At 42.8% G+C, this 72,089-nt stretch overlaps 1 protein-coding gene across 2 annotated transcripts; it reads right to left on the minus strand.

The window, feature by feature from the left end:
- Positions 1–11,179: 11,179 nt before the first annotated feature.
- On the minus strand, positions 11,180–44,326 carry LOC133755341 (zinc finger protein 260-like). 2 transcript variants are annotated; one of them, XM_062185473.1, is made up of 5 exons: positions 44,050–44,326; positions 23,590–24,999; positions 19,373–19,499; positions 19,036–19,128; positions 11,180–15,630 (listed from the first exon to the last, which is right to left on the minus strand). In XM_062185473.1, the coding sequence occupies exons 2-5, from the start codon at positions 23,593–23,595 to the stop codon at positions 13,538–13,540; spliced, it is 2,319 nt and encodes a 772-aa protein (XP_062041457.1). In that variant the 5' UTR covers positions 23,596–24,999; positions 44,050–44,326; the 3' UTR covers positions 11,180–13,537. The 2 variants fall into 2 exon arrangements, with proteins under 2 accessions (XP_062041457.1, XP_062041458.1); XM_062185474.1 differs by lacking the exon at positions 23,590–24,999.
- Positions 44,327–72,089: the final 27,763 nt, after the last annotated feature.

The raw sequence follows: 72,089 nt of genomic DNA on the forward strand, positions 1-72,089 counted from the left end.
AGTACCTGTCAACTTAGTGGGATTTGGAGCCCCATGGCAAGTTTTTAGCTTTACCCTTAGGGGTAAGTTCATGGGAACATATGCCGAACTGTACATCTCCTCCCTCTCATTCTCACTCTTATTTTTTACAGGGATCAATTTTCTTTTTTTTTTCTTTGTATACAGAAGATCAGTTTAGTATATATTAGGTAAAGATTTCAACAGTTTGCCCCCATATAGCAACATAAAGTGAAAAAATTACCATTGGATTACTAATTATAGCATTAAATAGCAATGTACAGCACATTAAAGACAGAGATCCTGCATAATTTTTTTTTAAAATTAATTAATTTTCTATGCCATTTCCATTTTAACACCAGGTTGTTTTTTTTTCATTTCCAATTCTCTTTATATACAGAAGATCACTTCAGTATATAATTAGTAAAGACCTCATCAGTTTGTGCCCACACAGAAACGCAAAGTATAAAAATACTGTTTCAGTACTAGTTATAGCATCACTTCGCTTTAGACGACACATTAGGGACAGATCCCACATGGGGTGTAAGTACACAGTGACTCCTGTTGCTGATTTAACAATTTGACACTCCTGTTCATGGCGTCAGTAATCTCCCTAGGCTCTAGTCATGAGTTGCCAGGGCAATGGAAGCCTTTAGAGTTTGCTGACTTTGATCTTATTCCGATAGGGTCATAGTCAAAGTGGAAGTTCTCTCCTCCCTTCGGAGAAGGGTACCTCCTTCTTTGATGGCCCCATTCTTTCCACTGGGATCTCACTCACAGAGATCGTTCATTTAGGTCTTTTTTTTTTTCCATGATATCTTGGCTTTCCATGCCTGCTAACTCTCATGGGCTCTTCCGCCAGATCCGAATGCCTTGAGGGCTGATTCTGAGGCCAGAGTGTTCTTTAGGACATCTGCCATTCTATGAGTCTGCTGTGTATCCCGCTTCCCATGTTGGATCTTTCTCTCCCTTTTTAATTCTATCAGTTAGTATTAGCAGATACTTGTCTTGTTTGTGTGATCTCTTTGACTCTTAGACCTATAAGAGCTATCAATTGTGAGCTGGAATTGATCACTTGGACTAGTGCGATGGCATTGGTACATGCCATCTTGATGGGATTGTGTTGGAATCCCCTGGCACATTTCTAACTCCACCATTTGGGGCAAGTCCGATTGAGCATGTCCCAAATTGTACATCTCCTCCCTCTCTTTTTCCACTCTGAAATTTAACAGGGATCACTTTTCAGTTAAAATGTAAACACCTAAGAATAATTGTGTGTTAATTACTGAGTTCAACCAATAGTACTAGAACAACAACAAATACTAAAAAGGATAAAGTATTACATTGTACATCTAAAGTCAGGACAGGAGCTGATCAGTTCATTGTTGCTTATAGTGTCCATTTCACTTCAACAGGTTTCCCCTTTGGCGCTCAGTTGTCACCGATCAGGGAAAACAAATGATATTTTTCTCTTTGGGACTGGCTTAATTCACTCAGCATGATGCTTTCCAGATCCCTCCATCTTGTTGCAAATGACTGGGTTTCGTTGTTTCTTACTGCTGTATAGTATTCTATGGAGTACATGTCCCATAATTTCTTTATCCAGTCTACTGTTGATGGGCATTTGGGTTGGTTCCAGGTCTTAGCTATTGTGAATTGAGCTGCAATAAACATTAATGTGCAGATGGCTTTTTTATTTGGCAAATTAATTTCCTTTGGGTAAATTCCAAGGAGTGGGATGGCTGGGTTGTATGGTAGGGTTATGTTCAGGTTTCTGAGGAATCTCCAGACAGACTTCCATAGTGGCTTAACCAGTTTGCATTCGACCAACAGTGGCTTAGTGTCCCTTTTTCCCCACATCCTCTCCAGCATCTGTTGTTGGTAGATTTCTGAATGTGAGCCATTCTCACCAGGGTGAGATGGAACCTCATTGTGGTTTTGATTTCCATTTCTCTGATTGCTAGTGATCTTGAACATTTTTTCATGTGTCTGTTGGCCATTTGGATTTCCTCTTTCGAAAAATGTCTGTTGAGGTCTTTGGCCCATCTCTTAATTGGGTTGTTTGTTTTGTTGTTGTGGATTTTCTTGATTTCTTTGTAGATTCTGGTTATCAATCCTTTATCTGTAGTATAGTTCGCGAATATTTTTTCCCATTCTGTTGGTTGCCTCTTCACTTTCCTGTATCTTTTGAAGTACAGAAACTTCTCAATTTGATGCAATCCCAAATGTTAATTTTGGTTTTGACTGCCTGTGCTGTTGGAGTATTTTCCAGGAAGTCTTTGCCTGTGCCTATATCTTGCAGGGTTTCTCCAATGCTCTCTAATAATTTGATGGTTTCGGGTCATAGATTTAAGTCTTATATCCATGTTGAGTGAATTTTTGTGTAAGGTGATAGGTATGGGTCTTGCTTCAAGCTTCTGCATGTGGAAATCCAATTTTCCCAGCACAATTTATTGAATAGACTGTCCTTATTCCAGGGATTAGATTTGGATCTTTGGTCAAATATAAGTTGGCTGTAGATGTTTGGATTGATTTCTGTTGTTTCTATTCTGTTCCATTGGTCTATCCATCTGTTTCTGTACCAGTACCATGCTGTTTTGATAACAACTGCCCTGTAGTATGTCCTAAAATCAGGTATTGTGATGCCTCCGGCTTTGTTTTTGTTGTACAGGATTGCTTTGGCTATTCAAGGTCTTCTGTGTCTCCATATGAATTTCAGCATCATTTTTTCCAGATCTGAGAAGAAGGTCTTCGGGATCTTGATGGGTATTGCATTGAATGTATAAATTGCTTTTGGGAGAATAGACATTTTGATGATATTGATTCTTCCAATCCATGAGCATGGAAGATTTCTCCATTTTTTGGTATCCTGTTCTATTTCTTTCTGTAAGGTTTTGTAGTTTTCATCGTGGAGATCTTTAACGTCCTTGGTTAAGTTTATTCCAAGGTATTTCATTGTTTTTTAGCTATTGTGAATGGGATTGATTTTAGAAGTTCTTCCTCAGCCATGGCATTGCCTGTGTAAACAAAGGCTGTTGATTTTTGTGCATTGATTTTATATCCTGCTACTTTGCCAAACTCTTCAATGAGTTCCAGCAGTCTCTTAGTAGAGTTCTTTGGGTCCCCTAAATAAAGAATCATATCATCTGCAAAGAGGGATAGTTTGAGTTCGTCCTTCCCGATTTGTATCCCTTTAATTTCTTTTTCTTGCCTAATAGCTCTGGCCAAAACTTCCAGAACTATATTGAATATCAGTGGTGAGAGTGGGCATCCCTGTCTGGTACCAGATTTCAGTGGAAATGCTTCCAACTTTTCCCCATTCAATAGGATGTTGGCCGTGGGTTTTTCATATATTGCTTTGATTGTATTAAGGAATGTTCCTTCCATACACAGTTTGCTTAGAGTTTTCATCATGAAAGGGTGTTGTATTTTATCAAATGCTTTCTCTGCATCTATTGAGAGAATCATATGGTTTTTCTTCTGCAGTCTGTTAATGCAGTGTATTACGTTGATTGTTTTGCGAATGTTGAACCATCCCTGCATACCGGGGATGAATCCCACTTGGTCTGGGTGGATGATCTTTCTGATGTGTTGTTGCATTCTATTGGCCAGAATTTTATTGAGTATTTTTGCATCTATGTTCATCAGGGATATTGATCTGTAATTCTCTTTCAATGTTGCATCTCTTTCTGGCTTAGGAATTAAGGTGATGGTGGCTTCATAGAAAGAATTTGGGAGGATTCCCTCTTTTTCGATTGCTCTGAATAGTTTGAGAAGAATTGGAGTTAGTTCTTCTCTAAATGTCTGGTAGAACTCAGCAGTGAATCCATCTGGCCCTGGGCTTTTCTTTGTTGGGAGGGCCTTTATTACTGTTTCAATTTCTGTGTCAGTTATGGGTCTGTTTAGGTTTTCTATGTCTTCCTGGCTCAATTTAGGTAGGCTGTATGTGTCCAGGAATCTATCCATTTCTGATAGATTTCCCTGTTTGCTGGCATACAAGTCCTTGTAGTAATTTCTGATGATTCTTTTTATTTCTGTGGCGTCTGTTGTTACGTTTCCCATTTCATCTCTGATCCTATTGATTTGGGTCTTTTCTCTTCTTTTTTTAGTTAGTTGGGCCAATGGGGTGTCAATTTTGTTTATTTTTTCAAAAAACCAGCTCCTCGTTTGGCTGATTTTTTGTAATGTTTTTTGGATTCAATCCTGTTGATTTCTTCTTTGATTTTAATTATTTCCCTTCTTCTACTGGGTTTGGGTTTGGTTTGCTGCAGATTTTCTAGATCCTTGAGATGACTTGAAAGCTCATCTATTTGGTGCCTTTCCAATTTCTTGAAGTAGGCACCTATTGATATAAACTTTCCTCTTAACACTGCTTTTGCTGTATCCCATAGGTTTTGGTATGTTGTGCTGTTATCATAATTTACTTCCAGAAAATTTTTGATTTCTCTTTTAATTTCTTCTATGACCCATTGTTCATTCAGGAGCATGTTGTTCAATCTCCATGTGTTTGCACGTGCTCTAGGGATTCCTGAGTTGCCAATTTCCAATTTCATTCCTTTGTGGTCTGAGAAGCTGCATGGTATGATTCTAATTCTTTTGAATTTGCTGAGACTTGCTTTATGGCCTAGTATGTGGTCAATCCTAGAGAAGGTTCCATGTACTGCTGAGAAGAATGTAAAGTCCTTAGATGTAGGATGAAATGTTCTGTAGATATCTGTTAGATCCATTTGGGCTATAGTGTCATTTAAATCTACTGTCTCTTTGTTGATCTTCTGTTCTGTTGATCTATCTGTGAGAGTGGAGTATTGAAGTCCCCCAGTATTATTGTGTTGGGGTCTAAGTCTCCCTTTAAGTCCCTTAACAAGTCTTTTAAATAAGCTGGTGCCCTGTAATTAGGTGCATATACATTGATAATCGTTATATCTTCCTGTTGAATGGATCCCTTAATCATTAAATAGTGCCCCTCTTTGTCTCTCCTAACAGTTTTTGTGGTAAAGTTTATGTTGTCCGATATTAAGATGGCTACGCCCACTCTCTTTTCATTTCTGTTGGCATGGTATATCTTTTTCCAGCCTTTCACTCTCAGCCTGTATGGATCATTGTTGGATAGATGGGTTTCTTGTAAGCAGCAAAAGGATGGGTTTTGTTCCTTAACCCAATCAGCCAATCGGTGTCTTTTAAGTGGACAGTTCAAGCCATTAACATTCAATGTGACTATTGAGAAGGAGTAACTTTGCCCTGCCATTAGCCAAAGATACTTTCTAATATATGGTTTGAGATTCCTGTGATCTTTTAGTGTGAGGTTTCCTACCTTTACCTTCTTTCATATTGGTGACCGTGTTTCTGTGTTTCTGTATGTAACACATCTTTAAGCATCTTTTGCAGGGCTGGACAAGTGGCGACAAATTCTTTCAATTTCTGTTTGCTGTGAAAGGTCTTTATTTCACCTTCATTCACAAATGAGAGCTTTGCAGGATATAATATTCTGGGCTGGCAGTTTTTCTCTCTTAGTACCTGGGCTATGTCTCGCCATTCTCTCCTAGCTTGTAGGGTTTCTGAAGAGAAGTCAGCTGTGAGTCTAATTGGAGATCCTCTGAGAGTAATCTGGCGTTTCTCTCTTGCACATTTTAGGATCTTTTCTTTGTGTTTCAGTGTGGTGAGTTTGATTACGACGTGTCGTGGTGAGGATCTCTTTTGGTCATGTTTATTAGGGGTTCTATGAGCTTCCTGTATTAGGATGTCTCTGTCTTTCTCCAAACCTGGGAAATTTTCTGCTAGTATCTCACTAAAAAGGCCTTCTAATCCTTTCTCTCTCTCCATGCCTTCAGGTACTCCTAGAACCCGAATGTTGGGTTTTTTAAGAGTATCTTGTAGATTCCTGACAGTATTTTTTAGATTTCTGATTTCTTCTTCTTTTCTTTGATTTGATTGTTTCCTTTCCTGTTCTCTGTCTTCTAAGTCTGATATTCTCTCTTCTGCTTTGCCCATTCTGTTTTTAAGGCTCTCTAATGTGTTTGTCATTTGATCTATTGAATTCTTCATTCTCATCACTATCGCAGTTTCTTGTTCCACTAGTTGTTTCATTTCATTTTGATTCCTCCTTAATATTTCATTTTCACGAGAGAGATTTTCTATCTTGTCCATTAAAGATTTCTGTAGTTCAAGAATTTGTTTTTGAGAACTTCTTAATGTTCTTATCAATTTTTTGAGATCTGCTTCTTGCATTTCTTCAATCTCCTCATCTTCATAATCTTGAATTGGAGTGTCTTTTTCATTTGGGGGTGTCATAGTGTCTTCCTTGTTCTTGTTATCTCGGTTTTTGCATTTGTTGTTTGGCATGTTGGAGATATTTGGTTTCTTCACTGTGGTGTTTTTTCTTGTTACACTATGGCTCTATATTAAGTGGACTGTCTGCTTTCAGTGGAGCCTTAGAGGCTTGAGATGAGTGTGGACTGAGAGCTGTGTTTGGTTCCTCAGGGTTGAGGGTGTGTCAAAGATGACACTCCCAGGTTAGGTGTGGTAAATCTCTCTCTCTTTTTTTGATTCAAAAGGGAAGTAATTCCACACAGCTGAACGTAATTGGAGGTAGTTAACAGGCAAATGATATACCCACAGGAGCCAGAGATTGGAAGCTCTTTCCCACGGACCACACAGGGAGTCTCTGCTGCCCTCAGTGTGGGCTCCAATTCTCCTGCAATCTCCCACTGGGTTGCCAAGTCAGATCCCAATCTCCTGTTATTTCACCCCTCCCCCCAGAGTCAGGTTTTTCTGCTAGGCTCAGGGCTGGTGCAGACCTGAGGTCGCCTTGCTTATGACGTATGTCCAAAATGGCGCCTGCTCTGACTTGCTCGCCTTTGAGAGGTGAGCGGAGAGAGAGAAACCCGTGTCCGTATCGGTCACTCTTTTTATTTTTTTCCTCTCTCTCTTCTATTTAGCCTGGTGAATTCTTCCCCATGGAGTTTCAAGCCTCGCTCCCTCTAGCCTCCTCTCTCCGCTTGCCCGCCGGTGTCTCGGTCTATTGTGGTTTGGCTCACCTCGCGTTCCAGCGCTGTTGTGCTGTCTGCCGCTGGTGTCCCGAACTTGGGCTCCCACGCTCTCCACGCAGGTACACTGTGAATCACTAGTTCTGGAAGAGTTTCCTATGCTGTTTCACCCCCTACTCTTCCTTGACCCTGCAGTGTCTCCACTTATATCAACTTGTCTCTCTCCCGGACTAATAGCGTGCTCCCTGCCTATTCCGCCATCTTGCCGGAATCTCGATAAAGAGCTATTTCTAATGGAGGTTTTTAGTGGAATGAGAAGGCCATGCCAAGATGGCCACTGGCAAGCGAGCGTCAGTTAGTCAGGAATGGCTTTGAAACCCACCTGGCTTTGGAAACTGCCTGGCAACAGGCTGTGATTGGATGGATTTGAAACTGCCTGGTGACAGGCTGTGATTGGATGGCTCTGGAAACTGCCTGGCAACAGGCTGTGATTGGTTGGGGTATAGACCGCCCCTTGACCAGATTGGCTGGTCTTGGCTCTATAAGCTGTTGTACCAACTGTAATAAACGAATCTGCCGGCTGCTCGCCTCAAGCCTGCTTTCACCCGACTCCCGGGGTCTGTGTGTTGACTCCGCATCTCTTGCCCCCACCACGCTGCTCCTCTCAGAAATGAACCCACTGCAACATTGTGGAGAAATCAATGGATACATCTGGCGCGCCAGCGTGACTGAGAAAGAGACAGTGTGTCGGACTTGGCGAGGTCCCCCTGGATTTCGGCAAGTAGGCCCCTCGGTGTTTGGTGTGCTGTTCAGTTCTGTGAGGGTGAGCACAGAACCCCCTCCTATGCCCCTTTCCTTGTCCTTGTCCTTGGTCTAAGTGACCCCAGGTTAGCACACACCACCCTGAAGCATACGTCGCTTCTCGGCTCCTCCTTTTACTTTCGGTTCGCCCGGTGAATTCACATAAGGGACTGATCATCCCAGAATTCGGAACCAAGTCATCTTCCCTCATTGAGAGAGGTGACGCTCCGGAGACACCGTGTGGGCATACGGCCTTGACCTAATGAATCAAGGAAGTCCCCCACTAAGCACAGGACATATGTACGATCTGATACACCACTATCTGTTTGTCTAGCATAGGGAAACCTCCTACAAAATGCCATCCACAGTTGAGGTGCTAGGAATTTGCTTTGTTATGGTAGCAGTGCTGTACGTGTCTTTCCTCTGGCTAGAGTTGGCGTACCGTGCCGCTCTTAAGCGCTCAGACATGGGAAAGATACTCCCCTCTCAGAATCCTGTGCAGATTATCAAAGATAGTGAATCTGTGAGTGATAGGAGCCTGACACTCCAGGTCCCTGTCTCACAGACAATGGTTGATGACTTAGGGAGAGAGAGCTCCGACAGTGAAAAAAACAGTGTAGCGAACAAGGTAGCAATGCCTCATCAGCTACCCCCCACATACCCGTGGGATGAACTAAGAGGACCTCTACACAATAACTCATGCAATGTCATCCCATCCGCACCCAGTGAGGATCCCCACATTTGTGGCAGTCCTGGGGTACCCCAATATCTCAGGGCAGCCACTAGATCCCATGCCATCAGCATGTTTGCTGCTAATGTCGAAGTGTATGCAAAATTCAGGCCCTGGATTCCAACACCTGTAAAAAGGCTTCTGTTAACGAAGGGTCGAGGATATGCTTGTGTCTTTCCAGAGAATGTGGAACAGCCCATTTGGGTACCAGCCAGAAACATCAAGCCTGCAACTGAGAGCCAACCAGAACCAGCTGAACAAGACCGAGACTCCGCCTTGCTAGCAGACGCACCTGCCCTATCATCCTACTCTGAGAAACTGCCCAACGCCATATCTGTTACTGTTGTGTACCCCACCAGCTCTGGTCAGCCACTCAAATGGCCCACAGCCTGTGTGTGGTCATGCCATTCCTGATAACCATTATTCCTCATTCCTACCCCTATCTGAGCAAGCAATCCTGTGGTCTCTCAATTTGAGCGCTGGTTAGTCAATGACGGGTAAGATCCCCTGGGGGACAACCTAAGACAGGCACAGCTGTGTACGGAGACCACATGGAAATGGGGTCAACAATGGTATGGCCAAGAATCATGCCTCCCGTTGCTCAAAAATAAACGAAAAGGGGGAAATGTAGTGGAATGAGAAGGCCATGCCAAGGTGGCCACTGGCAAGCGAGCGTCAGTTAGTCAGGAATGGCTTTGAAACCTACCTGGCCTTGGAAACTGCCTGGCAACAGGCTGTGATTGGATGGCTTCGGAAACTGCCTGGCGACAGGCTGTGATTGGATGGCTCTGGAAAGTGCCTGGCGACAGGCTGTGATTGGATGGATTTGAAACTGCCTGGTGACAGGCTGTGATTGGATGGCTCTGGAAACTGCCTGGCAACAGGCTGTGATTGGTTGGGGTATAAACCGCCCCTTGACCAGATTGGCTGGTCTTGGCTATATAAGCTGTTGTACCAACTGTAGTAAATGAGTCTGCCGGCTGCTCGCCTCAAGCCTGCTTTCACCCGACTCCCGGGGTCTGTGTGTTGACTCCGCGCCTCTTGCCCCCACCACGCTGCTCCTCTCAGAAACAAACCCACTGCAACATTGTGAAGAAATCAACAGCAACAGAGGTGGAATGGATTACTTGCACAGCTATTATCTAGATGGGAAATAAAAGAGCTACTGAAGCTAGATGCATCCTAGCATTTGTAGCCCTGTTATCAAGGGATGGCCATGCAACCTAGGTAAAGTGTTCCTCCTGAGGGTATCCTGAGGAATTAACTGAATGTAAATCAGATTTACATAAATCAAGTAAGGACTTTGTAAATTGGAAGGGATAAAAACACACATTGTCAATAAAAATGAGGGCCACCTGTAGAAGCAGGGAGTAATACAATAAAAAAGGTTATAAAAATTATAGTAAAGTTAAATTAATACAACTGTACTACAGGTGTCAGCGCTGTTGCACAGCAGGTTAATGCCCTGGCCTGAAGTGCCAGCTTCCCATATGGGCACTGGTTTGAGACCCAGCTGCTCCACTTCCAATCCAGATCTCGCCTATGGCCTGGGAAATAGTAGAAGGCCAAAGTGCTTGGGCCCTGCACCTACATGGGAGATCTGGAGAAGCTCCTGGCTTTGGATCAGCACAGTTGTGGCCAATTGGGGAGTGAACCATTGGATGGAAGATCTCTCTCTGCCTCTCCTCTTTCTGTTTAACTCTGACTTTCAAATAAATAAATAAATATTTTTTAAAAAGTGTACTACAGGCCAGCGCCGTGGCTCAACAGGTTAATCCTCCGCCTTGCGGCGCCGGCACACCGGGTTCTAGTCCCGGTCGGGGCACTGATCCTGTCCCGGTTGCCCCTCTTCCAGGCCAGCTCTCTGCTGTGGCCAGGGAGTACAGTGGAGGATGGCCCAAATGTTTGGGCTCTGCACCCCATGGGAGACCAGGATAAGCACCTGGCTCCTGCCATCGGAACAGCGTAGTGCGCTGGCCGCAGCGCGCTACCGCGGTGGCCATTAGAGGGTGAACCAACGGCAAAGGAAGACCTTTCTCTGTCTCTCTCTCTCTCACTGTCCACTCTGCCTGTCAAAAATAAAAAAAAAAAAGTGTACTACATTTATGCTCCTGCTTCTCTGTTGCAATGGGTACCACCTGGATAGACTTCATTCCATGTTCTTGTCTCAAGGCAATTAGGAATTGAATGAAGTAGAGTGGAAAAGGGGGATCATGAATGAAAAAGTCATTATGCATTCAGTAATACAGGAAAATTCAGATAAGTGTTGCGACTTATAGGGTTTGAGGTTGTCCCTTTAAAGAATGAGGGTGATGTGTGGGATAACATCTACTTGCATATTCAAACAGACCTTGGGTAGTGGAGTCTAATCCAGATGTGCACACAGATAAGTTGAAATTTCTCATGGGTATATAGGTCACCACAAACTCATTCCCTTTTGCTGCACACAACACTTATTTTCCAGGGCTGGAGTACACCATTACAGCTGGAACACATGTCACTTGATATGCCTATGGTCACATCACTGGTTTGCACAATAATGTGGGGAAAGAATCCTGGGTGGCCAACAAAACATCCATAAAACAAATAACTTTGTAATTGATGAAGATGGTGTTCCAAATAACTGTTGCAACAACTCTTACTCAATTTTTAGATATTTATTAACAAAACTTACATAAGAGAGTACAGTTCAGTTCATATACTTTATCGCACTCACAATAATGAGAAACCAAAACTACAGGTTGTATAAGAGAAAAAATTTCTGAAGAACGGTTAACCACTCTCTGTCACAATTCATCATGAAAACTGCCCCAATACTTACTAAGGTGTGATTCCACCAAAGAATTCTTCCAAACAAATTATACTTCAGGGACTTCTCTCTGTAATCTTGCTATGTTTTGTGGAAGTTTGCCTAATAATAAAGATATTTCCCATTACAATACAGTCATAGGTAAAGGTCTTCCTTCTGTTGGTCCACTCCCCAGATGGCCACAATGGCCAGAGCTGCCCTGATCCAAAGCCAGGAGCCAGGAGCTTTTTTCTGGTCTCCACATGTGTACAGGGGCCCAAGCACTTCGGCCATATTTCACTGCTTTCCTAGACCACAGCAGAGAGCTGGATTGGAAGAGAAGCAGCTGGGACTAGAACTGGATTATCCTACTGAACCATGGCGCCTGCCTGTTTAATTTCTGGTTATGCTTTTTTCACATCTACTGCACTTGAAGGATATCACCTTTTTTGAGTTGCATATTTATGACAGCCTGAATACCATGAAAATATACATTCATTCATTATACTCTACATTCATTACACTCCAAAGAAACCCTTTGTGTGAATTCTCTGATGTATAGTGATCAATTTCTGACAAATGGCTTTTTTTCACACTAATATTTCTAACCTTTCTTCCTTTTTTAACAATTTACTTTATTTATTTGAAAGACAGAGTTACAGAGAGAGGTAGAGAGAGAGAGGTCTTCCATCTGCTGGTTCACTCCCCAGATGGATGCAATGGCTGGAGCTGCAGCGATCAGAAGCCAGGAGCCAGGAGCTTCTTTTGTGTCTCCCACGTGGGTGCAGGGCCATCTTCTACTGCTTTCCCAGGCCATAGCAGAGAGCTGTATCAGAAGAGCAGCAGCCAGGACTAGAACCAGTGCCCACATGGTATGCCAGTGCTTCAGGCCAGGGCTTTAACCTACTGTGCCACAGGGCTGGTCCCAATCTTTCTTCCTTATGGGAGTGCCTATTGTATGGGATGTAATTTCCAGCAAAAGGCTCTGTCACATGGTTATGTTGACTTTGGAAAAAGTTCTCTCCCTTGTTTGAACTACATGTGTTATGAGGTATTACTTCTGACAAAAGCCTTTCCCACACTTATTACAAGATTTCTATTATGTAATCAATTTTCTGATGTTATATTGTTGTGATTTTGGTAGAGTTTTCCAACACTCATTCCATTCATAAGGTTTCTCCCCCATGTGAATTCTGATGTTTTATGAGGTGTTACTTATGGATAAAGGCTTTTCCATATGCATTAGATCCAAAGTGTTTTCCCCCATATGAATTAGATGATGTGCAATGAGGACTGCATTATGGGAAAAAGCTTTCCAAGTCATTATGTCCAAAAGGTTTCTCTTCATGTGAATTTTCTGATGCATTCTGAGATGTGACTTATTGCCAAGGGCTTTTCTACAGTGATTGCATTCATGAAGTTTCTCCCCAGTGTGAATTCTCTGGTGTGATATGAGCTATGATTTGTAACAAAAGGCTTTCCCACACTCATTAGATTCATAACGTCTCTTGCCTGTGTGAATTCTGTTTTGATATCAGGTATAATTTATAGAAAAAGGCTTTTCCACAGCCATTACATTTATAATGTTATTTCCCTGTGTGAATCCTCTGATGCAGTTGGAGTTGGAACTTAAGACCAAAAGTTTTCCCATAGTCATTACACTCATGAAGTTTCAACACTGTGTGCATTCTCTGGTGCATTATGAGGTTTGACTTTTGTCCAAAGGCTTTGCCAGTCATTAAATTCATGGGGTTTCTCCCCTCTGTGAATTCTCTGGTGCATTATGAGGCTTGACTTTCATCCAAAGGCTTTTCCACAGTCATTACATTCATGAGGTTTCCGCCTTGTGTGTATTTGCTGATGTTTCATGAGGTTTGACTTTTGTCCAAAGGCTTTTCCACAGTCATTACATTCATAGGGTTTCTCTCCTGTGTGAACTGCTGATGTTTCATGAGATCTGACATTTGTCCAAAGGCTTTTCCAGTCATTAATTTATGAGGTTTCTCCCCTGTGCTAAATCTCTGGTGTATGATGAAGTGTGATTTTCATCCAAAGGCTTTTCCAGTTATTATATTCATGAGTTTTCTGTGTCATGTGAATTCTCTGGTGTAATATGAGGTGTGATTTGTGTCCAAAGGCTTTTCCAGTCATTACACTTAAGAGGTTTCTCTCCTGTGTGAATTCTCTGGTGTACAATGAGGTGTGACTTTCATCCAAAGGCTTTTCCAGTCATTACATTCATAGGGTTTCTCCCCTGTGTGAATTTGCTGGTGTATAATGAGGTGTGACTTTCGTCCAAAGGCTTTTCCAGTCATTACATTTATGAAGTTTCTCCCCTGTGTGAATTCGCTGATGTATGAGGAGGTATGACTTGTGTCCAAAGGCTTTTCCACAGTCATTGCATTTATGAGGTTTCTCCCCTGTGTGAATTCTCTGGTGCATTATGAGCTGTGACTTTCTTCCAAAGGCTTTTCCACAGTCATTACATTCATGAGGTTTCTCCCCTGTGTGAATTTGCTGATGACTCATGAGGTTTGACTTGTATCCAAAGGCTTTTCCACAGTCATTACATTTATGAGGTTTCTCCCCTGTGTGAATTCGCTGATGATTAATGAGGTTTGACTTTTGTCCAAAGGCTTTTCCACAGTCATTGCATTTATGAGGTTTCTCCCCTGTGTGAATTCGCTGGTGTATAATGAGGTGTGACTTTCGTCCAAAGGCTTTTCCACAGTCGTTACATTTATGAGGTTTCTCCCCTGTGTGAATTCGCTGATGATTAATGAGGTTTGACTTTTGTCCAAAGGCTTTTCCACAGTCATTGCATTTATGAGGTTTCTCCCCTGTGTGAATTTGCTGATGTTTCCTGAGGTCTGACTTATGTCCAAAGGTTTTTCCACAGTCATTACATTCATGAGTTTTCTGCCCCATGTGAATTCTTTGGTGTGTGATGAGGACTGACTTGTGTCCAAAGGCTTTTCCACAGTCATTGCATTTATGAGGTTTCTCCCCTGTGTGAATTCTCTGGTGCATGATGAGGTTTGACTTTTGTCCAAAGGCTTTTCCACAGTCATTACATTCATGAGGTTTCTCCCCTGTGTGAATTTGCTGATGACTCATGAGGTTTGACTTGTATCCAAAGGCTTTTCCACAGTCATTACATTTATGAGGTTTCTCTCCTGTGTGAATTCGCTGGTGTATGATGAGGCATGACTTTCGTCCAAAGGCTTTTCCACAGTCATTACATTCATGGGGTTTCTCCCCTGTGTGAATTCTCCAGTGTGATATGAGGTGTGACTTGTGTCCAAATGCTTTTCCACAGTCATTGCATTTATGAGGTTTCTCCCCTGTGTGAATTCTCTGGTGCATTATGAGGTTTGACTTTTGTCCAAAGGCTTTTCCACAGTCATTACATTCATGGGGTTTCTCCCCTGTGTGAATTCGCTGGTGTATAATGAGGTGTGACTTTCGTCCAAAGGCTTTTCGACAGTCATTGCATTTATGAGGTTTCTCCCCTGTGTGAATTTGCTGATGTTTCCTGAGGACTGACTTGTATCTAAAGGCTTTTCCACAGTCATTACATTCATGAGGTTTCTCCCCTGTGTGAATTCGCTGATGTATAAGAATGTATGACTTTTGTCCAAAGGTTTTTCCACAGTCATTGCATTCATAAGGTGAATTAAAACTGAGTGAATTTTCACAAGGTTTACATGTAGAGAATTTTCCCCTTGTATTTAGTCTGTGATTTATTGCAGTTTGTGGCTGGTGAATGACAGGTTCAACATAGCTAATGTACTTATAAAATTTCTTTCTTGTGTGAGTTTGTTGATGCATATTGAGGCTAGAAGTTTCATGGATAGCTTTTTCTATTTGAGTTACTTTTCCAAAAGTGACAGTTGATTTATTACAGTTTTCTGCCATAGGAACCCTCTCAGATTTACAGAGCATCTTTCTTGTGAAGAATTTTGCTTGTCCAGTGGGTCCAAATGGCTGCTTCATGATATGGATATTGTCATGCTGACCAAGAGGCTCACAAAACTGGAGAGAATTTCCATGCATCTTAGTGTTATCAAATTTCTCTCCATCCTGTAGTTGATCAGGCCCACTGTGGGGATAAACAGTGTGACATTTACTGAATTCCTCGGGCTTCAATTGTGAATAGGTTCCCTTTTTAATAATCAGTGTTGGAATATGGCTTGAATTTAAACTAAGTGTTTTTCTTAATTCAACTCTCTTGTGAGCTGATGTCTTGTTATTTTTCATAAAATCCTGATTCAGATTTTTGTCCTGACTTTCCTGGTTGATCCTAACCAGGTCATCCCTTTTCATGACCACTGAAATGAGAAAAAAGCAATCATGTCACTGAATCACATGTAACTGTTTCTCCTGGCATACTCATAAAGGGAATGAAGTTACTTTTTATTCAAGTGGTATTAGATTTTGATAAAATCAGTATGAGGTACTTATTTATGACCATTATATGGTCTTTCTCCTGGCTGGTGCTGCAGCTCAATAGGCTAATCCTCCTCCTGCGGTGCCAGCACACCAGGTTCTAGTCTCGGTCTGGGTGCTGGATTCTATCCCGGTTGCCCTTCTTCCAGGCCAGCTCTCTGCTGTGGCCCGGGAGTGCAGTGGAGGATGGCCCAAGTTCTTGGGCCCTGCACCTGCAAGGGAGACCAGGAGAAGCACCTGGCTCCTGGCTTTGGATCAGTGCAATGCACCAGCCACGGCAGCCATTGGAGGGGGTGAACCAATGGCAAAGGAAGACTTTTCTTTCTGTCTTTCTCAGCCTGTCAAAAAGAATAAAAAACAAACAAAAAAATAAAAAACATATGGTTTTTCTCCTTAATACATTAATATATTAAAATGTACCATGAGGTTTCCCAATGTTCAAACATGATCCTTTTTACCATGGGAATTTTTCAAGTATGGTAGGATGACTTTTGTGCTATGATGTATGGGATGCCTCCATCTCAAAACAGTGTCAGTGTGAGCCCTGGCTACTCTGCTTTCAGTACAGCTCTCTGCCTATGTAAATTGGGAGGAAGCAGATAATGGTTCATGTGCCTGGAAACCTGTGATACACCAGGGAAGACTAGATGAATTCTAAAGTTTTGGCTTCAGACTAGTTAGACCTAAGTGTTGCAGGCATCTGGGAAGTGAGCTAGTAGAGGACCTCTTTTTCTCTCTTTCTCCTCTCACTATCACTGTGCCTTTCATAAAGATGAAATAACTATAAAATATTTTAAAGAATGGACAAATATTTAATAAAAATATTCACCCACTACCTAGCAACCGTTTTTTCTCTGTCCTTTTTCTCCAGCTTATTTTTATAAAAATTGTGTGTTTTTTGCTTCTCTGATATTTCAACCATAAACATGAAAAAGTTTTACTGATCATTTACTTGCAGATGGAGAAGAGTGAAATGTACCTGTACTTTAAGCAGGGCAACATTTAAGGAGTATGATTTGAATCTATGATTGTCTTATGTTCAGTCTTTCTAGGTAAACATCATTTGTGGGATTTTTCAAATGAAAAACTACTTTGTCTCTACTCTATGACAGCTTCCCCAAATTCCTAAGGACATCCGACACCTTCAGCTTCTCAGAAGTACAACAGGTAGAGAAAAGTCCCAATCTACCACTTTAGTTAAACACTCCCAATCAGTGTGAAGAATTTGTTTCTGCAAACCAGGATTTTTTCATCTTTGAAAAGTGTTTTCTAGCTCATTCAGAAATCATCAGTGCTGGTTACCTCCTCTCAATTCTTTCTATAAACATTCTTGTGTGATAATTAGAATTTCTGGAGACTTGATTCTGTTGTCTCCTATTTTCATAGAAAGCTTCACTTCCTATGCTTTTCTTTATCTTTTTGTTTGCTTATTTTTCAATGATACTGAAAAATAAGAGAGAAATCATACTTCAAACTCCACCCTTAGCAAAATCTGAGCCACTCAACATAAACCCACAAGGCTACTTGACCTTGGGTCTCAAAATCTCATTACCTTTTTGCTGAGTCTAGGATCACTTATTTTCATGTTTTACAAAAGTTCATGCTTAGTTTATGATTTCTTTTTTTCAAAGATTTACTTTATTTATTTGAAAGCTAGAATTATATAGAGAGACAGAGACAGAGAGAAGTCTTCCATCTGTTGGTTCACTCCCCACATGGACACAACAAACAATGCTGGACCAAGATAAAGTTAGGGGCCAGGAGTTTCTTTCTTGTCTTCCACATGGGTACAGGGGGCCAAGGACTTGGACCAACCTCTGCTCCTTTCTCAGGTGCATTAGCAGAGAGCTGGATTAGAAGAGGATCAGCTGGGACTTGAACTGGCACCCATATGCGATGCTAGTGCTGCAGGCTGGAGCTTTAACACACTGCACTACAGTGTCTTTCTTTCCTAGCTTCATAATTTCTAATGTCACAGCACAGAGGCTTATTTATGACCATCTTTTTTTTTTTTTTTAAGATTTATTTATTTATTTGAAAGTCAGAGTTACACAGAGAGAGGAGAGGCAAAGAGAGAGTAAGGTCTTCCATCCAATGGTTCACTCCCCAATTGGCCACAATGGCCAGAACTGTGCTGATCTGAAGCCAGGAGCCAGGAGCTTCTTCTGGGTCTCCCTCAGGTGCAGGGGCCCAAGGACTTGAACCATCTTCTACTGCTTTCCCAGGCCATAGCTGAGAGCTGGATTGGAGCAACTGGGTCTCGAACTGGTGCCCTTATGGGATTTCAATGTTTCAGGCTAGGGTGTTAACCCACTGCACCACAGCCCCAGCCACATGACCATCTTTTAACATTTACTTACTTGAGAGTCAGAGAGACAGAATGAGAGACTGAAACAGGTTTGCCAGCTATAGCTCACTCCTCAAATGTTTCCAACAAACCATAATTTCTTATTTATTTGAGAGGCATAAAGGAAAAAAAAGAGACTAAGAAAGAGAAAGTTCACATTTATTGATTCAGTCCTGAGCAAGTTCTATGCCTGGGCAAAATCATGAGTGGGAACTCAGTCTGAGCAATGTGCTAGAAATAAGTTTCTGGGAGCCAGCATTGTGGCATAGCAGGTAAAGCCACCACCTGTGGTGCTGCCATCACTTATGGGCACCAGTTCAAGTCCTAGCTGCTCCTCTTCTGATGCAGCACTCTGCTATGGCCTGGGAAAGCAGTAAAAGATGGCCCAAGTCCTTGGGTTCCTGTACCCATGTGGGAGACCTGGAAGAAGCTCCTGGATCCTGACTTTGGATCAGTGCAGCTCCAGCCATGACAGCCAATTGGGAAGTGAACCAGTGGATGGAAGACCTCTTCTGTCTCTCTCTTTCTCTCTCTGACTTTCAAATAAATAAATAAATCTTTAAAAATAAACAGAAAGGAACACTAATCTTAAAAACTTTCTGTACATTACCTAGTTAACAAGCACTGAAGGAACTAATAAGTACATGAAAGAAAAGATATGAAAGTGTAGAGAAAGACAAGTTAGAATTTGGGGAATATATCAAACCTAGATTTAGTAACATCTGAAAATGACTGGGTTTTTTTAAATCAAAGAACATCTTCACTAAGAACAAAAGTTAGAAAGATACTGGTATCTCTAAATACTCTAGAATGCCTGTGTCTGATGCACAAAACCAGCTGTCATCAGGAGTAAGGCTTGAGAAAAATTCGTGGAAAGAGAACCAGTCAACATCTGCACACTTTCTGCCTTGGCCTTCCTGTGTCTTATGTGTAGACTGACCTGGAAGGCTCTGATTCAGGCATTCTTCCACCATCCATGGCTCTGCTCCTCGCTCCAACTTGAAGATCAAGTCAGGTTTGGTAATGCAGTGCCCTGTTAATGAAAACAATGTAAGAATTTGTGAAATCACTATCTTGGGTTATTTAAAGGACTACAGCTTGGTCCAGGAGCTATGCAACAAATGTTCCAATTTGAATCTTTTGTTAGATGGTAGATATTCAGATTATTCATGGACTCAAATTCTATATCTGTGCAATATTAAACATTATAAAGTGTTCCCTTGCTTGTCAAATAGCAAGAAAATGTTATCACTGGGAATGTGATGGGTGTCACTCACCCAAGGAGAAGAGGCTGCTGTAGGTCTCCAGCATCACATCTCTGTACAGGATTTTCTGAGCATTGTTCATGTTCTGCCATTCCTCCCAGGTAAAGTACACAGCCAGGTCTTCAAATGCTATCATCACCTGTAACATTACACTTCCAGTCAACTATTAACTCTGTCACAAAACAAACACTGACAGTTGTGTATGAATATGAAGGAAAAAGGAAGGATATGGTTTTACATTAGACTTGTTGAGTGTTTAGAAAGCCACACAGAAGTATTCAATAGAGTCAAACCCATGATCTACAGGCTGTGAAAAATGCCCAAGCTGGAGGGAAACAGGAGGTTCAAATCACAAAGGCCACATCTGTCAAGAGGAATTGCACAGCAGGCTAGAAGAGGAGTAATATTGACTCTTGAATGGGCAATGTTAAGGAGAAGTATGTAGAAGCATTGAGAAAAAAAGGCAATAAATCATCAGTGAAACTACGATGGGAATGAACAGAAAAGAATTTCCAGGAAAACACCATGCATGTCTCTTCCAATATGTCAGAGAAAAAAATATATTAAAAGACAGGGCAGACATTTAGCTTAGTGTTTATGATGCCACCTCAGAGTGCCTATGTTTGATTTCCAATGCCAGCTTCAGTTCTTAGCTCCCAGATAATGCAGACCTGGGGAAGCTGTGGTGATGTCACCAATGAAGGAGGCCTAGATTCCATTCCTCAATCCTGGCTTCAGTTCTACTCCAACTCTGTATGGTTATCTAGGAAGTGAATTAATGTGTCAAAGCTCTCTATCTCAGTCCATCAACTTCTTTATCAAGCTAATAAATATTTTTAAGTAAGAGAGAAAATACGAGTAAGACAAAGAATACAAATTAGCTTTTGCCCTTGTCTATGATTTTTCTACTGATAAACAATTGAAATAACATTATACATAATTAAAGTGAAAGCAATAGAATTACTTGCCCAAAACATTCAAATGATAAACATTTGAAAGAACATTATACATAATTAAAGTGAAAGCAATGCAATTATTTGCCCAAAAAGAGAACCTGGGGATGTCTGCAATACAATATCCCTGCTCAACATACAATTTAGCTCTCTGCTATGTCCTAAGAAAGCAGTGGAACATGGTCCAAGTCCTTGGGCCACTGCATCTGCATAGGAGACCCAGCAGCTGTTGGGTCTTGGCTTTGGATCGGCTCAGCTCCAGCCTTTGCAATAATTTGGAGGGTGAGCCAGCAGATGGAGGACTTTCTCTCTCTCTGTGCAACTCTTTCAAGTAAATAAATGAAATCTTAAACAAAACAAAACAAAACAAAACAACTCTGGTTTCCTTCTGAACTGAACAGTGGGGAAAAAAAGAATATGATAGAATGAATAAAGAATAATAAACACATTAACCAAGAAAACATCAGCTTCATTGTGGAGGAATAAACCTGTAAAAGTTGAAATATATAGGAAAATGCACCCACCTATATTAAGTGCAGGGATTAAACAGAAGTTATCACTGGTTTAACAAAAGCATTATCTACAAATTTTGTAAAATAATAATGTAAAAGTAAAAAGAAACTTTGAGTGTTCAAATAAATGAAGTCATCAAAGAGATAAACATTATGTTGTTATTAAGTTTATACTAAAGAAAATTAACAAATACACATAAGGTGTATTTAATGCAGTGCACTTTACCAGTAGTGATTCCAAGTAGCACCTTTCCCTGTACTTCATCCCTTCACAAAACCCTGGATTGGGGCTGGCACTGTGGCCTAGAAGGTAAAGCTGCCACCTGCAGCACTGGCATCCCATATGGGCACTTGTTTGATTCCCAGCTACTCCACTTCTGATCCAGCTTTCTGCTATGGCCTGGGAAAGCAATAGAAGATATCCCAAGTCCTTGGACCCCTGAACTTATGTGGGAGACCCAGAAGAAGCTCCTGGCTCCTGGCTTTGGATTGGCACAACTCTGGCAATTGCAGCCAACTGGGGAGTGAACCAGTGGATGGAAGACTTCTCTTTCTCTGCCTCTCCCTCTCTCTGTGTGTAACTCTTTCAAATAAATCTTTAAAAAAAAAAGACCCTGAATTTCACCATTTCACTTGATTTACCCCATGAGATACCAATAAATGTGATAGAAATAGACAATTTGTTAAAAGATTTATGTATGTGCAAGAGTTACACAGACAGAGAAGGAGAATCAGAGAGAGAGAGGGAGAAAGAGAGGTCTTTGAACTGCAGGTTCACTCCCCAGATGGCTGCAATGTCTGGAGCTGTATAGATTTGAAGATAGGAGCCAGGAGCTTCTTCCAGGTCTTCCACATGGGAGCAGGGGCCCAAGGACTTGGGCCATCTTCTACTGCTTTCCCAGGCTGTAGTAAAGAACTGGATCAGAAGTGGAGCAGCCAAGTCTCAAACTGGCACCCATATGGGATGCTGGCACTGCAGGTGGTGGCTTTACTTGCTATGCCACAGCACCAGCCCCCAAAATAGACAATTTGTAAAGTATTTGCCTTCTCAGATTTTCTTTTTCTGACAGTTATCTTCTGAAAAACCTTCCTGTTGAAGAGATGGTATGTAGCCAAGATTCACCACAAACCCCAGACACTTAAGTGAAGGCTCAATCACTTCCCCAAATGATGAAACTCTCATTTCTGCTCCCAGACTGATCATAGGAATTGTCCAGCTGAGTGCAGCCCATAACAGAGTCAGAACTGCAAATCAAATGGTTATTTGCTAAGCGATCATGTTTTCTGATTTGTCCTACATCAAATGCTGATACATACCAGTAAGTATGGCAGAAAGTTGAATTACATGCAAACTACAATGCATACAACTTCAAAATTTCATTTAGAAGTTCCCATAAAACAGGGCCAGCATTGGCACATATCAAGAAAACCTGCCATCTGCAATGCAAGCACCCCATGTGAGCACTGGTTCATGTTCTGGCTGTTCTGCTTTTGATCCAGCTTCCTGCTGATGGCCTGAGAAAAGCAAAGGAAGATGATCCAAATACTTGGGCAAATGCTAACAATGTGACAGACCCAGATGAAGATGTTGGTTCCTGGCCTCATTCTCCCGGCCCTGCTCAATGCAGCCATCTGTGATGTGAACAAGCAGAAGGAAGATCTCTCTGGGTCTCTCCTCTATATACAATACTTTCAAATAAATTTTTAAAAAAACTTAGAAAAAAGCTCCTATAAACACAATTTTGCCTCTCAATTAGACCTTAGAAAAGCTGCTGATACTAAAAAAAAAAATAAAATAAAATAAAATAAAAGTCTTGAGATTCACACAAATAAATTATCTGGAGACCATAAGGTTGTTCTTCACATTTCGGCTTATATATGGTCATTGTGTTCTTTTGGTTTATATTTTAAGAAGCTTATTATCACATGAATCTGATTTAATATAATTTTACTATTTCAGAAAGCAGGATAAAGGTTCACAGTAATTTTCTGTTGCTGCATGTATACTGTATATTGTTCAAGAATAAATTACTGAAAGGGGGAAAAATTTTATGATATGCTTTTTGTTTTTTTTTAAAAGATTTATTTATTTATTTGAAAGTCAAAGTTACACAAAGAGAGGAGAGACAGACAGAGAGAGAGAGAGAGAGAGAGAGGTCTTCCATCCAATGGCTCACTCTACAAATGGCTGCAATGGCTGGAGCTGCACCAATCTGAAGCCAGGAGCTTCTTCTGGGTCTCCTACATGGGTGCAGGGACCCAAGGACTTGAGCCATCTTCTACTGCTTTCCCAGGCCATAGCTGGATCAGAAATGGAGCAGCCAAGTCTTGAACCCATGCCCATATGGGATGTGGGTGCTTCAGGCCAGGGCATTAACCCACTGTGCCACAGCACTGGCCTCCGGATATGCTTTTTGAAGTCACACTCCAAACAGCATTAGGAACAAAAGGGAAGACATGCTCAGGGAAGTTTTCTAAAGCAGTATTATTTGAACTGGTGATAATTTCTGAAATGGATCTGAAAAATAAATGTTTTTTAATTAAGTGTGGCAAGATAGAGAACATTAGACAGAAGTTAGGGTGCCGGGTATTTACAAATCATGTGACATTACTCAAACCACTTTTCTCCTGAAATACAATTTGTTTCATTTTTTTACAGAGATCCTAGCAAAACTTCTTTGAGCTACCAGGAAGGACTATTAGAATACAGGGGGCAGCAGCATAGCCCAGGTACCAAGTATATGACAGACTAGGTTTCACAGACCTCCATTTCTAGAGATCCTGGTAGTGGAATGAAGTAATGTGCATGTGGTAGGAAGCAGTGCAGGTGGTGACTCTCAGATATGAGAGGTTATCTCTCCACCCCAGGCTACATCCTTAAGACCACTGTCTTCTAATCCATTCATGCCTCTCTTTTGAATGCTGGTCCAGAACTTCTATTACCACCAAGTCTTGAAAATAATGGATGAGGGCCGGCGCTGCGGCTCACTAGGCTAATCCTCCGCCTTGCAGCGCTGGCACACCAGGTTCTAGTCCCGGTCGGGGCACTGATCCTGTCCCGGTTGCCGCTCTTCCAGGCCAGCTCTCTGCTGTGGCCAGGGAGTGCAGTGGAGGATGGCCCAAGTCCTTGGGCCCTGCACCCCATGGGAGACCAGGAGAAGCACCTGGCTCCTGCCATCGGATCAGCGCGGTGCGCCGGCCGCAGCGCGCCTACCGCAGCAGCCATTGGAGGGTGAAACAATGGCAAAAGGAAGACCTTTCTCTCTGTCTCTCTCTCTCACTGTCCACTCTGCCTGTCAAAAAAAAAGAAAATAATGGATGAGGTAAGGTAATATCAAGTATATCTTGCTCACTCTGGTCAGTATGATCCATAACTGCTTGGACCATGCAACTAGGATCTTTACATTTCAATGACTCTTGTCTCTGCTCTGAGCCTTAAGGTGTTGTCTCAGAGAGCATTAAGTTGTATTCTGTTAGAAAAGATTCCTATGTGTGAAGCTCCCTTCTTCAAATACCATAACAATTACTAACTTCCAAAGGAAATGGGACTGTTCCCCAGTACCCAAACTTCCATGTTCCCAGAAACTAGGTATTGTGTAAGTTCAGTAACCTCAAATGAGTAGCACTGGACAGGCTATACAGTGTAGGATACCAGAAACTTCATTTAAAGAAGATACACCAGAAACCCCATAAATGCAATTGCAACACAGTGTAAGTCAGCCTGCACACATCTCACAGTAAGGATATTTCATTAGTATTGCTGCTACACTCATCTTAGAGATGAGTAAACAGTGACAGAGGTGCAACCTACATTCAGCTCATATACAATTCAGCTCAAATGGTCTGAACACCCATCTCCAGCCCATGGCCATCTTGTATGATACCAGTTGTCTACAGAAATTTTGGAACCCCTTTCTGTATACCTAGAGACCCACTGGACTTCTATCAGATACATCATCTTTTTAAAAAAAAAAAAGATTTATTTTTATTTATTTGACAGGCAGAGTTACAGAGAGAGAGGTCTTCCATCCACGGGTTCACTTCCTGATGGCCACAATGGAGCTGTGCCAATCTGAAGCCAGGAGCCAGGAGCTTCTTCTGGGTCTCCCACTTGGTCACAGGGGCCCAAAGACTTGGGCTATCTTCTATTGCTATCCCAGGCCATAGCAGAGAGCTGGATCAGAAGAGGAGAAGCCAGGATTAGAACTGGTGCCCATATGGAATGCTGGCACTTCAGGCCAGGGCATTAACCTGCTGAGCCACAGTGTCAGCCCCTCATCTTCTGACCAAAAAAAAAAAAAAAAAAAAAAAAAAAGCTTGAAAATCCAACATTATTCATCCCTTCTATGGCTTTGGAACTGAGGATCTACCACTGGTATCCTTTCTTGAACCAGCCAAGGTCTATAAGGGTGTACCTGAATGAGAAATTATAATGTCTCCGATCTACAACTGCACCTATGCCACCAAGAGACCGGAACCGGTCCTTCTCTACAAAGTTCCTTTTACCCCCACACTAACATTCACAGACATAGAAACCAATCACACAGTTCTTGAGCAATATGGGGATAGCTTCAGGACCAGAAATTCTTTAAAGATGGTGGGAGTGATTGCAATGGCATATGCTGAGAAGGACAACAAAGGAGACTTTCCATCATCTTTCCCTGTTGACATCATGGGCAGATGAAGCTACCTTCCCTGTAAAACAGTGCACACCTCCATTAGGAAGAAAACTGCTGGAAAATCAACCTCTTAGATACAGTGGGTGTACCTAAAAACGTGTATAACCACATGAAGTGCTCACATAATATTCCAATTCCTCATTAATTCCTGGCTTGGCAAAAACATTTGAAAGAAACATACTATAAGTGGAGAAATTAAAATGTGGAAAGAATTTTTGGAAATTGTCATTAAATATAGTATTTTTTTTTCAATTCTCATAATTAAATTGTGGTTCTAAAACCCTCAAATACTTCTACAGATTTTTAGAAAAACCCTCCAAGGACTCTTTTTTTTTTTTTTTTTTTTGACAGGCAGAGTGGACAGTAAGAGAGAGACAGAGAGAAAGGTCTTCCTTTTGCCGTTGGTTCACCCTCCAATGGCCGCCGCGGTAGCGCTCTGCGGCCAGCGCACCGCGCTGTTCCGATGGCAGGAGCCAGGTGCTTCTCCTGATCTCCCATGGGGTGCAGAGCCCAAACACTTGGGCCATCCTCCACTGCACTCCCTGGCCACAGCAGAGAGCTGGCCTGGAAGAGGGGCAACCGGGACAGGATCGGTGCCCCGACCGGGACTAGAACCCGGTGTGCCGGCGCCGCAAGGCGGAGGATTAGCCTGTTGAGCCACGGCGCCGGCCCCAAGGACTCTTTTTAACTTTAGCATTTAAAGAAGAAAATATTATCCCTGAATAAATCATTTTTAATCCTTTAAAATGATGCTTGATCTTACCTAGTAAAACAATTTGTGGATCATATTTCACAGTAAAATAGTAATAATTTGGTGGATTAATATTGTTGGAAAACAGCATGAATGCCTTGTAAAATCTTTGAGAATATTTAAAAATGCACTATCTAGTAATTCTTTACCCAAAACATCCTGAAATTCATCTACCCATTACATCCAATTATCTGTATATTTTTTTCTTTCTTTCTTTCTTTTTTTGACAGGCAGAGTGGACAGTGAGAGAGAGAGAGAGAGAGAGAAAGGTCTTCCTTTGCCATTGGTTCACCATCCAATGGCTGCTGCAGCCGGTGCACCGTGCTGATCCGAAGGCAGGAGCCAGGTGCTTCTCCTGGCTCCCATGGGGTGCAGGGCCCAACACTTGGGCCATCCTCCATTGCACTCCCAGACCACAGCAGAGAGCTGGCCTGGAAGAGGGGCAACCGGGACAGAATCTGGCACCCTGACCAGGACTAGAACCCGGTGTGCCAGCGCCGCAAGGTGGAGGATTAGCCTATTGAGCCACGGCGCCAGCCAATTATCTGTATATTTTTAACAAAGTTATATTAAAAAAAAAAACAACTTGCACTTAAGTAGTGGTTGCTGCCACAAATTAGGCAAGAGAAAAATATTAGGGTGTCATGGAGCTCTTGCTTTTACTTCTCTTCTTGTTTAAATGAGAGTTGGCATGAAATTATAGTCAAACTCTTGAGGGTTTGTGTGATGGTCTCATGGGCTGTTGGCCCACAGCTATTGGTCATTTTTTCTATAGATAGTGTATTAATTGTGCTATTCAAATGGATATACCATCACTGATCTGGTAATTGCCTTTCAGTGACTTCATTCTACAAATTGAGGGACCTCAGTTTTGAACTTCTATCTTATTTAGCTTCATCTCAGACCCAGAAGAAAATTATTTCTTATTTCCCAGCATCATACAATGTAAACAGAAAATGAAGTTGTAGGCATCAAACAAGAATAGCATTTGATAAAATACAACACCCTTTCATGATGAAAACTCTAAGCAAACTGGGTATGGAAGGAACATTCCTCAATACAATCAAAGCAATATATGAAAAACCCATGGCCAACATCCTATTGAATGGGGAAAAGTTGGAAGCAATTCCGCTGAGATCTGGTACCAGACAGGGATGCTCACTCTCACCACTGCTATTCAATATAGTTCTGGAAGTTTTAGCCAGAGCTATTAGGCAAGAAAAAGAAATTAAAGGGATACAAATCAGGAAGGAAGAACTCAAACTATCCCTCTTTGCAGATGATATGATTCTTTATTTAGGGGACCGAAAGAACTCTACTAAGAGACTACTGGAACTCATCGAAGAGTTTGGTAAACTAGCAGGATATAAAATCAATCCAAAAAAATCAACAGCCTTTGTATACACAGGCAATGCCACGGCTGAGGAAGAACTGCTAAGATCAATCCCATTCACAATAGCTAAAAAACAATGAAATACCTTGGAATAAACTTAACCAAGGACGTTAAAGATCTCTACGATGAAAACTACAAAACCTTAAAGAAAGAAATAGAAGAGGATACCAAAAAATGGAGAAATCTTCCATGCTCATGGACTGGAAGAATCAATATCATCAAAATGTCTATTCTCCCAAAAGCAATTTATACATTCAATGCAATACCGATCAAGATACCGAAGACATTCTTCTCAGATCTGGAAAAAATGATGCTGAAATTCATATGGAGACACAGAAGACCTTAAATAGCCAAAGCAATCTTGTACAACAAAAACAAAGCCGGAGGCATCACAATCCCAGATTTCAGGGCATACTACAGGGCAGTTGTTATCAAAACAGCATGGTACTGGTACAGAAATAGATGGATAGACCAATGGAACAGAATAGAAACACCAGAAATCAATCCAAACATCTAGAGCCAACTTATATTTGAACAAAGATCCAAAACTAATCCCTGAAATAAGGACAGTCTATTCAATAAATGGTGCTGGGAAAATTGGATTTCCACGTGCAGAAGCTTGAAGCAAGACCCCTGCCTTTCACCTTACACAAAAATTCACTCAACATGGATTAAAGACTTAAATCTATGACCCGAAACCATCAAATTATTAGAGAGCATTGGAGAAACCCTGCAAATACAGGCAAAGACTTCTTGGAAAATACCCCAGGAGCACAGGCAGTCAAAACCAAAATTAACATTTGGGATTGCATCAAATTGAAAAGTTTCTGTACTTCAAAAGGAACAGTCAGGAAAGTGAAGAGGCAACTGACAGAATGGGAAAAAATATTTGCAAACTATACTACAGATGAAGGGTTGATAACCAGAATCTACAAAGAAATCAAGAAAATCCACAACAACAGAACAAACAACCCAATTAAGAGATGGGCCAAGGACCTCAATAGACATTTTTCGAAAGAGGAAATCCAAATGGCCAACAGACACATGAAAAAATGTTCAAGATCACTAGCCATCAGAGAAATGCAAATCAAAACCACAATGAGGTTTCACCTCATCCCGGTGAGAATGGCTCACATCCAGAAATCTACCAACAATAGATGCTGGAGAGGATGTGGGGAAAAAGGGACACTAACCCACTGTTGGTGGGAATGCAAACTGGTTAAGCCACTATGGAAGTCAGTCTGGAGATTCCTCAGAAACCTGAACATAACCCTACCATACAACCCAGCCATTCCACTCCTTGGAATTTACCCAAAGGAAATTAATTTGGCTAATAAAAAAGCCATCTGCACATTAATGTTTATTGCAGCTCAATTCACAATAGCTAAGACCTGGAACCAACCCAAATGCCCATCAACAGTAGACTGGATAAAGAAATTATGGGACATGTACTCCATAGAATACTATACAGCAGTAAGGAACAATGAAACCCAGTCATTTGCAACAAGATGGAGGGATCTGGAAAGCATCATGCTGAGTGAATTAAGCCAGTCCCAAAGAGAAAAATATCATTTGCTTTCCCTAATCGGCGACAACTGAGCACCAAGGGGGAAACCTGTGGAAGTGAAATGGACAATATAAGAAACTATGACCTGATCAGCTCTTGTCCTGGCTCTGGATGTACAATGTAATACTTTATCCTTTTTAGTATTTGTTGTTGTTGTTGTTGTTCTAGTACTAGTGGTTGAACTCTGAAAATAACACACAATTATTCTTAGGTGTCTAAATTTTAACTGAAAAGTGATCCCTGTTAAATTTCAGAGTGGAAAAAGAGAGGGAGGAGATGCACAATTTGGGACATGCACAATCAGTCTTGCCCCAAATGATGGAGTTAGAAATGTGCCAGGGGATTCCAATACAATCCCATCAAGGTGGCATGTACCAATGCCATCACACTAGTCCAAGTGATCAATTTCTGTTCACATTCGATGGCTTAGATAGGTCTAAAAATCAAAGGTATCACACAAACAAGACAAGTGTCTGCTAATACTAACTGATAGAATCAAAAAGGGAGAGAAAGATCCAGCATGGGAAGTGGGATACACAGCAGACTCATAGAATGACAGATGTCCTAAACAACACTCTGGCCTCAGAATCAGCCCTTAAGGCATTCGGATCAGGCTGAAGAGCCCATGAGAGTATTGTAGGCATGGAAAGCCAAGATACCATGGAAAAGAAAAAAAGAAGAAGACCTAAATGAAAGATCTCTGTTAGTGAGATCCCAGTGGAAAGAATGGGGCCATCAAAGAAGGAGGTACCTTTCTCTGAAGGGAGGAGAGAACTTCCACTTTGACTGTGACCCTATCGGAATAAGATCAAAGTCAGCGAACTCTAAAGGCTTCCATAGCCCTGGCAACTCATGACTGGAGCCTAGGGAGATTACTGACACCATGAACAGGAGTGTCAAATTGTTAAGTTAGCAACAGAAGTCACTGTGTACTTAAACCCATGTGGGATCTGTCCTTAATGTGTTGTCTAATGTGCAGTGATGCTATAACTAGTACTGAAACAGTATTTTTACACTTTGTGTTTCTGCGTGGGTACAAACTGATGAGATCTTTACTAATTATATACTGAATCGATCTTCTGTATATAAAGATAATTGGAAATGAAAAAAAAAACCTGGTGTTAAATTGGAAATGGCATAGAAAATTAATTAATTTTAAAAAAATATTATGTAAGATCTCTGTCTTTAATGTGCTGTACACTCTTATTTAATGCTATAGCTAGTACTCCAACAGTATTCTTTTTTTTTTTTTAACTTGGTGTTGCTATATGGTGGCAAACTGTTGAAATCGTTACCTAATATATACTAAACTGATCTTCTGTATATAAAGAGAATTGAAAATGAATCATGATGTGATAGGAAGGGGTGAGGGAGTGGGAGGGGGGAGGGTTGTGGGTGGGAGGAAAGTTATGGGAGGGGGAAACCATTGTAACCCATAAGCTGTACTTTGGAAATTTATATTCATTAAATAAAAGTTTAATTAAAAAAAAGAATAGTATAATGAAATAGTGGATTGCCTTGTCCTTTCTAAAAATTATTGCTCCCTATAGTGGTAGGCACACACTTCTGACAGCAGGAGTTGCTGATTTTAGAATTACGGTTGTGAATTCTGTGGGGATTCCTGAGAAGAAAGTGGGAAGGCAGCATGCAACACTCAATTGTTGTTGATTGATCTTTTACAACTCATTTCCTCTCACTGGTTTTAAATACTTTTTTTTTTTTTTTAATTTCACAGGTAGAGTTTTAGTGAGAGAGAAAACAGAGAGAAAGATCTTTCTTCTGTTGGTTCACTCTCCAAATGGCTGCTATTGCCAGCACTGTGCTGATCCAAAGCCAGGAGCCAGGTGCTTCTTCCTGGTCTCCCATGCGGGTGCAGGGGACCAAGCACTTGGCCATCCTCCACCACTCTCCTGGGCCACAGCAGAGAACTGGACTGGAAGAGGGGCAACCAGGATTAGAACCCGGTGCTGATATGGGATGCCAGCACTGTAGGTGGAGGATTAACCAAGTGAGCCATGGTGCCAACCCCTATATACACCTTCTGAGTAATGACCAGCATTTATAATTTCAAGCACTTCGAAATAGGATCTCTAATACTTGATTTTACTGAATCAATAATGAAAAATATAGTCCCTAAGAAAAAAAGAGTGATGATCACAGAGTGAAACTAATTCAGGATCTGACAAGTGCTAAATTTGAGGTCAAGCTTGAGCTACTTATCACTAATAGAAATATCACTACTAGAAACAATCAGTATTGTCTGATCAAGTTTTACTAGATGAGAATGGCATTCCATATTTGTGCCAGTTTGTGTCCCAATCTCTCCACTCCTGATCCAGCTCCCTGCTATTGAACCTGGGAAAATAGCAGCAAAAGATGGCCCAACTATGTGGGCCTCTGCCCACACCACAGAGCCAGCCCTAATAAATCTTATTAAAAACCTAAAGAAGGAAAATGTAAAATGTATAAATTATAGTTGTATGTAGGTATACATTTCTGAAAAATATATAATTTCATCCTTTTAGACATTTAAAATTTATTTTTAAATTATTTAATTAAAAAAGATAGAGACATTGATTCTTATGTCTCCCCAGCATAAGACAACAACTTTTCCAGGTTCTAGATGCACTTATTCACAGAGTTTCATAGGTGTAATCAGTAATGTGGCTCAAATAACAGTCTTACCCAGGGGATCCCACTAAATTTAAACAGGGTACTCAATACCATTTTAGAAAAGTTCCAAAATATGTATCAGAAGAAAAAATAATTTATTTGGTACATCTCATTTTAACTATAGTATTACCTAAGTTTCCAATAGTCAGATGTACTAAAAAAATCCCACAGGTGGGAGAGAAGGCCTAACACAGCAATTATTAAAATAAAAATTTTAAGCTACAACTTAACTAGGGAAAATAACACTTCACAGGTCCCAAACTAGAATAATTAAGATGACATAATAAAAGGAAACTCAATGTCTTCATGCATTAAAATTTATTACATTAGACTTAATTAACAAAAAGGTGATTATTCCAGTTCTTTCCCACTTGGCAGCCCAATTGTTCCTGTTGGATCTGGAAAAAAGTAAATGGCATCTCATGGTAGATTACTAAATTCTTAATGCTATATGCCATCGATTATGTCCACCACACTTTATATCTAATATCTCATATTAACATATCTGATGCCTCTTAATAGAAAAATGACCTGTCAATTATTACAAAAGTGGCAAATGTGTTTTTCAAAGTTTTTCCAACAGCCCCTTAGTCTAGTTTGCCTTCACTTTGAAAAGACACTTCTTCTAGGGTATACATGAGCATCTCATTGACTTTGCCATCAAACACAATTTTTGAAAAGAGTTTAACTACCCACCTTTTATCAGGAGCACAGAATATATCACATTGATGACTTCCTCCCTGAATGAGACTGCTTGACACATTTGTGCAGAACATACGATGCTAATACCTTTTAGTCCTTCCTGGGTTTTGGTGCAATGCATGCCTCATTTAAAAAATTAATTGTCATGGATGCTACAAATCAGCCCAGCTTAAATGGCTCCTTTCCAATGAAAAGTGCTAAAATCAGTCAAATTAAGTTATGTAGGCACTATCATTAGTGCTCTCACTGACTTTTTCACTTGTGGAGCTCATACACCTTCTAAATTCTTTGCATCATATATGATATCCATTACTTCTCAAAGGCTGTGATGCAAGAAATAACCTCTCTTGGAACCTTGCTATGTGCCAGTAAAATTAAATCAGATAACTATTAAGTGTGCTATACTGGAAAAACAGTCACCTACACACCTTGAGCCTGTGATTCTACAAACCTTGATGTCTAGTAGGACTTTGGCCATGGATATATAACAGTAAAATGTGAGGATGGCTACTAAGGCCTCCTTAATAAATGATGGACCCAAAACTTGGCACACACCATTTGGCAAAGGGGATGGCTTCCAATGTCTACTGTCTATGCCCAGATGCCAGGGTACTGCAGAAGGGCACTATCCTAACAATAAAAAAAGAAAAACCATTTAAGTTCAGCTGGACACCATTCTGCTGACTGTTGATCTCATTACTATTAATCTGGATGCCTTCACTGGTGACAATCCAGAGACCCAAAGCAGTCACAGCCATTATCTGCTAACAAAAGCTCAAACCAAGAGTTACGGATTTATATCTGTTATAACACAATTCCTCAGAACCCATCTAGTCCAAACCTTGAGAGTTGGAAGCTGTTACACTTGGCCCACCCATAAATAGGACGTTAATTGTGCCAGATGGGCTCTATATCCTTGTACTGCAAGGAGGATGTCACAGATATTGATGCTCCAAACTTATCCAGCTCCCTGCTTATCTGTCTGGGAAAGCAGCAAAGGATTGTCCAAATGCTTGCGCCCCTGAACCCATGTGATATCTGGAAGAAGCTCCTATCTTATGAGATCAGCCTGGTCTAGCCCCAGTCATTGCAGCCATTTTGGAGGAGAACAAACCAGAAGGAAGATCAGTCTCTCCCTTTCTCACTCTAACACTGCCTTTCAAATATATAAATAAATCTTTTAAAATGTAATCATTTCAATAGATTCCTCAGTGCTCAATCATGATGACTTTTACTATCTTAAGTACATTTTCATTTCTTTGTTAAAGATCTGTTTATTTGAAAGGCAGAGAGGGAGCTGGTGTTTTGCAGCAGTATGCAAAGCTGCCATCTGTTATACTGGCATCCCATATAGTCACCGGTTCAAGTCACACTTGTTCCACTTCTGATTTAGCTTTGTGCTAATGGTCTGATAAAAAGTGGAAGATGGCCCAAGTACTTGGGCTCCTGCCACCCCCACTGGTGACTCAGAAGAAGCTCCTGGTTTCAACCTGGCCCTACACTGGCCATTAGAGCCACCAGGGGAGTGAACCAGATGATGGAAGATCTCTCTATGTCTCTCTCTCTCTCTGTAACTATGACTTTCAAATAAATAAATAACTTTAAAAATGATTTTTAAAATGGCAGAGAAACACAGAAAGTGGGTGGGGAGAGAGAGGCAGAGAGGTCTTCCATATGTTGGTTCACTCTCTAAATGTCTGCAACAGCTATGGCTGGACCAGGCTCTCAGGTCCCCTAATAAGTAGTAGATCTTGCACTTAGGTAAAGGAACTGAAGAATTTGAGCCACTACCCCATGATTCCCAGAGATATTAAGCAGGAACCTGGTTTGGAAGTGGAACACTGAAAACTTAGATTAACACTGTAATATAGAATGTGGGCATCACATACAATGATCAACAAATCAGAAAACCTAGAAGAAATCAAGAAACATACTAGATAACAAAATTGAGTCATGAAGACATATAGAAAACCTAAACAAACCAAAAACCAAGACAGAGATTGAATCAGTAACAAAAACCCTCCAAAGAAAAGCCCAAGACCAGAAAGCTTCACTGCTAAAGTCTACCAGACTTTTAAAAATAGAACTAATTCCAATTCTTCTTAAACTATTCAAAGCAATTGAAAGAGAAGAGTATTCCCAAACTCCTATTTGGCCAGTGTCACCTTATTTTCTAAACCAGAAAATGATACAATAGAGAAAGAGAATTAAAGAACAATATCTCCGATAAGCACAGATGCAAAAATTCTCAACAAATTACTAGCTAATAAAATCCAACAACAGATCATAAAGATAATTTACCTGGACCAAGTGGAATGTACCCCTGGTAGGCAGGGATGGTTCAGCATATGCAAATCAATAAATGTGATATGTGACACTAGCAAACTAAAGAATAAAAACCACATGATGATCTCAATAGATGAACAGAAAGTATTTGATAAAAAACAAGCTTTCATTATAAGATTTTAATTATTTAGAGGTCGAATTATAGACAGTGAGAGCAAGAGACAGAGATAAAAGTCTTCTATCTGCTGGTTCACTCCCCAAATGGCTATAACAGTTAGAGCTACACTGATCTGAAGCCAGGAGCCAGGAGCTTCTTCTCTGTCCCCTACTTGGGTATAGGGGCCTAAGCACTTGAGCCATCTTCTACTGTTTTCCCAGGTCATAGTCATAGCTGAGAGATGGATCAGAAGAGGAGCAGCTGGGACTAGAATCAGTGCCCATATGGGATGCCAGTGCCACAGGCAGAGGACTAAACTACAGTACCAGCCCCTCTATATCTTATAAGCACATCTTATCTGTAAGAAGAAAACTGAAAAGTGAGTCAAGTATATCACAAATTATGTTAGAAATTATCTCTAATTTAAAAAAAAAAAAAGGAACACCCTATAATAGAAATCTGCACAAATGTCCTGTGTCCTATTACTTTATCCTTCAGAATACTTTTCAAGATTTCTTCCAGTCTTCACATCTTCCCTTGTTCCTCATACCCTTTCTACATTGCTGCCTCTTTGTTCCTGCAGCTCTCTCCCTTTGGAAGCAGTCTTCTGGACTGTCAATCATTATTTCAAAATGTTTTGTAGGGAGGGCCTGAATGGCCTTCTAATATTCCTTAAATATATATTTCCATAAAAGAGACAATAGAGGGGCTGGTACTGTGTCCCAGCAGGGAAAGCTGCTGCCTGCACTGCTGGCATCCCATGTGGGCACTGGTTTGAGTCTCAGCTGCTCCATTTCTGATCCAGCTCTCTTCTAAGGTCTGGGGAAGCAGTAGAAGATGACCCAAGTCCTTGGGCCCCTGCACCCATGTGAGATAACTGGAAGAGGCTCCCAGCTCTTGGCTTCAGTTCAGGGTAGCTCCAGCCATTGCAGTCATCTGGGGAATAAACCAGAAGATGGAAGGCCTTTCTCCCTCTCTCTCTCTCTCTGCCTCTGCTTCTCTCTAACTCTGCCTTTCAAATAAAAATAGTAATAATAAAAACAGACAGTAGAGCATAGTGGGAAAGCCATTGCCTGTGATGCTGGTATTCCATATTGTGCATGAGTTCATGTCCCAGCTGCTCTAACTTCTGATCCAACTCCTTCATGTGCCTAGGAAAGCTACAAAGTTTGGTGCCTATGCTCCTACACCCACATGGGAAATGTGGAAGAAGATACTGGCTCCTGACTTTAATCCAGATTCAACCCCAGGTTCTGTGGCCATTAGGGGTGTGAAACAGTGGATAAATGATTTACATCTCTCTTTCTCTCTTTCTAACTCTGCCTTTCAAATAAAAATAATAATAAAACAGACAGTAGAGAATACTGGGAAAGCCATTGCCTGTGATGCTGGTATTCCATATTGTGCATGAGTTCATGTCCCAGCTGCTGCTCTACTTCTGATCCAGCTCCTTCATGTGCCTAGGAAAGCTAAAAAAGATGGTGCTTGTGATCCTACTCCCAAATGGGAAATGTAGAAGATACTGGCTCCTGACTTTAATCCAGTCCAACTGCAGCTATTGTGGCCAATAGGGGTGTGAACCAATGGATAAATGATTTATGTCTCTCTCTCTTTGTAACTCTGCCTTTCAAATAAATAAATATTTTTAATTTTTGAAAAAATTTAACAAATGGCCCTGAATATTCTGACTCATCTTGACATATAACAGGAGCCAAGAAAGTTGCTGCTGACTTTATGTAGTGCCTCCTCAATCTGTTCTATAAGAAAAAAATATGTATTTATTTTGCTATCCAAGCACTCAAATCTAAAAGAAATAATATTACCCAGTACAGCTCTGTTTAAGGCTGCTCCTGCACTGAAGAAAAGTAAAGGAGCAAGGGGCCTAAACCCTGTGTGGCAGGGTGACAGTCCCCTCCTCACTCTGCATCTGAGTTTCTTGTTAGAGATGGAGACAATGGCAACTCCAGATACTGCAGTTGTACACAAACAGCCTCAATCACAGACACACCTTGTGTGTGTGCAACAGAAGGAGAGCACGGAGCACTATGTAAGGGAGGAATACATTGAACAAAAAGGAAAGGATGTGAATGGACATAGCTAAGAATTTCCCCACCCTGCTGATCACGATCTCAAGGATGTCCAGGCCAGAATTCCATTTCACTTTGGAAAACACACTCCATAAAGTTTTCTCCACCTGGGTGTATTCTTCTGTGAGGAATCTGTCTTCCTGTGAGAGAGGGCACCACCACAGACTGAGAACCAGTCAAAAAGCAGAGTGATGGCTTTAATTCTCAGAGGTGAATGGACTACCACAACTATGAATTCTGCCTTAAAAAATAAGCTTCCTTATGCTCTAGGAAGCTATATAGGTTTGGGCTAAAATGAGAAACACAGAGACCAGCTGGTCTGTTAGGTGAGAAGAAAGGAAGCTTGATTTCCAGTTGTTACTTTGTAGCATGTTAGTCTTAAGAGGATTTCATTTTCCACTTCTATTTGAAGAAATGGAAAGGTAGAATCAGTGCCAGCCTAACACATGGCAGCTTTAGCCACTGATGACATCACAGCTTGCTACCCAAAAGTGGCAGCCAAAATAAACTCAACAAATGACAACCAAAATAAAACAGAAAAGTCTAACATAATACCAACAGTTGTTCAGCAGATATCACCAAGATCATGACACACAAGTCATCAGAAGGATAAAGGGTGGGTCTGGCTTTGTGGCACAGTGGATTAAGCCACCACAAAATAAAATGCTGGCATCCAATATGTGTGTCCACCCTTTAAAAAAGATTGATTTATTTGAAGGTCAGAGTTTTGGGGGCCAGTGCTGTGGCACAGCTGGTTGAGGCCCTGGCCTGCATCCCATATGGTCCCTGGTTCCGATCTTGGCTGCTCCACTTCCAATCCAGCTGCCTGCTAATGTGCTTTGGAAAGTGGTACAGTATGGCCTAAGTCCTTGGGCATTTATCCACATGGAGATCTGGAAGAAGCTACTGGCTTCTGGCTTCAGATCAGCTCAGATATGGCCATTGCAGCCATTTGGGAAGTGAACCAGCAGACTGAAGACCTCTCTATCTGTCTCTATCTCTATCAGTAACTCTGTCAAATAAATAAAATAAATCTTAAAAAAAAAATGTCAGAGTTACAGAGAGGAGGGAGAGTCAGATGGGATAGCATTGTGGATTAGCAGGCAAAGCTGATGCCTGCAGTGCTGGCATCTGGTATAGGCACCAGTTCATGTCCTGGATGTTCCACTTCTGAACCAGTTCTCTGCTAGTGGCCCTGGAAAAGTAGAAGATGGTCCAATACCTGGGTCCTTGCCACCCAAGTGGGAGACCTGAATGAAGCTCTTGGTGCCTGGCTTGGGCCTGGCCCAGTTCTGGTCATTGCAGCCATCTAGGGAGTAGACCAGCAGATGGAAAATCTCTTGCTCATTCTCTCCCTTTCTCTATCTCTGCCTTGCAAATAAATAAATAAATGCTAAAAAAGAGAGAGATCTTTCATCTGAGATGGCTGCACTGGCCAGGGCTGAAGCACACAGAATCCAGGAGCCAGGCACTTCATCTGGGTCTCCCCTATGGGTTACAATGGCCCAAACACTTGAGTCATCCTCTGCTGCTTTTCTCAGGCCAACAGCAGGGGGCTAGGTTAGAAGTGGAGCGACTGGGACATGAACTGCTGCTCATCTGGGAAGCTGGCATTGCAGATGGTGGCTTTCCCCATTGTGCCACAATGCCAGCCCCATGAGTGCCAGTTTGAGACACAGCTGTTCCACTTCTGATCCAGCTCCCTGCTAACACAACTGGGGAAGCAGAAACAGATGGCACAAGTACTTGGGTCCTTGCACCAATGTGGAACACTGGGTTGGACTTCCAGGCTGAGTCAGCATTATTCATTGCAGTCTCTTGAGTGAACCAGCAGATGCAAGATCCCCATCCTTCTGTCTCTGCCTCTTTCTCTGTAACTCTGCTTTAAAATAAAATTTTTAAATCTTAATAAAATAAAGAGAAAGGGTGAGAGAGTAGCCACAGTAAAGTAACAGAGCAAAGCTACAGTTGTACTGTCCCTCAGCAGCCTTCTGCCTCAAGTGGGAAGTCTCTGGCTTACAGACACTGACATAAAAGATACATTCACAACACATTTCAAAACAAAAGATGAGAGGTTTACAAGGCATATTGATTTTATGATGACTTTCATTCAATAGGTACACTGGGTTTAGGTATATGCCTTTTGTGCAGCCAAGTTAACCCAGGGACTAATTCAAAGAGAAACATCGAGGAAGATGTGCTGCTAGGGGAGAGAGCTGCAATGTCCCATTGTTCTTGTAGCATCATAAAGAGAAAGAAAAGGTCTACTCATGTCCATGGTTATAAGGAGGACAGAAGCACAAACATTTCAGAAGGGGGGAGCAAATTATAAATATAGTTATTTTAAGAAAATAAAATGAAGTAAATTTCAGAATATAATGTGGGGTGGAAAAACACCATCAGTTCATCAATTCTCACAGGGGTCCAGGAAAACTGCCCTGCCTACCCATAAACCAAATGTTTCAAAACACATTTTCTGATTAAATTCAGAAGATTACAGGAATCAGCACTCTGGGTGTTCAAATGCCAAATTAAGTTTTAGTTTCCACTATGGGCAGATGTAGCCAACTACTCAGATCATGAGAAAAACTTTTCAATAAGAAGAAACATGAAATATTCAGTCACACAGAATAACTATGCCTAGTGCTCAAAGTGAACCCCAAGATAAGCACCCAGAAAACCTGTTAGGTCTTGGGGCCAGCTCCATGGTGTAGCATGTAAAAATTTATTTATTTAAAAGGCAGAGTTACAGAGAGGCAGAGGCACAGAGAGAGGTCTTCCATGCACTGATTCACTCTGAAAATGGCTGCAACGGCCAGAGCTGGATCTATCTGAAGCCAGGGGCCAGAAGCTTCTTTCAAGTCTCCCATGTGGGTGCAGAATCCAAAAACTTGGGCCATCTGCCACTGCATTCCCAGGCCACGGCAGGAAGCTGGATCTCAAACAAGCACCCATAAGGGATGCCAGCACTGTAGGTGGCAGCCTCACCTGCCATGTCACAGTGCCAGCCCTCAAAATAAACCTATTTTAAAAAGCATTTTAAATGAGGGATGGGAGAGAGTTTGTTTATCCAAAGCAAGGATGACATAACATAACATAACTACTACACAGAAGAAGCTCCTGGCTCCTGGCTTTGGATCGGCACAGCTCCGACCACTGTAGCCAACTGGGGAGTGAACCAGCAAATGAAGACTTATCTCTCTCTGCCTCTCCTCCTCTCTGTGTTCAACTCTGACTTTCAAGTAAAATAAATAAATCTTTAAAAAAAATAAGGTAACTACTAGTACTCATTAACTTAAAAAATATAGAAACTTAATGAAACTCAAAATATAACCAAAATCATCATCTACTACAAATTATAATCTTTATTCTGAGTCATATTAGAAAAAATTTAACCCCTCCCCTCCTTTGAAAAATGCACATGGGACTGGTGTAGTAGGTTAAGCAGACCCTGGCAGTGCCAGCACCCCACATGGGCACTGGTTCAAGACCTGGCTGCTCCATTTCCAATATAGCTCCCTAATTCACCTGCGAAAGCAAAGGATAATGGCCGAAGTGTTTGAGCCCCTGAAATCAAGTGTGAGAACCAGAATAAGCTCCTAGCTTCTCGTTTTAGCCTGGCCCAGCCCAAGTCATTGTGGCCATTTGAGGAGTGAATCAATGGATGGAAGACCTCTCTCTGTCTCTCCATCTCTCTGTAAATCTGCCTTTCAAGTAAATAAAATGAATTAAAAAAAAAAAACCCTATACAATGTAGTATTTTGGTTATTCCCTCATACAAGGAAAGCTCAGATAAACTATAGATGAATCCTCCTGGCTTGATGCAATTCAGAAGGAGGATTGCTTCTGCCAGCCTCTGCTAGACATCAATGAGAGTTATTAATGGGAAGATGAGTGGACACATCAGACTGCTTCCTCACATGGCACATTTTCTTAAATACATCACTTCTACATTATCAGATTATGTCTCTCATATGAAACATGTCTCTCCTAAAAATTTTAAAGAACTTGCCAGAAACTTCTAACAGAGCAGGGAATGATGTGCCAAGAACAGTGAGTTAGCCTGAGTAGTCCAGGAAGCCTGTTCTTGGCTGTTTTCAAGTTCATATTAATGTACACACAACATAGTTGCTGATAGAGTGTCTTACAGTTGTTTCCTGGGTGTGAAGCAACTCTTTTCAGCAGAAACACATAACTGCTTGTCCACTCACAAGCACTGTGATAGGGAGTACATGGGAGAAAAGGTCAAAAACACTGGGTTTCAGAGGAAGAATGCTGTTACCCTAGCAACCTCTATCCAGGATTCCCTTTCTATTTTTACTTCCTAGGTAACTTTACTATGCTAAATGAGTTTCACAGATTAGTAATCTGGTGACAACAGGACTCTAACAGAATCTATGAATCACTGAGTTAATCAAGTGAAAACTTCATTATACTGAAAGTCTATAGCACTAGTTTTCAGGGCCACATTGCTCTTTTTTTAAAAGATGTTTTATTTATTTATTTGAGAGGTAGAATTACAGATAGTGAGATGGATAGACAGAGAGAAAGGTCTTCCTTCTGCTGGTTCACTCCCCAGTTGGCCAAAATGGCCAGAAGAGCTGCACTGATCTAAAGCCAGGAGCCAGGAGCTTCTTCTGGATCTCCCACATGAGTGCAGAGGCCCAAGGACTTGGTTCATCTTCTACTGCCTTTCCAGGCCATAGCAGAGAGCTGGATCAGAGGAGCAGCTGGGACTGAAACTGGTGCCCATATGGGATGCTGGCACCACAGGCAGAGAACTAACCTACTGAGCCACAGTGCCAGCCCAAAGCCACATCTTTTACCGCACTGTGTGGGCATCTCTGTGCGGGGAGAGGGGCACATTTTCCCTTTTCTTCCTTACCCCTCTTCACATTAACACCTTGAACAAAGGCTTCCACAGACCAGTCATTTTGAAAATCTACCACTAATATCCTCCCATGTTGAAAATGTCATGGGGTTAAACACAGAACCCAGAATAAGAAAAGTAACTTGAAGCTGGTGTTGTGTCTGAGCGGGTAAAACCATATGGGTGCCGGTTCAAGACCTGGCTGCTCCACTTCTGATCCAGCTCTCTGCTATGACCTGGGAAAGCAGTGGAAGATGGCCCAAGTGCTTGGACCCCTGTGCCTGTGTGGGAGACCTGGAAGAAGGTCCTGGCTTCTGGCTTCAGATCCATGCAGTTCTGGCCATTGTGACCACCTGGGGAATGAACCAGCAGATAGGAGATCTCTCTCTCTCTCTCTGTGTCTTTGCCTCTCTGTAACTCTGCCTTTCAAATAAATAAATAAATATATATATTTTTTTAAAAAAGTAATGGGCCGGCGGCCAGTGTCATGGCTTAACAGGCTAATCCTCTGCTTTGCAGCGCCAGCACACCGGGTTCTAGTCCCGGTTGGGGCACCGGATTCTATCCCAGTTGCCCCTCTTCCAGGCCAGCTCTCTGCTATGGCCTGGGAAGGCAGTGGAGGATGGCCCAAGTCCTTGGGCCCTGCACCCGCATGGGAGACCAGAAGTACCTGGCTCCTGGCTTCGGATCAGCGAGATGCACCGGCCGCAGCGGCCATTGGAGGGTGAACCAACAGCAAAAAGGAAGACCTTTCTCTCTCTCTCTCTCACTATCCACTCTGCCTGTCAAAAAAAAAAAAAAAAAGTAATGGGCCGGCTCAGTGGCTCACTTGGTTAATCCTCTGCCTGCAGTGCCAGCATCCCATATGTGCACTGGATTCTGTCCCGGTCGCTCCGCTTCCAGTCCAGCTCTCTGCTGTGGCCAGGAAGGGCAGTAGAGGGTAGCCCAAGTGCTTGGGCCCCTGCACCCATGTGGGTGACCAGGAGGAAGCACTTGGCTCCTGGCTTCGGATCAGCACAGTGCACCAGCCACAGCGGCCATCCGGGGGGTGAACGAACAGAAGGAAGACCTTCCTGTCTCTCTCTCTCACTGTCCAACTCTGCCTGTCAAATTAAAAAAAAAAAGTAACTGGCCCTCAAAATTAAAACCGTGTGGACTGTAAGATAATCAGCTTAGTGGAGCATTGAGTGACTGTAAAGAACTAGACAAGAAAAATTGATACTTTTCTGTATTTATGTTTTCGTAGCTCTCCACTATGAAAATCCAGATTGAAGTAGCTCATTATTAACTCACATGGTAGACTTGCATTAATTTCAGTTCACTACTCACTTTGCAAAGGGGTTAGCAGCAGGTAATAAAAGTTGACATCCCTAATAACATGAGAAGAAAGAAGGATTGAAGACAGAAATCGAAAAGCAGGAAAATAAATCAGCTACGTTTCCATGGCCTCAAGCTCCAGATTGAAAAAGAGTCTGTTAATTAAACACGGAGGAGCGATCAATCCACAAAGCTACTGCACAAGCTTCACGTGCTGCTGGGAAAGTCAGCCAAACACAGAGCGCCCCAGCTGTCAGATGTGTCCACAGGGTCCAGCATGGGGGCCAGGAGCCAGATCCTACTCTGATCTTCCATCCCCACCTCTCCACTGCCTCAGGCTCCAGATGAGGGCCACCGAGCCCCACCCAGCTGGAACTACCAGGGGATATAGCCAGAGGCCCAGCCACAAGGCATTCTCTGACCCACCCACAGTGAGAACTGGGCTTATTTAAATATAGGGAATGGGACTCCTTCCTTTGCGTGCTCTCAACTGCCCTGCTTGTGCCATTGCTCATCCAGTGTACTTTAAGAATTTGAGCGAGGCAGCCCGTGGGACCGGCCAAGTGTTGGGAGACCGGGAAGCGACAGTGGGAGACACAACACCTGGGTTCCAGCCTTAACTCTGCTGGAGAAGCTCCCAGGATCACTGAGAAGCAAGTGATCGAGGTCTGGGAGCCGCCATCCTCCATCCCACCCACCCCTCTCCCACACACGCATAGATGCCCCCTCCTGTTTTCCATACTTGCTGTGGAACATCTCATCTCGGGAGCAGGTCCCCTTTCTTCAGGACACACGGGGAGCAAAGCGGAGAGTATGGGACGGGAGTCGCTGGAACTTGGGACCCACGGTGGCAGATGCAGAGGCACAGAAGCGGTGGGCGGCAGGTCTGGGGCGTGTGCTCCCGAACTGCCTGCAACTGCACTTGCAGAGCAAGACTCCCCAGTGAATGCAGGAGAAGGAGCAGCGCGGCCTCTCAGGACCCTCTCTGATCAGTAAATGAACTTCTGTTCCCAACTCCGAGCCACTTGGAAAGGCACGCGCATGCGCATGTTCTTCCGCATGCACACGCACAGGCGTTCAGAGCAGGAAAACGTTAGAGCACCGGGTGACTCTGGGAAATGGAGTCCAGGCCAGGGCATTCCTGGATAGACTTACTGGCCCTCTCCTAGGACTTCAGTGTGGGGTGGGCGGAGACAGGCTGGGAACCAGAGGGTGTTTGCTTTTGTTTACATCCCTCCTTCCCTTCCTTCCCACCCCAGATCTCAAGGGTCAGCTGCTGTTCTTCCTTTCTTGAACAAAATCTTAAGAAGTGACAGCCACTGCTGCTGAGTCCCAAATCCCGGTTCCCTCACACACGCTGTTTCCCTCAGAAAAATCCTACTGGCTGCTTTATTCCTGGACAGCTTCTCTCAAGTAATGAATGACAAGGATTTCAATGTAACTCTTAGCACAGGTGTACACAGCATAGTTTAACATGTAGATTTGAGGATACAATTTTTATTTGTGTCTTTTATTTGTGGTTCTTTTCAAAGCATTTTACACCACCCTCTAATTCACCAAGTACAAAAAAAAAAAAAAAAAGAGAGAGAGAGAGAGAGAGAGAGAGAGAGAACTGGATACAGGACTAATATTGCCAAGTATCTTCTAGGGGCCAGATTACCAGAGTAAATGCCTTACTTTGTATCAATTATACCTTAGGTTAATTCTGGAGACAGTATTCTCAATTTACAAAGAGAAAGCTGAGGTGGAAAGAGATTCGAATTAAATTTGCCCATGGAAGTATGGTAAAAAAAAGTCTAGGTTAAAGGCCAACCAAAGTGAAATATTGGTTTAAGAAATCTTTCGGGACCAGCACTGTGGCATAGTGGGCTAAGCCTCCTCCTTCAGCACCGACATTCTATATGGGGGCTGGTTCAAGTCCCTGCTGCTCCACTTCCAATCCAGCTTTCTGCTCTAGCCTGGGAAAGCAGTAGAAGATGGCCCAAATGCCTGGGACCCTGCATCCACATCGGAGACCCAGAATTTCCTGGCTCCTGGCTTTGGATCAGCTTAACTATGGCTATTGCAGCCATTTGGGGAGTGAACAAGTGGATGGAAGACTTCTCTCTCTCTCTCTGCCTCTGCCTCTCTGTAACTCTGCCTTTCAAATAAAAAAAAATCTTCTTTAAAAAAAGAAATATTTCTTTTATCTTGGGGCCCAGTTTCTAAAACCCAGATTTCTCATCTCTAAAATAAAAAGTGAGGAAGAGGAAGAGTATCTACAATCGTAATCTTCACTGTAGAGAAACACATAGGATTATAACTTCTCTAAAAAAGAAAGGAGATTCAAAGTTGCTATTGCTATATGGTTATTTTTCTCATGTTTAATATCAAGATAGCATATAAATATTATGCATTCTTAGGTATATGTGTGGTGTTTGATTTTTAAGATTTTAAGTAGAAATGTAAATGGAAGCAGGATGACATGGAGTTCTGTTTGTGATTACTTCTGTCAATTATAATTCATGGGATTAGAATTGCTGGATGAGGAATGCTTAAATGTATCCATTCATTTCACACTAATGTTTATTATGTCAGGCAATATTCTTTGTGTAGACTGCTTTTTCTTGCCAGATTGAAAATTCAGGAGGGCAAGAAACATGTGCTTTGACATTAAAACTCAGCATCTTGATAGAATCATTCTTTTAGTTGAATGAATAAATGAGGCTATAAAAATTAAACAAATACAATTTCTGATCCCCAAGAACTACGTAGTTGAAGAGACAATGAAACAGATACCTATTTGATGACTGCCACAATTAGATGAATGTATAATTTGTTGCTCAGAGACAACTTTGATAATAAAAGAGACATATTAATAATGACACAGGGCTGAAATGTATAAACAGAAACCATCCAGGGCCAAGCAGGTTAAATGTTCACCCTAGCTTTGTAAGGCTTTCCATTCACTATTTAGTAAGAATTTACTGAGCATTCTTTTGTGTGGTGTGTTGAAAGAACTACCAGCCACATGATTTTCCTAGATATTGGAGTAAGAGAACCTGAGCAATCAGAAAAAGGTTGGGTTGAACTAAGAGGCTTTTGACACAAAGGAAAGAAAAACAAAAAGCAGAGAGGTCAATTAAAAAGTATACCAAAGGTAATTTAGTAGGACCTGAACCAAGGTTTGGTGGTAGTGGGAATGAAGAACAGGCAACAGATTACAGGGAGATCCAAAAGGCAGAAACAACAGGATTTCAGTGGTAGATGAGGCAGGAGGCAACTCATGTGTAAACCTTCATTTGGATTTTATTATTTAATGGACAAGGTGTTCTCAGTACATTCATGTTCATCAGTAATAAAAGGCTACCTCCAACTGACTTATAAACTTCCCCTAAATCCAATCTCATGGGTAGCTACTTATCTATAAGCCTTATGTTGATCATTAAGCCAACTATTTTTAACTGCTACAATCTACAATGGTCCTCATTATGATGCAGTTACTTAGAAACTAGAACACATAATCCATGTCTATAAGAAAGGTCTAAATAAAAAAGTAAAATTCAGGGGCTGGTGCTGTGGCACAGCAGGTTAACTCCCAGGCGTGAAGTGCTGGCATCTCATATGGGCTTCTGTTTGAGACCCTGCTGCTCCACATTCAATCCAGCTCTCTGGTATGGCCTGGGAAATCAGTAGAAGATACTTGGTCCCCCGCACCCACATGGGAGACCCGGAGGAAGCACCTGGCTGCTGGCTTCAAATCAGCACACCTGTGGCCATTGTGGCCAATTGGGGAGTGAACCATCAGATGAAAGACTTTTCTCTCTGTGTAACTCTGATTTTCTAATAAATAAATAAATAAATGAATAAATACACCCACAAAATCATATAATTCAAAGCTAAAATTGGAATACCTCGTTAATTCACAATTTATATATTTACCAACCTTAGGCAACTAAAGCACAATTAAGAAGAAAAGAAGTAAAAAAAATTTTCCCTGGGGAGGGGCCAGCACTATGGCATAGTGGGTAAAGCTGCCACCTGCAGTGCCAGCATCCCATATGGGCATCGGTTCAAGTCCTGGCTGCTCCAATTCTGATCCAGCTCTCTGCTATGGCCTGGGAAAGCAGTAGAAGATGGCACAAGGCCTTGGGCCTCTGTACCCACGTGGGAGACCTGGAAGAGGCTCCTGGCTCCTGGCTTCAGATTGACACAGCTCTGGCCATTGCAGCTAATTGGGAATGAACCAACAGATGGAGGACCTTTCCCTCTCTTTCTTCCTCTCCTTCTCTCTCGTGTAACTATTTCAAATAAATAAACAAATCTTTAAAAAACAATTTCCTGGAATAACCAAAACACACATTATAAAGTCCATGTAAGGTGTCTAGCCACTGGCTCACCATCCTGACTCATAAAAACTCACTCTGTCCTGGCTACTCTGATACGAGTGGATGGACACAAAGCAGGAAATAAAGCAATAGGTTTGAGCAGTGAATAAATGGAAAGGGCTTCAACAACAATGCTGCAGAGCTCTGTGGCTCCTAACTGAATGTGATATGCAGGCAGGAATCTCCTTAATTTCTGCCATGCTCTCAGTTTTCATAGGACCATAGAACTGAGCATGACAATCAGAGCTTTCAAGGCCAAGATCCACAATTCACTTAGTGATAGTGGAGCACTGTAGCTTTGCTTCATGAGTACAACTAAACTTCCATACTTGATATGTCATCCCATTTGGATCCACTGGAACTGGAGAGCATATGGGGTCAGAGGGAGTAGAGGAGCAGGGTTTGTGAGGGTCTCATGGTGGTGGTAGCTGTGCAGAGGGAGGGGTGGAGGAGGAGGAGAAGAGCAAGAGCCCCTAGCACTGTGGGAATGAGGAGCAGCGGATGAATGGAGACGGGGTGACTTGTCTGTATTATGCCTGGTACTCTCCTGGGTATAATTGATGCAACACAAATAATGTGAATATCATGATTACCCTAAAGGCAATTTCAGTCCTGGTGGATGGATGACAAGGACATAGATAGTTAAAAACAATGTGACAAAATTTGTAGGTACACAATACAATCACCTACATCATTTGTGGATGCCATGCCCATCAGCCAGGAACCACCAGGTTAAGGTCAGATCTCAGGGCTGGCATTGTGGTGTAGAGGGTAAAGCCACCCCAGCAGTGCCAGCATCCCATATGGGCACTGGTTCAATTCCCAGCTGCTCCACTTCTGATCCAGCTCTCTGCTGTGGACTGGGAAAGCAGATGGCACTAGTCCTTGGGCCCCTGCACCCTCATGGGATGACCTGGAGGAACCTCCTGGCTCCTGGGTTCTGAGCAGTGCAGCTCTGGCTATAGCAGCCACCAACTGTGAAGTGAACCAGTGTACAGAAGACCCCTTCTCTCTCTGCCTCTATCTCTGACTTTCAAATAAATAAATAAATCTTTTTTTTAAAAAAAAGGGTCAGATCTCAGAGGTAGCAGAGCCCAGAAATGACACCATTGTATGAAATAAAAATAGGCAGATGGTAGGTAGAAGCTTGGTAACTGAAGCTGGGATCAGCACATGGATCTTGACTGGCAGGCTGTCAAACCAATCATTAACCTGGACAAGGCTGGGATCTCCCAACTTCTATCCCAGTGCCCATGTCTTTGAAGAGGCATAACCAAGAAAGAGAAAATCATCTCTGGTTTTGGCTGAGGGGACTGTGGGAGCTCCTGACATTTGAAGCCAGAATCTTTTTAATCCTGAGATTCTCTCTTTCATAGGAAGGCTCTTTTCTGGCCTTGTCTTCTTAGCATAAACCTCTCAAGCCACCAGACCTCCCATAGCCCCACATCACAGGGCACATGTGAATGTGAATGGCTGAATGAACAGAATCTTGAGGTATCATGTAAATGGAAGACTCATGAATCTATTCTCATCTTATGGGTGTACTTGAAGGGGAGAAAACTGAGGCAGAGGACTTTGGTCATGCTCAACCATAGAGTCCTCCTTACAAAGCAAAAAAAAAAAAATCCTGTTCACACTTCAGAAATGCCCAGTTTCCCACCCCTGAGTACATGCTCTAACAATGACAAATCCCCTAAGATGAGAGTTGGGCAGGCACTGTCTTGACAGTGTAGAAAACATTTGGGGAGGGAAAGCCCTGCCCCTCTAGAACCCATTGGTCAAAGGATCCAGCAGAAGACTCAGAGACTTGCCACATCACACATCTGCCCACAGAGTAGGATGCTCACAGAAGGCCTGAAGACGTGTTGTGAGCTGTGGCCTCGTGGTACTGGCTGCCGCTGTTGACACATCAGGGATGACTGGTGGCAGTGGTTTGAGCTAATCCTGCCTCTGCCTGGCCAGCACTGCAGTATGCATGGAGCGAGTCTGCTCCTGGACTGCCTGATGAGGCCAAGGGATGTGTGTAGACCTACAGTCAGAGGAAGTATGAAGCACTGGCCTCAAGGTTGGAAAGTTGCCATAGCAACAATATTTTCAGAAGGCGATGTGGCAGGGGTAGCCCTTCAAGGCAGCATGGCCTCCTGACTACATGTCCTTCCCCTTATGCTCCTCTGAACTTAGATGAGCCTGAGTTGAGTGCAGCAACCTGGATGGGTGATGCTGAGAGACCACCAGATGAGATTCTGGTTAATGTATGCAGGTTGTGGGTCATAATGACAACTGTATATGCAATGTTGGGTGCTGTCCCATGTGTTCACGCACATGCCTGATATGAATGAGGGCCAGACAAAGGGAGAGTGGGTCATGGGATTTTCAAGAAGGACTTTGGTGATTTAAGATGAAAAGCTCATTAACAGTTCTTGCTCAAAGATGCTAAAAATAATCAGATATCTAGATCATAGACATTGGATAAATGTTCTCTCTCCAACTTGAAATTTCTTTCCTTTCCTCTCCTTTTCTTTTCTTTTCTCTTCTTTTTTATTTGACAGGTAGAGTTATAGACAGTGAGAGAGAGAGAGAGACAGAGAGAAAGGTCATCCTTCTGTTGGTTCACTCCCTAAATGGCCACAATGGCCGGACCTGCACCAATCTGAAGCCAGGACCCAGGTGCTTCTTCCTGGTCTCCCATGCAGGTTCAGGGGCCCAAGCACTTGGGCCATCCTCCACTGCTTTCCCGGGCTACAGCAGAGCTGAACTGGAAGGGGAGCAGCTGGGACTAGAACCTGGTGCCCATATGGGATGCCAGCACCGCAGACAGAGGATTAGCCAAGTGAGCCATGGTGCCAGTCCATCCAACTTGAAATTTCTAAAGAAGACTTCACTTAAATGTGTTTAGCATTGATGTTTTCAGAAAGGAAATACAAAGAGCTACCCTTTTTCTTTGACTTAGCTGAACTTAGTTGTGGGAAGGAAGGGAAATGTGGAACCCAGTGTCTGGTGATGTCTTGAGACCTAAGCTCCTAATGGCTACTCCCATGATTTCCTACAACTTTTATAACTGGGTGAAATCAGGTGAGAAACTCTAGTGTGCAAGCAAAGCACTCTGACAATCAATATGCTGTCCACAGTAGAGACTAGGGTACCTGAGGAATCAATATAGTCATTTTTCAGCATGGTGATTGCCTTAGAGCCATGAGCTTCAGCCCCCTGGGTGTAAGAAATTCCCAACTTTTGGTCCCCCAAATCCAGAGAGGATTCCATACAGCTCATGACAAGAAAAGCTTTGACCAAACATGTGAAGCCCTTTTTGCATTCTTGATAGGATTTCTCAGGATCAAGGTTGTAAGCATTTTGACCTTGAGATTTCTAGCTGGACCCTTGGATATGTCAAAGGATATGCATCTCATCTTATAGAGGCAATAACTACTTAGTCTATTTGGATTTTATATAAAGTTCTTTTATACAAAATCATGCTAAATGTTGTTATAGTAATATGGATATGTTATTGATATAAATGTCATAGAAATTATATAAAAGTGGGGCTGGTACTGTGGCATAGCAGGTGAAGCCACTGCCTGCACTGCTGGCATCCCATATGGGCACAGCTTTGAGTCCCAGCTGCTCCACTTCTGGTCCAGCTCTCTGCTATTGCCTGGGAAAGCAGTAGAAGATAGTCCACCCATCTTGCCATGAGATCCCTCTGGGACACATATATGTGAATAATCATGACATTCAACAAGTGTGTACTAGCAGGCTGGATCTAACAAATGTCCCTTTAGCAGAAGTAGGGAACATCCATAGTGTAGGCCATAAAAAGCCCGTGAAATCACCTGGTCTGACCCTGCTACAGAAACTGAAATGGGATTTGAAATCCAATAAACTATAGCAGGCTAAATTTTTTTTAATTTATTTATTTGAAAGGCAGAGGGAGGGAGAGAGAGCAAGAGAAAGAGAGAGAGAGAGAGAGAGAGAGAGAGAGAGAGAGAGAGAGAGAGAGATTCCATCCACTGTTTTACTCCCCACATGGCCACAATGGTAGGAGCTGGGTCAATCCAACGTCAGAATCCAGGAGCTTCTTTTGGGTCTCCTGAGCAGGTGCAGGGGCCCAGGGATTTGGATCATCTTTTACTGATTTCCCAGGCCATAGCAGAGAGCTGAGTCAGAAGTGGAGCAGCCAAGACTTGAACCAGTGACCATATGGGATGTTAGCACTTCAGGCAGCAGCTTTAGCCACTACACCACAGCTGGCCCCTGGGCTAAATCTTACATTGATAATTTGGTATGGCCTGTGAATAATGGTATAGATATACAGATGGCCCTTGGAAGAAATGTCCTTTGCTTTAGAAACTACAGACTAGAAACAATCATGGGTGGAAACAGTTTCACAGACAAGAATCACATGCTGAATATGCATCAGTAACTCTCCAGGAAACTTTGGAAGGAGTAGCATTGCTACAAGGTATCTTAGCACAGACTGCTAAACTCAAAGCCGTCACCCATGCCTATGTCTAGGAGAAAGTAAGAGTCACAATTCACACTGACTTGAGTTAGGAAAGAGGGATGTTGATGGTCTGAATATTGATTAAAGACATATTTTGGGCCTTCCCTGGGTTCAAGAAAGATGGAAAAGGTATACAGAAATCTGTGTTACCCAAACTTTCTTTGTAGCTAGTCCATATCTCTGTTCCATTCATATGAAAACTAGCTATTCATCTTTGTTCTATAGATAAGACTGGAGAGTGTGATTTTGCACATTAAACACTGGCAAAGTGTTTTCAACATATCTTAAAATGCTATGTCTAGACCAACTCTAAGGTTTTTTTTTAATATAAAGATTTATTCATTTACATGCAAAACAGAGTTGTGGGGGGGGGGCAGAAATATCTTCCACCTGCTGGTTTATTCCCCAAATGCCTGCAACAGCCAGAGCTGGGCTGACCTGAAGTCAGGAGCCTGGAGTTTCTTCCAAGTCTCCCAAGTGGGTGCAGGGGTCCAAGCACTTACGCCAACCTCTGCCGTTTTCTCAGGTATCTCAGCGTGGAGATGGATCAGATGTGGAGCAGCTGAAACTTGAACCTGTGCCCATCTAGGACACAGGCTGGTGAAGCAGGTGGTTTTACCCTCTACACAATAGTGCCAGCCCCATCCACATTAAGCCTGAATTCATAACTCTACTCCTGGTTTGGACAGGAAGTTTTCTGGAAGAAAGATTATTAATGTCTCTGGCTTTCATTATAGGTATAGAAATAGTAGTGTGTTCTTGGTTTCATTGATATAGAATGGTGATGCAACTGCAGGATAAAGCTGTGCAGAGGGGCTGGCACTGTGGTATAGTGGGCAAAGCTGCCACCTGCAGTGCCAGCATCCCATATGGGTACTGGTTTGAGTCTTAGCTGCTCCACTTCCAATCCAGGTCTCTGCTATGGCCTGGGAGAGCAGAGGAAGATGGCCCACATACATGGGCCTCTGCACCTGTATGGGAGACCTGGAAGAATCTCCAAGGCTCTTGGCTTTGAATCAGCTCAGCTTTGGCCATTGTAGCCATCTGGGGAGTGAACCAGCAGATGGAAGATCTCTTGCTGCTTCTGTCTCTCTATAACTCTGCCTTTCACATAAATAAATAAATCTTTAAAAAAAAATCTGTGCAGAAACTGGCAGTGCAACACTTTGGGGTGCTCTGCTACAAGCTGCTGGTGGGAAATCCACCCTTTGAGAGCGTCTCTCACAGAGACATACAGACGCATCCTTAAGGGGGATGTGAAATTTCCTGTAACAATGTCTTTGGGAGCCCGAGAATTGATATCCAGGCTTCTGAGATACCAGCCATCAGAGTGGCTGCCCCTGGCCCAGATCCTGAGGCACTCCTGGGTCCAGGCCCACTACTGGATGGTGCTGCCTCCTTGTGCTCATCCAGCTTCCTGAATCTTGTCTGCCTCTGCATTTGTGCAGGGAGCTCTCCAGGCTCTGCTAACTCATCTATTTTTTGTTTGTTTCCTTTTTAAGATGCAAGATATAAATTAATAAAAGCTGAATTGTTTAGTACCAGCTGAAAAAAAAATGCAGAGGATCTCTACAGCTAAACCCAAGACTAGCAACTTTATTTAAAGAAATGCCTACAGGGTTGGTGTTGTGGCAGGTACAACTGCCATCTGACTCAGCATCCCATATGGTGCTGATTTGAGTCACAACTGTTCCACTTTGGTCCAGCTCCCTGCTAATGGCCTTGGAAAGCAATGGAAGATGGCCCAAGTTTTTAGGCCTCTGCATCCAAGTGGGAGGAAGCTTTTGGCTCCTGGATTCAGATCAGCACAGTTCTGGTCATTGTGATCAATTGGGGAGTGAACCAGCAAGTGGAAGACCTCTCTCTCTGCCTTTTCTTCTCTCTCTGTGTAACTCTTTCAAATAAGTAAATCTTTAAAAAAATAGTTGTATATATACTTATTTCAGAATATGTGACTGATCACCTAATGAAGATTTATCAAATTTATAAAATAAAAATCATCAGATTTATAATTTATACAAATTTATAAAATCATCAGATAAAATAAATATGGTTTATAACTGGTTGAATCACTCTAAGTGGATGGATGTTATTTCAAAATTAATAGGGAGTTTATTTTGACCAAATATTTTAAGCCCCTTTGGCATCCTTAACAGATTTCTCAGAATCAAGTTTCTGAATTTTTTCACTTTGAGAGTTCCAACAGGAACCCTTGATGTTTCAAAGGATATATCCTATCTTGTAGAGGTAATAGCTGATTATGCAATTTAGATTTTATGTAAAGTACTGTCATGAAATTATGCTCAATTTTAAATTATATTAATATAGATATACCATTGATATATAAATTTCCTAAAAGTTATGTAAGTTTTAAAATCTGATAGTTCTGTTGTGTTGTTATCAGTCATGATGGTTATCTTGATAAAAAGGAGACCCAGAGACCTACGGGAGACAATAGGTTTGTAAACTCATTCCATTTCTTTCTTTTCTTTTAAAAAGATTTATCTATTTTTTTGAGAGGCAGAATTCCAGAGAAGAAAAGACAGAGGGAGAGAGATCTTCTGTTGGTTCACATCCCAAAGGGCCACAATAGCCAAGGATGGGCCAGGCTTCAGTGATCATGTCTGCTTTATTAACAACCATGTATACCTTTGAAAGGGCAGGCAGCGGGAGCATAACTAATTCAGGGCAATACTAATTCTACAGGATGAAGCTGACATTGGCACTGCTATACTTCTCCATTCAGCTGGAAGAGTAGATTTCCAGGTGGGCCTGGGCCACACCCAGGAGTAGTTTACCTGATTGGTGGTGGTTAGGGGAAATGCACCCAGGGATCCCATTGCCTGCCAGGAGGGAGGCCATGGGGTCACTCCTGGGAAGCATGGTGCACCATGCCCTTTCATCCTCCTGCATGGGCAAGGCAGGCAGTCTGACAGGATCACCCATACTTCCCAAAAGGGTGCAGGAGCCCAAACACTTGGCCATCCTCTGCTGCTTTCCCAGGTGCATCAGCAGGGAGCTGGATCAGAGTGGAGCAACCAGGACTTGAAGTATAACCCATATGGGATGCCGGCATCAGAGGTGGCAGCTTAACATGCTATGCCACAATGCTGACACTCTCTTTAGTTGCTTTGTAACATGCTGTATGGAATGAATGTAAGTGGCTCATGTCAATTAATCAATTTTATTTTAACCATGTATATTTAAAGACTTGTGCCATCCATAATTTTGTATTCTCTAAAAACACTTGAAATCAGTTTAACAAAAAATATTCTTAAATACAGATCTTAGGCTACTTTAGACAATAATTTCCAGAATGCTGAGGGAAAGAAAAAACTAAAAACCCCATTAAACTGCTAGTAGAGGGGCCAGTGCTGTGGCACAGTGGGTTAAAGCCCTGGCATGAAGCTCCAGCATTACATATGGGCACCAGTTTGAGTCCTGGGAGCTCCACTTTTGATCCAGCTCCCTATTAATGATCCTGAGAAAGCAACAGAGGATGGCTCAAGTCCTTGGGCCTCTACATCCACATGGGAGACCCAGAAGAAGCTCCTGGATCCTAGCTTCAGATAAGCTTGGCACCAACTGTTTCAGCCATTTGGGGAGTGAACTAACAAATGGAAGTGCTTTCTCTCTCTGTCTCTGTCTCTCTCTGTAACTGTCTTTCAAATAAATAAAATAATTCTTTTAAAAAACCTGCTAGTGGAATTCAAACAAGAATTAGTTAAATGAGATTGAATTAATCATATTTATGGATTTCTATGCTTTTATTTAAAAATTTTTGGTTCTGCATTTCAGTGTTTCATCTAGATTCAGAAAGATTTCTACAATTTCTATTGGTTAATATACTTTAGTATAGTTTTGTAAACAGATGGAAATGTTTACTTTTCCACCTACTTGATTCCTCTAACATGCAAATTTTTTTATTTCTTGTGGCAATGTTATTGTATGAGCTCAGTAAGAATCCATTATCAGGGCTGGCACTGTGGTATAGCAAGCAAAGTCGCTACCTGCAGCGCTGGCATCCAATATGGGCAATGATTCAGGTGTTGGCTGCTCCATCTCTGATCTGGGTCTCTGCTATGGCCTGGGAAAGCAATGGAAGATGGCTCAAGCCCTTGGACCCCTGCATCAGTGTGGGAGAACCAGAAGAAGCTCCTGGTTTCAGATCAGCCCAGCTCTGGCCATTGTGGCCATTTGGAAGAGTGAACAAGCAGATGGAAGACATCTTTCTCTACCTCTTGCTTCTGCCTCTTTGTAATTCTGGCTCTCAAATAAAAATAAATAAATTAAAAAAAAAAAGAAGAATCTATTATCATCATACCACAATATCCTTGAAAACATTAGCAAACACAAAAATTATGCACAGAATATCTGGCATCATGAACTCCTAGCCTTGCAATTAGTGAATAGAGTTGTCACTTCTTCGTGAACCCCAAAACTTGAAAATACCAGATATTGCAGTTAAAAAAGAAAACATAAGCCTGTTTTGGATTTAATTTTTTTTTTTGACAGGCAGAGTGGACAGTGAGAGAGAGAGACAGAGAGAAAGGTCTTCCTTTTGCCGTTGGTTTACCCTCCAATGGCCGCCGCGGTAGCGCGCTGCGGCCGGCACACCGCGCTGATCCGATGGCAGGAGCCAGGTGCTTCTCCTGGTCTCCCATGGGGTGCAGGGCCCAAGTACCTGGGCCATCCTCCACTGCACTCCCTGGCCACAGCAGAGAGCTGGCCTGGAAGAGGGGCAACCGGGACAGGATCAGTGCCCCGACCGGGACTAGAACCTGGTGTGCCGGCGCCGCAAGGCGGAGGATTAGCCTAGTGAGCCGCGGCGCCGGCCTGGATTTAATTTTTAACTTTTAGAATTTCTGGATCAGACATTATACGTATTTAATGTAAGTAGTTAGCACACTGTAATACCCCTTCTTTCAGATCACAACTCTGTTCATTGTTCTTGTTTTATTTTAAAGATTTAATTTTTCATTTATTTGAAAGGCAGAATTACAGACAAAGAGGGAGAGACAGAGAAAGAGAGGTCTTCCACAAATGGCTGCAATATATGGAATGGGGCAAGGCTGAAGCCAGGAATCAGGAACTTCATCTGAGTCTTCCCCATGGGTGACAGGGATCCAAGCACTTATATCATCCTCTACTGCTTTCCCAGGTCCATTAGCATGGAGTCAAATCAGAATTGACTCAAATTGGCACACATATGGGATGTAGGCATCAAAGATGGCAGCTGAACCACTGGGCCACAATACCAGCCCATGTTCATGGGACTGAAAACTTTCACTGAGGTTAATAGTCATTTCTTGTGTACTTATATGATGTTAATTATGGTATTCTGCTATTCACTTGTAACCTTGTTCACTGTTTTAACATATAACTTCCGCATAGCTTATATGCATAGATGTAACTCAATTTGTTATCATCTTGTTGGTTTTGTTAAACACTTTTATTTTGAACTTTGGGCCTATTGAATGGCTTACTTCTATAGAAGTACAATTCCCAGCAAAATAATCCTGACTAGGTACTTCGGGGCGATGACTTCTGTATACAGAACAGATAGATCTAAGTTTAACAATGGACTACAGATAAAGTTAGCCTGAAGACCACTCCTAAATCTTCATTGTTAATCAAATGTGACTAAAAACATATTTACACTGGCATCTTCTCATCAAATATTTCTATCTTGACATGGGTCTGCATGAAAAACCAGGTCAAATACAACTTTGCAACAAGAGACAGATGGAACATGATTGATCAGTTGTGATTTCAGAAATAGATCTTGATCACAAGGAAAAAACAAAAGTCAAGATGCAGTGAGTCACTGGTGTGAACTCTAAAGCAAATTAGATAAAGCAAAGAAGTTATAAATAAAGATTTTTAATGAATGATGGATAGTAACTGGCACAAAAAGACTCTGCTAGAACTATAATCTCTAGAGTGCTCTCCCATTTTGAAAAAGAGATGGGAACTAGATATGATACTTAATATTCTCACACCTAGTGCTACATCTATATGCTATTTAAAATGATTGTCATTTTATGAGTCTGCTGTGTGGACTGCTTCCGAACTCAACATGTCTTAAAATGCAATGTCTGGCCTCATTCTAAGTCTTGTTTATTTTTGCTAAATATGTATTTATTTATTTGAAAGATAGCTTTACAAAGAGAGAGAGGGAGAGACAGAGAGATCTTCCATCTGCTGATTCACTCCCCAAATTGCTGCAACAGCCAGAGATGGGCCCACCCAAGTCAAGAGCCAAGAGTTTCTTCCAGGTCTCCCAAGTGGTTGCAGGAGCCCAGGACTTGGGCCATCCTCTGCTCATTTCCCAGGTGCATTATCAGAAAGATGGATCAGAAGTGGAGCAGCTGGGACTCAAACCCATGCCCATATGATGCTGCCAAGGCAAGCAGTGGCTTTATCCTCTACACTAAAGTGGAAGCCCCATGCACGCAAAGTCTTAATCAGTGACTCTTCCTGTTTTTTTTTTTTTTTTGACAGGCAGAGTGGACAGTGAGAGAGAGAGACAGAGAGAAAGGTCTTCCTTTTGCCGTTGGTTCACCCTCCAATGGCCGCCGCGGTAGCGCGCTGCGGCCGGCGCACCGCGCTGTTCCGATGGCAGGAGCCAGGTGCTTCTCCTGGTCTCCCATGGGGTGCAGGACCCAAGGACTTGGGCCATCCTCCACTGCCTTCCCGGGCCATAGCAGAGAGCTGGCCTGGAAGAGGGGCAACCGGGACAGGATCGGTGCCCCAACCGGGACTAGAACCTGGTGTGCCGGCGCCGCAAGGCGGAGGATTAGCCTAGTGAGGTACGGCGCCGGCCTGACTCTTCCTGGTTTTAAACTGAAAGTTTTCTGGCAGATAAATCACTAATTTCTCTGGTTTCATTTGTGGTACAGAAATGCTAGCATGTTGCTTTTATTACTGCTGTAGAATGGTGATGCACCTGCAAGATAAAACTATGCAGAAACTGGCTGTGTAAACCTTCTATTTATACAGAAGATCACTACAGCTAAACCCAGAACTAGGGAGTTTTTTCTTAAAGAAACACCTACAGCAGCTGCTGTTGTGGTGTAACAGGTGAAATTGCCAACTATGACTCCAGCATCCCATATGAGTACTGGTTTTAGTCTTGGCTGCTGCACTTCCAATCCAACACTTTGCTAATGGCCTTGCAAAAGCAGTGGAAGATGACCCAAGTACTTGTGCCTCAGCCACCCAGGCAGGAGACCATGAAGAAGCTCCTGGCTCCTGGATTTGGCATGATCAAGCCCCGGCTGATGCCGCCATCTGGGGAAGTGAAACAGCAGGTGGAAGATCTCTCCCTCTCTCTCTGTTAATTAATAAGTAAGCAAATAAATAAAGAAATGCCTACAACCTCCTCTCTTTTCATCCTTAAAATACCCTCACATTACTCCATAAATTTCATGAAGCACTCTAGGCTCTTGATGTTATCTGGATAATTTCTCTTCAAATGCACAAAATAGGTTGACTTTTCCAAACATCTTGTATTGAAGAGACTACTCATTTTTCATCATCTGTTCTAGACACCTTAAAAATCAATTGGCTATAGTTTAATGACTTGTTCTCTATTCTGCCCATTGCTTAGTGTATCTGCTTTAATGCCAGTGACATGCTATTTTGATTACTATAGCTTTGTAAAATATATTAAGTAGTGTGACCATTCCAGCATTCTTCTTTTACTTCAATATTGACTTGACTATTCATTATCCTTCACAGTTCTGTACAATTCTGGGAACTTCAAAATATTTTGTTAAAGAGGGGCTGGTTGGCACTGTGGTTCAGTGGCTAACACCACCACCTGCAGTACCAGCATCCCATACGCGTACCAGTTCAAGTACCGACTACTCCACTTATGATTCAGCCTTCTGCTATGGTCTAGGATAGCAGTGGAAGATGGCCCAAGTCCTTGGATACCTGGAAGAAATCCTGTTTCCTGGCTTTGGATCAGCACCCTGCCCCAGCCTTTGTGGCCCTCTGTGGAGTGAACCAGTGGATGGAACACTTCATTCTCTGTCTCTCTGCAATTCTTTCAAATAAATAAATCTTTAAAAAAGTTTTGTTAAAGAATAACACTGAAACTTTGCAATTGCATTGAGTCTGTATATTGCTTTGGATAGTAAGAATATCCTAACACTATTCTAATTGATGAACTTGAGTAATGTTTCAATTATTTCATTGTATTTTCTTTTATCAATATTATAAAATTTTCAGCATTCAGGTAATTATCTTCCTAGATTAAATTCACTCCTATATATTTATTTTTTCTGCTAGAATTTGTTTTTCAAAAATTGGTTCTTAGGTTATATAAATTCTCTTAATTTTGTATTCTATAACAGTTGCAAAGAAAAAAGCATCTGGCAAAACCAACCCAGATTCATTATTTAAAAAATTCAAGGCTGGCACTGTGGCTTAACAAGCTAATCCTCCACCTTGCGGTGCCGGCACACCGGGTTCTAGTCCCGGTTGGGGCGCCGGATTCTATCCCGGTTGCCCCTCTTCCAGGCCAGCTCTCTGCTATGGCCCGGGAAGGCAGTGGAGGATGGCCCAAGTCCTTGGGCCCTGCACCTGCATGGGAGACCAGGAGAAGCACTTGGCTCCTGGATTCGGATCAGTATGATGCGCCGGCCACAGTGGCCATTGGAGGGTGAACCAATGGCAAAAAGGAAGATCTTTTTCTCTGTCTCTGTCTCTCTCTTTCTCTCTCTCTCTCTCTCTCTCACACTATCCACTCTGCCTGTCAAAAAATAATAATAATAAATAAAAAATTCAAGAGACAGGGCCAGGGGCTGATGCTGTGGTGCAGCAGATTAATGCCCTGGCCTGAAGCACCGGCATCCCATATGGGTGCCGGTTCTAGACCCAGCTGCTCCACTTCTGATCCATCTCACTGCTATGGCCTGGGAAAGCAGTAGAAGATGGCCCAAGTCCTTGGGCCCCTGCACCCAAGTGGGGACCTGGAAGAAGCTCCTGGCTCCTGGCTTTGGAGCGTTGAAGCTCCAACTGTTGTGGCCCTCTGGGGAGTGAACCATCGGATAGAAGACCTCTTTCTCTCTTTCTCTCTCTTTCTCTCTCTCTCTGCCTCTCTTCTCTCTGTGTAACTCTATCAAATAAATAAATCTTTTAAAAAGAGAGAGAGAGAGAGAGGGTCAGTGTTGCAGTACAGATGGTTAGGCAACTGTCTACAGCATCAGCATCCCATATGGTCACTGATTCAATTCCCAGCTGCTCCACTTCTGATCCAGGTCTCTGCTACTGTGCCAGGGAAAGCAGCCGTGGATGGCCCAACTGGTTGGGCATTCATTTGGGGAGTTGAACTAGTGAATGGAAGATCTCTATCTCTCCCTCTCTCTGTAATTCTGCCTTATTAATGAAGTATATAAACTTTAAAAAAAAAAGACTATAAAAACTGCAAGAGGGGTCAGCATTGTAGAAAGCAGTTAAAACTGCTGCCTGTGATGCCAGAATCCCACATGGTGCTGATTCACATCCCAACTGCAACACTTCAGCTACCACCTTCATGGGACACAACAAAGAACCTCCTGGCTTCAGCCTTTAGCCTGGACTAGCGCCAACCATTGTGGCCACTGGGGAGTGAACCAGTGGATGGAAGGTTTCTTTTTCTCTCTGTCTCTCTCTGCTTCTCTCTCTGTAACCTTGTCTTTTAAATAATTAAATAAATCATTAAAAAGGAAAGAAATTAGGGATAGAAAAAAATATACCTTATTATAATAGAAGCCAGAAACGACAAGGCTAAAGATGACACTATTCTTGGTGAAAAGTATCCCTCAAAGTTCAAGAACAAGATAAAGATACGCACTCTCACATCTGCTGAATCTAACACTTAGATTCACATCAAAGCAATTGGATAAGAAAGTAAAACTTGCAAATAAAAGGGGTAATTTTCTGCTTGCTAATAATATGATCTTAAACATATGAAAAATAAAAGGATCATTTACCACAACTTTTACTCATAAAACACAAGCACATTACAAGATATACAAATCAATAAGTGTGACATGGGGCCAGTGCTGTGGCACAGCAGGTTACAGCCCTGGCCTGAAGTGTTGGCATCCCATATGGGCATCAGTTCTAGTCCCAGCTGCTCCTCTTCTGATCCAGCTCTCTGCTATGGCCTGAGATAGCAGTGGAAGATGGCCCAAGTCTGTGGGTAATCCCACAGGAGTCTCAAAATAAGTCACAGATCACCGCTATCTGGAAAGGAGGTGAACTGTGGAAACTCCACAGTAAAAAGTAAAAAGTTACCACTAGCCACACAAGAAAAGTAAAGTGCAGTTATTCATGATAAGTCAGGAGCTGATGCAATACCTAATGGCTGTTAGGGAGGTGCTCCTAATCATACCAAGCAGACATCTCTGGTCAGTCAGATAACAGTGTGCTATAGGCAATACCCTCCTACCCACGCAGACTGGACTGTTCAAACCTAAGTAAGGAGGAAACAGCACTGATTGGACAAGTCGGGGGATGGCAAGCTGGAGGACTGCCAGAAAATGGGGATAAAAAGGGGAGCCCTTGCACTGCTCTTCATCTTTTCAAGGACCATGGCCTGTGTGAAACCACTGGGAGCAGAAGAAAGAAGAGCGGAGCGGAGCTGAGCTGTCACTGATCTGTCACTGACAAGTTCCTGACCCGTTCCTGACCTGTCCCAACCACAGCTTCCTGAGCTGCACCCGTTCCTGAGCCATTCCAGCCACAGTTTCCTGAGTGGCCTTAGCCGCATGAGCTGCCCTGTTCCTGTCTAATAAAAGTTGCTGTAACACTTTCGGCTTTGCCACTGAACCAAGGGCCTGGTATGTGTGAACCTCTGGATCTCCACACATCCAGAGCTGAAGAGGCAGCCCACTACTGTCATGGAGCAGGCAGCAGCACAAGCCAACCTGCAGAGCTGTCCCTGAGCTGTAATACCCACTGTCTGTGTGTGTGTGTGTGCGCATGGCCCAGTGCATGCGAACCTCTGGATCTCCTCACACTTTGAGCCGAAGAGTCAGCTGGTTAGCTTTCTAGCTATGCGGTACAAGGCGACAATGGGATCCAGAGGCCAGCGGAGCTGCTGTGTTGCTACTGTGCTGCCCTGCCTGACCAGTGAAGCTGCCACCTCGCCACCTCACTGCCTCGCCGCCATGCACTAGTAGCAGGGCTGTCACTGTGCTACCCGAGTCATCGCCTCACTTCACCACCTCACCATCTTATCACCTACCCATTGCCTCACACTTCCCCGTTCATCTGAGAACTCCAGGCCTGCTGCCTGGAAGTGACTGATCCGAGGACCGTCCCTGCTGGGACGTTGAACCCTGGACACTGCACACTCCCCACAGGAGAAACACATTCATGACAGTGATGCAAGCCTAGATACGTAGCAAACCAATGTCATGTATTGAATCTTTTGCTGTGCTTGTGTTGTTCATTGTGATAGTACTTGAGATTACTTTGATAGTGTTTGTTGTGACTTGTGGTATAAGAATATTGATTTTCTGGCCAATAAGTGATATTGTTAAGTTAGGTATATATTAAGGTAAGTAGTTATGTTAAGCTAAGTAATTCAGCAAGTATGTTAAGTCAGCTATAAGTTATACTAAGTGATATTAATTATATTACTGATAGTGATATTAGTGATATTGATAAGTGTGTTAAGTAGTTAAGTTATGTGTTCAGGCCAAGTAGTTATGTTGCACTTGCTACTGTTGAGCTACATGACAATATGCACTCGTGAGAAAGTCCTTGGGTGTCGGGGCCAGTGGCCCTGGCCCGACATGAGATGCAGCAGGCTGAGGCTGTCCCTTATCTAATCCTGTTTCCAAGACTTTTCGTCCCATATTCCTGCAGGCAGGATGTGACTTCTGATGAAGGTTTATGATGTTCTTTGCTCTATCTGCAGAGCTTGTACCCTGACCATTGCTACTTTGTAAACTTGCTCTGTTCCTGTGCTATGCATGATTGCACACAATGAATGTTATCTGTATGGGGTCTGGGGTATATAACCTTGTCTTTCTGTGTGCTCGGGGCTGGAGGCTGAAGAGTTTCTTCAGGGAGACTGCCTTCAGTCCCTCTCGCCGGGCCCCCTACTTTGGCCTGGAATGCGATGAGGCAATAAACGTGGTGATGAATTGACTGAGTGCTGCGTGTTTCCATGTGGTTTGTCGGGTGGCCTCCGACAGCTGGTGCCGTGACTCGGATTCATCTCATCCACAGGTAAGCCTCTGTAAGAGGGAAGGCTGCGGCGGTAGCAGGCCGTAGGGATTAAAAGGGAGGCACATAAGCATGAGTAGGGCGTGGCAGACTAGGGCTTTGCCCGGGGAGCCTCTCCTATTGCCCATGGGGAATATACAGTCACATCTAAATGTGACAAGGATATAAAGGCCTTGTTAAAAAGCACCGGGATGCCGGTTGCAGGAGAAAGGAGGGAGCAATTGGCACGTGTAGGACTTAAAAGACAAAAAAATTCTCAGGAGCCCCTCTAAGCCATAACTATGGAAAATGCGCATTTAAACGTGTCAAAATGTCCAGACTACCCATTCTATTTTTGTATTATGTACTAACTCTACCCTTGTTATTGATAGGAATGCTTGGGCAGATTATGCGTGGTTGGCTTTAAAAAAAAATGTAAATCAAAATATGCCACAAGTAGTTAAGATTACACAAACCTACAAAAATGTAACAATTACAGATAGTAAGAGGCTACTATCATTATGGCTAAATGGTTACCCACCATGTTCCATCCACTGAAAAATCTGTTGTTTTATCAAAAAGAGATGTTACAAATATTTAATGAAACCCAAATCACTAATTTCAGAGTAATGCAAAATGTTAGCGCATTTGTTAATTGGACTGTGTGCGCCTCAACATGTCTGTTTAACAAGTAACAATGCCTCAGATCTCCATGCCATGGGATTGTCTAGCCAGTTCTCAGGCTGTCTGCAGCAGCTTGAGTTGTTGTATTAGAATGGTACTGTTTTTTATGTCCCTGACATGGGTGCCCAAGAAGCTAACTCTCCCTCAGTTATGTTTCAATTTACCCTTAAAACACATTGAGTATTATTGTGTTTGATTGCTGGATATATACTTGTATGAGAAATTTGTATTGTATTCTTATAATGTGTTAATTATGTCTACCTCTCAATGCAGCCCTAGGGCCAAATGTAAGGACAAATTTTTGGAATAAAGAGGCTTGTATCTAGGTTCAGCTCTGGTGGACAAGTAACTTTGTTGCCAAATGACCTTCTCCTGCTCCTTGGGAGCCTGGCCAGTTCCCAGGGAGGAGGATAAAGGAATGTTTCTGATAAACAGGTGGGCATGCTTCGTGTCTTGGCTCTCTGGCCAAGATCCGGGACAGGACGCACTGCTTGCCTAAAATCTTGGCAATGAGCCACCCTTGTCCTTGGAGGCTTTAAGAGGGAGCCAGAACAAGCCTCTACTGCTGCTTCATCCCAGGGGAACACACAGTCAAGCCAAATTTTAAACATGCCTGTAATGATTGCTAATAATGTCTGATTCTCAGTTGGATTCTTTTCCGGTGCTTTGTAAAGATTGCCTAGTGATGTCCACAGCACTATAAATTCTACTAAACGTAAGTACAATGTAAACATAAATCACTTGGCTACTATGACTGAGGTGTTCTGTGACGGTTCCTTTGATGAGGGATTAACAAATTAAATTCACTTAAAAACAGGACATTCAGGACCGGCCACTCTACATGGTATGTCATTACAAAAATTATCAAGGAGGGCTATGCCCAATAAATAAGGGTGCTATAAAATTTGTCCAAAAGTCAAAAATCAAAATAGGGCTCCTCCTGGTATTTTCCCCCAGTGCTAAAGGGAAAGGCATTGGGCCAATATTGTCACTCCAAAACTAATAAAGAAGGTAATTCATTAAAAAACAGAGTTCAAAAAACTGGAAGTGGGGCCAGTCTCAGGCCCTCCCAACAGGAATCAGTGGACCGTCTTGCTATAGTATCATTAAAGCAATGGAGCCATGTTTATTGCAACATTCTGTTAATCTATACTCCTTTACCATCTTTCCTCTAAATAATTTTAGTGTGCACTATAAGGCTTGCAGCGTATTTCTTGCAGATTAAACTAAAACTAAGTCTGTATACAGCAGACAGCTAAAAAATAATTTGCTGTCACAAATTGGTGTAGTCAACAAAATCTACAAGTATACAAAGCAATGCCTTTCTTTAAAAGGAAAACTAAAGTTACATGTGTAACCTGTAATGTTTCTGGCTAAAAAGACCCTCAGTTCGCCTCTTTGGCAAAGGAATGGGCTCTCTGCTCAGGATTGAGTAAAAATTGGAATGACAAGTTACGGAGTGCACAGCCTCCACAAGTTATTAAGGTTTTACAATTGGTAAAATAAAGGGATCCTATCACCAATCAATGAAATACACCTAATCCAATACTGGTATGGGACATGGACTCCTAAGGGATGGGTTTTTTTATGTAGCAAATATGCCTTCACATCATTAGCCTCTGATAACTTCCGCAATTGCTCCCTGGACTGTGTGGCCCCGATGCTGACATCTGTATTTACAGTGGTGGATAGAGCGCGTCGGCAGCATGCTTCACCTAAAGACTGTAATGGCAACGTCATCCTAATAGGACAAAACACTGCCTTGGCCATGGCTGTACCAGTAGTAAGTGTTCCTGGACTGGCCTTTGGAAATAACCGTGGACTGCGAAGGCTTGCATATTCAGTGACCAAAACAATCAATCTTACTGCTACTGGACTGTCCAATATAGCCAAAGAATTGGATCAAGTACACTCAGGAGTACTTTTAAACCATGCAGCTAACAATTACTTGATGTTAAAAAATCATATAAGTTGTAAATCTGTAACAGGAAACTGTTGTTTTAACATTACTAACAATGTGCCATATATAGAGTCTGTTATTGATAAACTTAAGAGTAAAATGCAAAACATGTTTATTACTAACCCCCTAACATTTGGAGGGTTTCAATGGATTCATTGGTTATTAATGTTGACTGGACCACTACTGCTTTTCCTACTTGGTATGGGATGTTTTCTGTGTGTTCTGCATTTTATGCTGACTTCACTACAGTCTGTTTGAACTGACATTCATCATTATTTGTAATCACAAATAATTAATATTTGGCTGTATGTTTCATCTCTCACCTAATGTTGGGCTGGAATGGTACTCAGAGATGGGTAAGATGCTCAGCATCCTGTACCAACCTAAGACAGGGCTCTAGGCCAAACTGCCAGAGTTACCAATGACGGGTAAGGACAGAGATGACTGAGGGAAACCTAAGACAGAGGCCATTCTCAATTAAATAAAAAAGGGGGAGATGTAGGCAGCCCATAAACAAGTCATAGACAAGTCAAGGTCAGTCTTGGCTTGTGAAATTCCTAAAAGGAAAAAAGGTCACCTATTCCCATGCTCCAGAAGAATGATCAAACAAGAACGCTCCGAGTGGCAGTGGATCAGCATATCCATTCAGGAATCTTATTACTAAACCAACGGGTCGACGTTCTCCAGGAAGAACTGAATCTTAGACGGGGATGTGGGGAACCCCCTGCTTGGTTCAATCTGTCGCGCTTTGCGCTACTCCGTTTCCCTGGCATAACTATACTCGTCTTGCTAATTTGTCTCGCTCTTTAGGTGCCACCTTAAACCATACCTGGAATAGTAATTTCACTCGTTTGCTGCATGAACTATGGCAAGAGATTTGGGTTCTTAACACAACTGGACACAGATATTTGGTTGCCATTCGAAGTCATCGCTACAAAACCCCCCTCCCCTGCAATACAGCAGGTGTTTCTTGGTTTCTTGGACCAGTAGCCAGAGACGGGTAAGTGCCTTGAGGGATGGCATGCAACCTAAGACAGAGGAGGGCTGAGACTGCTCATGCAAGTTGACCCTCTGGCAAAGACGGGTAAGCTGCCACTCCGCTCAGGGGCGCCTAAGACAGGCGCTGGTCCTAAAGTAAAAAAAGGAGCTGTGGGGAGCCGGCCTCCACAACCGCTGTCTTCTGCCTGCCTGCCTAGCTCTGCCTGTAGACTAATGTGAAGTAAAACAACCAAACGTTCCCACCGTTCCAATGTGCGCAGACAGAGAGGCTATCAAAAGGACAGTACATACCCTCTAGGACACTCTAAAACAGGGGGCTGCAGTATGTGATATGCTGTGGAAGCCTCGGTCTCTCTCTTCCTAACTGCCTCATTGACCTCTTGCTCCTACACTGCTCTTAGGGTGGACCGGTAGTCAATGACGGGTAAGCACTTGCAGGCTTCTCTAGCAACCTAAGACAGAGGGCAGGACATGCCTCCTGTATCCTTGATGACGGGTAAGCAGAGTAAGCGCTGCAGGGCACCTAAGACAGGCATGAGTCCACTCCGTTCAGCATTTAACACGAGGGACTTGAGGGGGATGGGCCCTCTCCCGTGGCCCTCTGGACAGTGTAGACACCGGTTACCATAAACACCAGGCCATTCTTGTACAAACAAGAAGGGGGAGATGTCGGGGCCAGTGGCCCTGGCCCGACATGAGATGCAGCAGGCTGAGGCTGTCCCTTATCTAATCCTGTTTCCAAGACTTTTCGTCCCATATTCCTGCAGGCAGGATATGACTTCTGATGAAGGTTTATGATGTTCTTTGCTCTATCTGCAGAGCTTGTACCCTGACCATTGCTACTTTGTAAACTTGCTCTGTTCCTGTGCTATGCATGATTGCACACAATGAATGTTATCTGTATGGGGTCTGGGGTATATAACCTTGTCTTTCTGTGTGCTCGGGGCTGGAGGCTGAAGAGTTTCTTCAGGGAGACTGCCTTCAGTCCCTCTCGCCGGGCCCCCTACTTTGGCCTGGAACGCGATGAGGCAATAAACGTGGTGATGAATTGACTGAGTGCTGCGTGTTTCCATGTGGTTTGTCGGGTGGCCTCCGACACTTGGGCCCCTGAACCTGCATGGGAGACCCAGAAGAGGCTCCTGGCTCCTGGCTTCAGATCAGCACAGCTCTGGCCATTGTGGCTATCTGGAGAGTGAACCAGCGGATGGAAGACCTCTCTCTCTGTATCTACCTCTCTCTGTAACTCTTTCAAATAAATTAAATAACTCTTTAAAAAAAGTGTGATGCAACATGAATGTATTACATCGACATATGAATTGCATATAGCAAAGTGTTAAAAATTATTAAATCTTGGGGCCAGTTGCCAACTGGGAGAGGGGGAGTGGGGGAGAAGGGGAGGGAGAGGGAGAGCATTCCATATAGGTGCCTGCTACACAACTTCTGACATAGCTCTCTACTATGGCCTGGAAAATAAGCAAAAGAGGGCCCAACCTCTTGTACTCCTGCACCTATGTGGGGCACCTGGAAGAAGCTTCTGGCTCCTAGCCTCAAATCAGTCCTGCTCTGATCATTATCTCCATTTGGGGAATGAACCAGTGGATGAAAGATCCCTCTCTCTTTTTCTCTCTGCCTCTGTCTCTTTGTAAACCTGCTTTTTAAATAAATAAATATTTTTGCCAGCGCTGTGGCTTAACAGGCTAATCCTCCACCTTGCGGCGCCGGCACACCGGGTTCTAGTCCTGGTTGGGGTGCTGGATTCTATCCCGGTTGCCCCTCTTCCAGGCCAGCTCTCTGCTGTGGCCCGGGAAGGCAGTGGAGGATGGCCCAAGTGCTTGGGCCCTGCACCCGCATGGGAGATCAGGAGAAGCACCTGGCTCCTGGCTTCGGATCAGCGAGATGTGCTGGCCACAGCAGGCCATTGGAGGGTGAACCAACGGCAAAAAGGAAGACCTTTCTCTCTGTCTCTCTCTCACTATCCACTCTGCCTGTCAAAAATAAATAAAAATTAAATAAATAAATAAATATTTTAAAAAATGAAATGAAAATAAATTTTTTAAATGGAAAAAACATGTGATCATGCCAGTTGATGCAAAAATAGCATTTGGTGAAATTCCTGTTTTCCTGATAAAGGAAAAAACTGTCAAGAGATTAAGTGTACAAGAAATGTATCTCAGGGGCCAGCGCTGTGGCGCAGCAGGTTAACACCATGCCCTGAAGCACTGGCATCCCATATGGGTGTTGGTTCAAGACCCAGTTGCTCCACTTTCTATCCAGCTTTCTGCTATGGCCTGGGAAAGCAGTAGAAGATGGCCCAAGTCCTTAGGCCCCTGCACCTGTGTGGGAGACTTAGAAGAAGCTCCTGGCTGCTGGCTTTGGATCGGCACAGCTCATCCATTGCAGCCATCTGGGGAGTGAACCATTGGATGAAAGACCTCTCCCTCCCTCCCTCCCTCCCTCCCTCCCTCCCTCCCTCCCTCCCTCTATCTCTCTGCCTCTCCTCTCTCTGTGTAACTCTGACTTTCAAATAATAAATAAATCTTTTTAAAAAAGAAATGTATCTCAATAAAATAAAGGCCATAAATGACAAGCTCACCACAGTCAACAGTGAAAATTTGAAAACTTTTCCTCTCAGGCAGACATTGTGGAATACTTGGTAAAGTCACCATCTAATGCCAACCTCTCATATGGCATTGGTTTGTGTCCCAGATGCTCCACTTCTGATGAAGCTCCCTTTTAATGACCAGGAAAAGTCAGCAGGAGATTCTCCAAGTGCTTAGGCCCCTGTAACCCATGTGAGCCCCAAAAGAAGCCCCTGTCTTTGGGCTGGCCCAAGGCTGGCCTTTGCAGCCATCAGGAATGAACCAGAGCATGGAATATTTCTCTCTGTTTCTCCTGACTCCTTGAAAATATAAACATTTCCAGGGCCAGCGCTTGGTGCAATGGATTAAAGCCTGAATGATTAATGCCTGAAGTGTCGGCATCCCATATGGGTGCTGGTTCTAGTCCAGCTGCTTTTCTTCTGATCCAGCTCTCTGCTGTGGCCTGGGAAAGCAGTAGAAGATGGCCCCAAGTTCTTGGGCCCCTGCACCCATGTGGGAGACCCGGAGGAAGCTCCTGGGTTCTGGCCTCTGATGGCACAGCTCTAGCTGTTGCAGCCATCTGGGGAGTGAACCAGCAGATGGAAGACCCCTCTATCTCTCTGCCTCTCCTCTTTCTGTGTAACTCTAACTTTGGAATAAATAAATAAATCTTAAAAAAAAGAAAAACATTTCCTGTAACAACAAAAATACAAGGATGTCTGCTCTCATCACCTCAATTGTGTATAGGACTGAAACATGTAGTGGGAGCAATTAGTGACAAAAAGAAATAAAACTGGAACTTAGCTATTTAGAAGCCCTAATGATTCCATGAGAGGCTATTCATTGTCCTGAATTGTGCAGCATGTCAAGCCATTGTTTGTGTTGCCAGCATTCCATATCAGAGCACCAGCTCTAATCCCAGCTACTTTGCTTCTGATCCAATTTCTTGTTAATATGCCTGGGAAAGCAGCAGAGGATCGTCCAAGCCTTATGTGCCTGTTACCCAGTGTAAGAGACAATGATGTATTTTCTGGCTGCTGGCTTCAGCCTGCCAAAGATCTGGCTGTTGTAGTAGCCATTTAAGAAATAAACTCGCATTCTCACTCTCTTTCCCCATCTATCTCTGCCTATCTCAGAGTCTCCTGCTTTTAAGACAAATAGGGACCAGCACTGTGGCAGAGGAGGTTAAGTGGCCTCCTGTAATGACAGCATCTCATATGGATACCAGTGTGGGTTCCATCTGCTCAACTTCCATTCCAGTTCTCAGGTAATACACCTGGGTCCAAAGTCCAAGTGTCTGGGCCCCTGCAACCACGTGGGAGACCTGGAAGAAGCTCCTGGATCCTGGCTTTGGCCTGTCCCAGCCCTGGTTATTGCAGAAGTGAACCAGCAGATGGAAAAACTGATTCTCTCTCTCTCTCTCTCTCTCTCTCTCTCTCTCTCTCTCTCTGTAACTGCCTTTCAAATAATATTATAGCAAGC

The sequence above is a fragment of the Lepus europaeus genome, unplaced genomic scaffold (genome assembly GCF_033115175.1).
Source record: "Lepus europaeus isolate LE1 unplaced genomic scaffold, mLepTim1.pri SCAFFOLD_3_1, whole genome shotgun sequence".
Lineage (NCBI taxonomy): Eukaryota > Metazoa > Chordata > Mammalia > Lagomorpha > Leporidae > Lepus > Lepus europaeus.

Bases quoted from the DNA above. Each gene is read 5' to 3' on its own strand.
- LOC133755341 (XM_062185473.1), bottom strand. The intron at 19,129-19,372 runs GTGAGTGACACC...TTTCATTAACAG, and splicing joins CAGCAGCCTCTTCTCCTTGG to GGCACTGCATTACCAAACCT. The intron at 15,631-19,035 runs GTCAGTCTACAC...TTCTCATTTCAG, and splicing joins CCTGAATCAGAGCCTTCCAG to TGGTCATGAAAAGGGATGAC.